Raw genomic sequence first — 72,089 nt, forward strand, 5'->3', positions numbered from 1 at the left:
ACTCTGCTCGGCGTTTTCTAAAAATCTTTTACTCTTTTTAGAAAACTTGGTTCTCTTTTGAAAATATTTTTCAAATTCTCAGTTTGATTTCAAATACGCCCGAAGGTGTACTCGAATCCCTCAAACCAAGGCTCTGATACCAAATTGTAACAACGTAAATTTCCAAAACAATTTTTCGCATTTTATAAAAACATAATTCATTTATTATTCATAAAAACATCATTGTTTGAAAACATAATTCATAACATATATCCATCCCAAGATCTCATAGCAAAAAATCCCGTGTGTGTACTGATCAAGTCGGCGCCTTCCCGCGATCCTCACTAGTACCTGAAACACATAATATAAAACACTGTAAGCACAAAGCTTAGTGAGTTCCCCAAAATACCACATATAACACATATTAGCCACTCGAGGCTATAACTTTGTAGGTCCGTGCACCCAACTCTGTGAACCCTTAGGTTCTAACTCTGCAACATGCAAAGCATAAATCACATAGAATAATGCAGTCCAACACATAACACATATATAGCATACAAACATTGTATCACATAACTCTATTTACCTACTCAAGGTAAAGTATAATGAGAAGACTCACCTCGGATATCTCAGTAAATCTCTAACTCGGTAACTCTGGTCTAGCCTCTACCTAATCACATGAAATAAATGTTGGAATAGTGCCTAAGGCTGCAACTATTTTAGGCAAGTACTTGACCCAATTGTGCATGGTCCTTTTGGGTTGCCTTTACCAAAGCAACTTGACTGGAGAAATAAATAGAGAAAGAGGTTATTATGCTTTATTAATATGTTATAAGAATAATATATTAAAGGATAAATCATATTTGTGTAATTAATATTGGTCAATAATTAATTAGGAATTAATTTTGTGATCAAGTGTAATTAATTAAACTAGAGGGGCTGAATTGTAATTATGTGATAGTTGCAAAATAGGGCAATGGTTATCCTTGTTAAAGGATGGACGAATTCAAGGAGAAGGATATCCTTAAAATCGTCCAAGGTCCAAGAGATAAGGGTTTTCAAGGATTATCTTGTGGTTGCTTGGTGGGCAAGTAACTGGATAAGGATAAGGACTGAAACCCTAATCCCAACCCTATATAAAGACCCCTAAGGCCTTAGGATTTCGTCCACTTGATCCCTAGAGCATCTAAGGATGATTTCTACCTCTTCCCTTCTGTCTCTCTCTATAGCCTCTCCAATTACTTGTGGTGTTTGTGAGCCATTAGAGACACTACACCTGTGGTGCTTGCTTTCAAGACTAAGGGTTTGAAGACTTAAGTTGTTATTGCAATATAACAACAAGAGTGAAAACATAGATCCAAATTAGGGTTGCATGCACACATAGGATTGTTTGTATAAAACCCATCAGTGGTATCAGAGCCTTTGGTTAAGTTGTTTTCAATTAGTATTATTCAATTGCATGAACTTGACAAATTAGGGTTTATAGCCAATAAACCCTAGGAGGCCATAGATTTCGAGATTAGGGTTTCCTTACCCTAATTTGCAAAAATCTTGAAAGGGTTTTTGAATCCTTTCCTTTTAATCCAAGATTTCGAAATCATTAAAAGATAATCCCATATCTTGTAATTATCTTTTAATGGTTAAATATGGTAATTAAAGATTTTGAATTATCCCATCCCATTATTTTCGAAATTTAGAGGGATAAAAGGGATTAGGATAAGTTAATTGTTTAAATGGTAATTATCCTCATGATTTAGATAATCCCTTATGATATAATAATTTAAATTAATAGTTTAATTTGTGATAATTATTAAATCAAGAGTTTTAATATTTAAAATTTAAATTTAAATGGTATTAAATTTCGAAAATTTTAAATTGGAGATTAAAAAGCTAGTATTTTTGAAATGTTTAAAATACACCCTATACTATTATATTATTACAAGTTTAATAAATATATATGTATAATTAATATGCTAGTCTTACCGTTTGTAGGCCTCATTCACGAAGCTGATCTTTAAGGTGGGTATAAGGTTGCTGCCTATAAAATGGCGCTTAATGGGTGTACACCCACACCCACCGCTTGCTTGATCGGTGGAGGGTTGTTAGCCGAACGGGTAGGATAAGGCAACCTCATCCTCTCATTAAAAGTATAATATGAAATACAAAGTAACTACATGGTTTTCAAAAATTTCCCAATCCTAGTTACTTTAGGAAAAGTGAATTGATGCAATCCCATGAAATTACACTTTGCACCTTGCTAAGAAGTTAGTGGAGCGTGTGTGGTTTACCGGCACACTAATTGGTTCTAAGCGAAGGTGGCAAAGGGTGATTCATTGTTTATCATAGCTCGATGGAGCATGTGTGGTTTACCGGCACATCGAATAGGTGATTGTTAGAATGAAGGCACCATGTGAATTTGCATGGTAATTCACACCCACTTTGTGATCCTCAGTATCCCAGTCACAAACGAGAGGGGCATATCGAGATTTAAACATGCCATTGAAAGGTTTCAATGAATCTCATCCAAACCTAGGAATTCTCAATGCTTTTAGAACTTAAAGTTATGTTTTCATGATGGAGAATTAGTGAATCGTCATTCACTTACCTTCAAATTGTTTGCATGTTGGATTACGACATCCCTTTTATAATGTGTAAATATTGTTGTTGGATCCTAGCCCTAATTTTTCTTATTGGGTGGTAATTAGGGATTCATATTCTAATCTATCTTTTTCCTTTCTAATTGTAGATGTCGAACGTGAACAACGCTGCTGTGAGTTCATTCACATTGATGAGCCTTTGTCAAAAGGTTAGTTTCGATGGGACGAACTTTAGCGAATGGATAAGATACATTCGCACAATTGCTCGCTATGAGGACAAGGAGTATGTCCTCGATGAGAAGCTCGAGAAGATTAACCCTGAAATCGCTACTCCGGCTGAATTGACTGTCTTTGAGACCCATGAACATGATGCAACGAAGGTTCACTGCATCATGATAGCCACTATGAACTCCGAATTCCAAAATTCCTATGAGGACATGTATCCTTACGAGATGCACCAAGACTTGTTGGAGAGATACCACCAAAACACGAGACAAGAGCATTATGATAGTTTCACTAACATGATTTCCGATAAGATGGGTCATCGAGAATCTCTTACCGTGCACATGCAAAAGATGCAAAGGTATGTCGACCGTCTTCGCAAGTTGATTGTTGACTTTGGGGAAGACTTGGCGATCGACATGGTGCTTCACTCTTTGCCTCCATGTTATAATCAATTTAGGATGACCTACCACATGAACAAGGAAGAGGTCACCCTAAGCATGCTCCAAGGTCTCCTTAGGGTTGCTGAAAGCAACCTAGGCTAATCTCTTGCTCTCAATACATCTACTAGGAAGGGTAAAAGACTATCCTACCCTTCCGATGGCTCTAAGGTCCAAACATTGACTAACCCTAAAAGTCAACGAAGTTAACGGTCAACCTTGATCAAACTCGCCAAATGCGCAACTGTGACTCAGCGAGTCCACGCATGCTCTTCACTCTCCTAGTCCTCATTCGTCCCATTGAGTCAACCTCAATTATGCAAATCATCACTGATCACAATCTGTGAAATGACCCGACCCAACTCGCTGAGTCCGGCTCCTGACTCGGCGAGTGCCATCGTGCACTATGTCCTATAGATTCCCTCTGACTCACCGAGTCTCTTCCCCAACTCAGTGAGTCACCAACTGTGTGATTATCGGGAAAACCATCGTCCTACTCGCCAAGTCAGCTATTGGACTCAGCGAGTTCATGCCATGCTCAAGCTGAACTGACCTCTTGAGGTCAGATCCGCTCCTCTAAACCATAGATCCAGCTTCCCAAAGCATTATAATCACGTAAAACTAGCATCTTATTGCACATGCAAAGGCTCAAAGGCCTTATTTGAAGATATGGCCTCTAAAATGACATCCTAAGTTCATAACCTCCATTAATACCCATAAAGCTCAAGGGAAAAAGGGTCTCTGGACCTCTTTGGATCCAGATCTACAGCACCAACACGAGAAGGGACCAATTACTCCATATAACCATCCTCTAATGGGGCTAAAAAGCCCTAACTCTAAGAATTACGCCAAAAACTGAAGAAGGGTCGAATGAATACCTCAAAATGGAGTCTCTAAGCCCTGGAATCACTGGATTAGCACCCTCTTCAGCCTCCTCTTGTCTTGGTCCTCTTCTATTTGCAAAAACACCAACAAAGGATCAAGAAATGACTCCTTTCCTCTCACAAACGCTCTAGCTCACTTAGGGTTTCTCTATGGGGTCTGGTAACCGCAAATGACGGCCATAAGGCCCTTTAAATAGGCCTCAAACCCGAGGAATTAGGGTTTCATTAAACAGCATGGACTCGCCGAGTCCAACCATCCACCCGGATAATAATTCGCGTCTCTAGTCGGCGAGTCAACGCATCAACTCGCCGAGTCCTTCCACAAAACCTAAAATTCAAATGAATAAATATAATACCTGAAGTTCCGGATGTTACACACGCGGCCTACTCAGATAGAGGGTGACGTGGCCGGTTCCGGATAAGGCTTATCCATGCGATTTTTCTCGGATTTTGCAATTATTCTCGACTTTTGTGCCCCAAACTTCTAAAATCCATAACTTTCGCATACGAGCTCCGTTTTTGATGTTCTTGTATGCACGCATAGGTAAAATCATGCTCTACAACATTCGTTTAGACTTTGTCGGCTAATCTTTAGTTTAATTTTAATATTATTATTTTTAACAGACCGGGACACGAAAATCCGTTAAAAATTCATAACTTCTTCATCCGACGTCTGTTTTCGTCAGACTTTTTACCGTTGTACTACTATTGACGAGACCTTTGATTCTCGCTTAGGTTGTGTCGACTAAATATCGCTCGATCTTTATTTCGAGTTTTTAGCTGTCTACTTCTATTCCGAAACTTAGAAAAATCATAACTTCCTTATACGAAGTCAGATTTAGTAGTTTTTTATATGAAAGTTTATGATTTTTACAAGTACTACAACTTTCATTTAGATCAATAAGACTAAAAAGTAGTTTATCGGAAACTCACTTTTTACGCGACATAGTGTTTGTTGGTTTTATCGCGGATCTTCGATTGGTCATAACTACTTTGTTATAACCACTATTGTAAAAGTCCCGACTAAGTCCCGATTAATCCTTAGGCGCTACTCGACCGATTAGAGGGCACCTAGCGTTTAATCCTTGCATAATTAGTGTTGTATTAATCATATTAACTTATTTTGTTATCATATTAGTGATATTTACGAACTTTGATATGATATTAGTCATATTCTTTTTTCTAAAATTCAACAAATTAGCAATTAATGGTACCCGATTAATCTCCGCCTAGCCGATTAATCCCTTGACCCCAGTCCACCGACTAGTTAACGTCGAGCGATTTTTGCAACCTTGGTTATAACTTGGATTTCAACAAGGTTTTCGCCTAAATGTTTCGAACGAGATTCTTTATAACTTTAAATAATAAAATTTTACTTATTTCAAGTTTTATATTTTCACTAAATTTCTCTATTTGGCATTTGATTGGAATCTCATAAGACTTCCAATACTTCCTGAATGATTCTAAGCATAGTTTTACTTCATTTCTAGTAAAAACAAACTATCCGTTAGAACTCAACGCTCAATATAATATATTATTTCGTACTATTATTCACTTTTAATAATTACATAACACGATTTCAAAACATGTATGTTACAGGTAGTGTCTCCAAAACATTAAGGAAAACACTACGACTCTCAATTCGAAGTCATGGGTAGTGTAGTTAATCTTGTTTGGCTTAATTTGTCTGGATTCCTATGCAATGACATGATTCATTTACATCGGTATGTATCCTGATCCTTGGCGAGAGGCGTTGCGGAATACTATAAAGTCTTTTGTTCCTTATGGAAGAGGAAAAATAGGTGCACTTCATAAAAATTGTTTTAATTTCTGGAAGGTACACTCTTATCTGTCTCCCCAATCAAAATTCTTGTCCTTCTGGTTAGAGTGGTGAGAGGCTCGGCTATTGTAGAGAAGTTCTCGATGAATCTTCGAGAATACTCCGCAAGCCCTAGGAATTGGCATACTTCGTTTGGCATCGTTGGTCAGTCCAAATGGCATAACTAGAAACTCGTAGTGACCGTACCGAGTCTTGAATTTCATCTTTAGAATGTCATCTTCTTGAACTCTAACTTGATAATAGACGAATCTTACATCGATCTTTGAGTAGTAATGGGGTCCGTGTAGCTGGTCGAACAGGTTATTGATCCTCGGGAGTGGATATTGGTTCTTGATGGGAAGTTTGTTCAACTCTCGATAGTCGATGCATATCCTGAATAATCCATCATTCTTTTTGACAAATAATATAAGAGCTCCCCATGGAGATAAGCTTGACCATGTAAAGCTTTTGTCAAGAAGTTCTTGGAGTTGATTGGATAGTTCTTGCAATTCCGATGGAGCCAGAAGAAAAGGAGATCGTGTTACTGGTGCTACACCTAGGTTTAGGACAATTTGGGATTTGAACTGTCTGATTGGAGGTATTCCAGGAAGATCCAATGGAAATTCGCCTTGTTAATCACACACTTACGAAATTTATTTGATTTCCTTACCCTTGTCTTGATTATCGACCATGTGGCCCAAGAAAGCAAATCATCTCTTCTTTAAAAACCTTATTTCCATCAGGCAAGAGATGATTCTTAGATTCTTTCCTGATTTGGTAACACCCCGGATTTTAAGTATTTTCAAATCCATCTCTTAACTTTAAATTATGTCATGTTTTGTTCTTCGATTGGAAGTAAGTGGCCATGGGAAGCCTAAGTGGCAGGATTGTAATTTTGATGTAGGAGGAGTATGCTAAGCATACATGTGGGTACGCTAAGCGTACTAGGGTGTACCCTAGTACACTGGGCGTACACATATGTACGCTGGGTATACTCATGTCCGAGTGAAATCCTAATTTTTAGGGTTTATGAGGTATTTAAGCATCTTTATGGATCATTTACCCCCATCTTTTCAGCCTCCAACCCCTCTAGTCATTTTAGCAAACCTAACCCCATAAGTGTGTATTTTGAGCTAAAAGTATGTTCTTTGTGGGCTTAAGGAAGAAGGAGTTGCATCAAGGAGCTTAGAAATTGAAGCAAGCTTGTGCAGGGACAAGGTTTGGAAACTCAAAGCTTGAGTTAATGCTTAAGATCAATGTCTGCTACTAAACGAATGTTCCAGTCAAGTCTGGTATGACCATCCAAGACTTAAAGTTGAAGATTCAACAAAGTATTCAATTCATGAATAAAGTAAGAAGTTAATGATCAAAGTAAAGAAAATAAATGAACAAGAAAAATGTTTGAAAGAAAGATGTAAGTGAAATAAATGTGAAAATATCCATCTTTGGTGAAGCAATATATATATTTTATTTTTCATTGAATGCTCATTAAATAGGAGAATAAGTTACATCGTACTAACCCAAAAAAAGCATAATAGAACCGGAGAATAAAGTTACTCCTGACACTCAGATTATCTAATTTTACAAAAGATATTATGTTCTATGATACGTTACATCAAACAAAATGATAAAAGTAATTAATGGAGATGGACAAACTAATTCGGAGCATATTCATCATCTCGGACTCCTTTGAGTTCACACCATGAGCTTTTACTCCTGATGCCAATACTTCTTTTCCATTGACAGTGGAACATCTTTCACTTTTGAACTAAGACTGATCTTGGAACTTGTTAAGTGATTGCTAGAGATTCACTTTCAGGTACTAACAACCCCCCCTCCCCTAAGTGAGCATAACAATAAGATCAGCTCAGTTTGTTTCTTCCTAGATAAATACATATACTCGATACAATAAAACTCTAACTTCAATGTACCATTGGAGCTGACTCACAAAGTTTGCCTTGACATTTTTAGGAGCTTCGGACTTGGATGCACGACTAATGAATTTTTGAAGGACTTTCGTTGGAACTAGGTGTTTGTCGAGGACTCCGAAGAAGTCCATTTTGTTTTATTTTCGTTGCTTGTAAACATACCATACTACTGGTTCATCGATGAGTCCTCCAGCCATCAACTCAGCTTCTGGCATAACAAAGTCGATTTTGGCAAAGTATTTTTCGGTTCCAAACAGATATGCCAATTCATAGTCGCATCTGCAAAGTTCCACCACATAATCCTTAAGAAAACTTAAGGCAGCATGATAGCCTCCCATGTTGAGATCATTATCTTGATGGTTACATAAATAAGCATTAATGGTTAAGATGTCGTTTGGATTAATCATAGGAAAATCAGCATCATAGATGGTGTATGGCGTTGGTTTATTCTGGAGGATATAGTAACGAAACAACACACAGTTTAGATCAAACCTGCTTAGAACCTTCCTTGCACACCCTGGGATTTTGGTGATCCTTTTTCTAGACCACACTTCCTTTTGGGATAGAGAATTCTTCAAATAAAAGGTCTTCATTCGTTCACGCTCGATTCGGATGATCAATTGTGGATCGGCATTTGGATGCAAGGGGGAAAACTTGGTGTAGTACTTGCTGTAAGGAGATAGTGCCAGATCAAGTTAGTATGAATCATTTTTGGGAATATCGTAGTACATAAATGGTACTATATCCAAATCATGGATAATCCCTTCATGGTAGAGAGGTGACAGCCCAAGCATCGGATTAGGGTCATCTTTCAAGGCTTGAATCTGAATACATTCTTCAAGTGTCCGATTGATTTCATCTTGGGACCAACCTGATTTTTGGCTTGGAGGAAATCCAGAGTGGTGAATTTGTTGAGATTTAGAGATGGGCTTCTTACCCTTGTCTTACTTCTAGTTGAGGACAGAAAGGAGATGTTGCATGTTTTCAACGATCGAGAGCTTTGGAAGAGATTAAGGTAGTGGCTCTTCCAAAAGATCATCGGGCTTCCGAAGCGGAGATCCCTCATCAACTAGAGGTATCTTGGGAGGAGAGACCAGAGGCAACATCGATGTAGTGGCTCGGAAGGCATCATCCGTTAATTTTCTTTTTACCTTAGCCTCTTCTATACTTCTCTTCAAAACGTCAGCCAGAGTGGATGGCCAATTCACTACTGACCAGATCCTCCTTTCTTCTTCTATCAACACCTTAGCAGGATACTTCCATAGAGCTGGAAGTGCTACTACTCCACTCCTCACATACAAATACTCTTCATGACTATAATCATCATCATAATTATGGGAAAGCACTTGGACATCATCATCAGAATTTTCGTCTTGAAGCTACCATTCTGAGGCAGGCTTCCAAGGTTGATTTCTTCAGCTTGGTCCTTCTCCCCCTCTTGCAGCGGAGAACCTGGTGATCGATGCAAGCGAAGAGGACTCTTGAAGTTCCGAGAAGTGGTCAAAAACTTTCTAAAAGATGGTGTTCATTTGAAGTAGCAGAGTATCATAAGCTTCCGCTATTTTAGCTTGAGCTTTTAGATGGTCGAATAGTTTGTTGAGGATCGAGAGCATTTCATCAAATTTGTTATTGGGAATATCAACATTGTTCCATGATGCTCTGAGGATTTTGATAAGAACTTGTTGTATGATCAAGTTCATTTCATCCTTCTTCTGAATCTCCTTCTCCAAACGCTAGATTTGCTTTTCATGATGGATGTATGTTTACTTGATGAGCTCATTAGATGCATTGAGCATATCATCATGAACTTTGAGCATGGTGGTTATGGTGTCAAGTTAGTGATCTACACGTGCATCATATTTCTTCTCCACTTCCTCTATCGTTCTGCCGTTGTTGGTCTAGATTTTTTGGTTGCGGACAGGTCTAGGATAATGGCATCAAGTTTGGAATCCAGTCCGGAAAGTTTGACATCAATCACTGAGTTTAGTACTGCCACAGATGTTTCCAGGGCATCAACCTTTTTCATGATGTCTGAGACATTGGTTTTAATATCCATTAAAGCAAATGGATCAATATAGTTCCTAGCATAAGATCCGGTGTCAGAATTAGAATCTTGAGGCTTAGCTTCGTTGAGTTCTGGATTCGCTTGTGGTTCGGAAGGAGTGGACTTTGTGGTAGCGTCATCTAGAGGTTTTTGAGTGGAGTCAGTTGCAGCAACAATATTACCTTGATAATGATCTTTGATGTGAATTTCCTCATCTATGGGTCCAGAAGAGGATGATGAGAATCCGAAATCAAATTTTGATGGAGATGGAGATGGTTTGGATTGAAAGAGAACAGACGGTAGCGCAAGAGTATCAGCAATAGAGGCACTGTCGTCATCAACAATCATTTATTCTAAAAGTTCTTCATTGGGATCAGAATGCATAGAATCATGATGAGTCTTGGGAGTTTCTCCAAAAGTGATGTTCAAATCGGTGACTTTGTCAGAAGGAGCAACAAATGGTAAGCTGTTTTGTATAGGCCTGTTTCATATTGAGATGAGAGTCACTTCAACTTGGGACCTTGTGAGTTCCTGATGCCTCGAATGTGCCCTGTCAACATAATATTCCAAAAGTGAATCATTAACACCTGGTCGTCCTATACCCGTACCAGGTATCAGACTAGTTGAGACATCTGAGGTTGGAGGGACTACTCCAGCCTCAGAATGCTTAGGGTCCGAATCAGGGGTTTCGTACCGTGCTTGTGTAGAAGAATGTGGGATAGAAAATGTGCTCTAAAACCATAAAGTCTGAAACTTTAAGACTTTGGTCAACCAAAAAGGGCTTCATACATGGTCTTAACCCATTAAGACCTCCTATAAAAACTAGGGGTCAAACTAGCTCAAGGGACCTCATTTTTAGTCCTTAGGACCCACCCTAGGGTCTGAAAGGAGAGCTTAACTCGAACAAAACGAAGCATGCACAATATTGGGACTCTTAGGACAAGAAGAAATCCAAAAAAGTAACCAAAATAAGATCTACACAATTCAAGGATAAAGGTAGAAGCTTTATACCTTCTAAAGCTTCCTAAAACTCTCTTTTATTGACTAGGGTTTGCAAAAAAATGCTTCGAAGACTTGGAGGCTAGAAAAGATGAGAGGAAATAGTTCATAAGATGCTTAAATACTCCATAAACCCTTAAAGTTAGGGTTTCACTTTGGCACTCGTATGCCCAGTGTACATATGTGTATGGCCAGCATACTAGGGCGCACCCTAGTACACTTAGTGTACTCACATCTATGCCCCAACGTACTACTCAAGTCCCCAAAATCACCATTTTGCCACTTGGGCCACCCTTTGCCTCTTCTTTCCAAACCAATGTCCAAAATGACATAATTCAAGGATCAAGGGATGAATTTGAAGTTACTTGAAAGATGGGATGTTAAAAAGTTCATGGATCATAGGTAAATTGAATATATAGCACATGTACAACAATAAACAAAATAGAATTTATGTTCCATCTTCATACTTAAATACAATGTTTTTTTACAAATAATAATAATACATGAATTGCCTTAACAAATAGGCATATAATACAATAACAAGTAAACTAGGTCATCTATAATCAAATCCATCTTAAATGTTTGTTTAGTAGTTTCCTGAGAATACATGTAGTTTTGAGGGTCAACACAAGGTTGGTGAGCGTTACAGGTTTTCTACTAACTGCAATAATACTTTTAAAAAGTCTAAAAAGTATTCTCTTTTTTATGAATAACAATAGTTGAAACAGTGTTTCCATTGAGTCTTTAAAATCCAAAATGTATCCTTGTATAAGTAAATCCATACTTAAAAACCGTGTTTGTAAACAATATTTGAGTATCCTTGAAAACCAAATTGTACTATTGCGTAAGTAATCCATACTTAAAAACAGTTTTGAAAGCAACCAAGACCATGGTTGTAGTGATATATATATATATATATATATATATATATATATATATATATATATATATATATATATATATATATATATATATATATATATATATATATATATATTCTAGTTATTGTTTATAGTGAGTCTTATAACTGAGCTATGTGATTGAGTGTACTCCCTTATAACGCTTCATTGGACGTCGTAGTAAAAATTATAGACACCTATCACCTACTTCGATTGATCTGTCAAGGGTTGTATGTAGCACTCGCAGGTGGGGATGTCAACCCCGTATAGATCTATACACATGTGTTCTCACATTCCGTTTATTAAATAAATAAATAGATAAAATTAATAAATGAATAGTAGCCCTAAATTCGGAATAATTTAGCTAGGCATTGGTTTTGGAGGTTAATTTATATAATTTGTGTTGGATTAGGTGTCTAAGTTCATAACTATTTATGGAATGTACTTGACCCGGTTGGCATGGTTCATTTAGGTTGAATGGCATTACAACACTTGGATAGACTAAATGAGAGAAAGGACACTTAAGAATTATTAATACATTATAAGTTCTAATATATTAATATTATTTAATTAGTATTTATCAAAGAATTAATTTGGAATTGATTAAGTGATCAAAAAGAGACTAATTAAATATATGGGGTTGATTGTGTAAATCATGTATTCTTGTATATTGGGCTAATGATCCATGGTTTGTGTAGATTGGGCTAAAACCCATAAGGTGCTCCATGGATAGTCCATGGAGGTTACAAACCCATGGATCATAAAATATGGAAAGCCATGACAATTAGGGTTTACATGGTGTAACCCTACTTGTGACACAACGATATAAAGACTCCATGTCTAGCAAAATAGGCACTACAAGCAAGTGTAAGAGGGATAGGCAAATTTTGAGTGCAAGTGTACTTCTCTTAAGGTTATTCTAAGTGTTGTGGGTGCTAGGCTCACAAGGTTCTCAAGGAATCCAAACAACAAAAAGATATGTACTTTAACTAGCTATTATGTTTAAAAGTTCCCCATGCCATGCTAGTTAGGTTAATAACCTTGGAAATCAAAATTTTCATGTATCTTAGTAAAACATAGATCCATGGTTTCTAGGGTTGCATATACACCTTAGGAGTGTTAGAATGCTCAAAACCCTTCAATTTGGACTTAGGGAGTTAAGAGTGTAATTTCTAGATCAGTTTGTAAAGAATTTTCAAGGTTGAGGGTTGTTTGTTAAAGTAAGAATTTAATTTGAAAAGGATTTCAGAAGTCATGGTATGATTGGTAATTTTCATGGACTTATTATGAAAGGATTTATGGAGGCAGGGGCTAAAGGGAAAATTTCGGATTTAAATTGAAAACAAATCTTGTAAGGAGGGTTTGATTTTGGAAATTTTGATCAAATTTTGATTAGAATACGGGACATGAACCCGACGGTCGTTTCTCCAGTCTTAAGGATCATCACCCTCAACCCTAACCCTAATTTTTCTAACAGCCGCCTCCACTTGGAGTGCTCTTCAGTCGCCACCATGTGTAGCCTCCCTGACCACTGCCGATTCGTTGATGTGAACCACCAATACAGCCATCTCCATTCCTTGCTGCACCGACTCGCCGAGCATTGCGGCTGCCATTCCTTTTTGCAAAAATCAAGTGACCTTCATCCCCTATTGTCTTCTTCTTTTGATGCCTTATATCTCCATCTACAGACGTGCCACATCCGTCACTGGTGCTACTCCGATCGCCCTTTGCCACCTCCTTTCCAGCAGACATCGACGTCGCCGCTGTAGCTACTTTCTCCGTCGCCCGTCCTCCTCCTCCATGTTTGATGTGTTGTTGCACGGTGGGTGTTTTGTCCGTGGGTGGGTACGTATTTCAATACCTTTAATGAGTGTTAGTTGGCCGAAGAATGAGAAAAACCACCATGGCTGCCACGTTATACCACCACTCTGCCACCACCAGTCCCCATATGGTTATGGTTGTGTGTGTGATTTATTGTGTTTAAGTCTGGGTTAGATGGGGTTTTGTAGAATGATTCATGTTTGGCCGGATTAAGCAAGGAAAACCCTTCACCACCACCGTGAGGTGGTGGCTTCCACCTCATGCCGACTTGTGTTGCCGCCAACCGCCGTGTTGGGTGGCAGTGTGCATTTGCATGTGATTAGATTGCTTTTAGGATGCTTGGACATGATTGGACTAGAATCATAACCACCACTGTGACGTGGTGGCTGCTGTCGTATGGTGTCATCGACCACCATTGCCCAAGGTGGCAATGGGTGGTGCTCGACCTAATGAAACCTTAATTGACCTAATGAACCCCTAATTAACCTAAAAGCCAAACTGTTTGACTAATTGGCATGTGCTTTGGGTTAGAAACCCTAATTACGGTTTAGAAAACCCTAATTTTTTAAGTTTTTAGTTTTGGATTGTCAGGACCCGCGTTCGGACCAGAGGATTGAAGTATGATTTATGCTTAATTACATTGTATGTTTGGCCTAATAGAGTGATGGACTTAATGATCTAAGTCCTCAATGGGTTAAGCAAGAACACTTAATCCTAATCCTCTTTTTATGTGAAAAACCCTAATTAGGTTTGGGTTCTTGTTGGGCCATTTCTTGTACTAAGTTGTTGTGGGCCTTCGTTGGCCAAGTAGGAATAGGTTTATGGACTAAGGAAATTGTGGGCTTTAGGCTAAGGCCCATTAGAAAGTCCTCCAAATTGGGCCATGTGACAATCGTCAATCTTGAGTCAAGTCAAATCATCAAGTCTAGCCGATCAACTCGATTAAACCTTGTGTATTAGGGTTTGTGTTATGTTCATACTGTATAACTTGCTATATTAATGGGAAAACATCACTTGAGAAAAGCCTTGTGTTAAAATTTCCTAAGCCCTAGTGCTAATCAATGAACTAAATTGATAAAAACCATGTTGCATACTCATGGGGAGTGTGTGGGATCCTTAATCATGACTTAACGGTGCTCAAGAAACTTGCATAGCGGAGCCAAACACTCACAAATAGCACACTTGAAATCTCTCTCAAATATCTCTTTGTATGAGAAATCTCTCCAAGAATGTCAAATCTCTCCTAAATCCCTCCAAGTATGCGAAATCTCTCTCAAATATCTCTTTGTATGAAAAATCTCTCCAAGAATGTCAAATCTCTCCTAAATCTCTCCAAGTATGTGAAATCTCTCTCAAATATCTCTTTGTATGAGAAATCTCTCCAAGAGTGTCAAATCTCTCCCAAATCCCTCCAAGTATGCGAAATCTCTCTCAAATATCTCTTTGTATGAGAAATCTCTCCAAGAATGTCAAATCTCTCCAAGTTGGTGAAATCTCTCCCAAATCTCTCTCAAAAGTTTCCCGTAACTTTTTGGAATCATTCGGGTCATACCGACCCTTAACCGGGTCAAAAACGGCTTAAAACGGGGCGAAAACGAGAAAAATAGGCTTTAGGAACCGAAACCGGGAAGAGAGGCCTCTTAGGACCAGAACCGAGCCTCTGGTGGCTGAGGCATGCGAGACCAAGCCTCGGTCTCTGCCTCTCTCGGTCGCTTCTGGTCGCTCGGTCTCTGCCTCTCTCGGTCGCTTCTGGTCGCTCGGTCTCTGCCTCTCTCGGTCTCTTCTGGTCGCTCGGTCTCTGCTCCGCCTCTCTGTCTCTTCCCTCCTCTCGGTCTTTGCTCCTTCTCTCCTCTCTGTCTCTTCGCGCCCCTCTGTTCTCTCCTCCCCCCTCTCGGTTCCTACCCTCTCTCTTCTCCCCTCTCGTTTTCTATCCTTCCTCCTCTTGGTTTCAGTATCAGAAGGCCGAACCTCGGCCAGATTTCGGAAATTTGTCACTTTTAGCCCATTTTTGATATTTTTAACATTTTGAGCCCGTTTTTCGTGATTTTAAAGCGGGATTTTCTCCAGAAATTATATTTTAACATAATAAACTCTAAATATTCATAATTTAAACATATTTTTATGAAAATCATTATCTAAATAATAAAGATCTAATGGGGGATTTATTTAAGGTGGAGTGTTGACTTTGCCTTAACTTATGACACAAGCAACCACCCCACACCCACTCTATGACCAGCCATACCTCCCCACCTTACTTATGTCACTTCAATGTCCCTTACACTCAAATTACACTCACTCCCACGTTTTTTTGAGCTGGAACAAACACCCACTCTCCTCATTTTCTCTCATTGCTCTCATTCCACTAAGTAACAAACACCACTTTTCTCTCAAACTCTTTCTACACAAATTTTGAGATTCAAGGCTGATTTCAAGTGTTCTTCCACTCTTAGTAAGTAAAAATTCATCCTCCCTATTATTATTTCACTTCATTCTACTCAAATCTTTGATTTCTTACACAAACTCCATAACTATAATGTTAGATTCTCGAAAATCTTCAAGGCATCTCCAAGTGTTCTTGGATTAAACACTTCCATTCTTCAACAATCATCTACTGAAATCATTTAAGGTGAGTTCATACCCCTACATTTTCATGTTTTTTCAAGTTTTCAAGTGGGGGGGGGGGGGGGGGGGAGGGGGGAATACAAGCTAAAACACTAAGAACATAACTAAATTTTTCTAACAACCTTCATCAGAAAAGTTCAACTCCATTCACGGACTGTTTTGGGCATCTTAAACATTTTTGTTTTCAAAACTGTACAATTTGCAAATGGTTCAAGTTCTTAGATTTAAAATGGCTACTTGCACATCTCCATACGATTTTTCTACAATTTATGGTGATTTTTACAAAACTGCCTATCATTTCAAACAACAATCCAGACCAGTCTATGATTTTGGACTTATTCACCCAGGTTGGAGGTCGTTAAAAATCGTGAAAAAAATTATGAGTAAACTAGACAAATTTTGTGAACTCTCAGAATTTACGGATCTAGTTTTCGACTTCGTATGATTTTTCTATGATTTTTCCAAAACAGGGCAGAATGGCTAAAGTTGGCCAACAGCATGTAAATATCATAACACTTTGTATTATGTTGAGCAAAGTGTATAATCATGAGTTCTAATTATTGAATGTGTTTCCTTGTTAGTTTGTCATCATGAACTGAAACTAAGTAATTCATAATAAATATTATTCATTCATTTAGAACGCGTATATTAAACTATAAAAAGTATAGTTTGATAAATTCATAACACTAATACATATCTATAAAAGAGTTCATACATATTACATACATTTTAGATAAACTATAATAGGTATAGTTTATGATACATCACTCAACACACTCGTACAAAAAGGGTACATTCATACAAGAAAGATTTATATTCACCCACATTTCACGTAAACTTGTTAACCTATGTTGTGAGACTCTCTCTCTCCCCGTACGTCCGAGTGCGGGATATAATTCATGGTAGTTATAATCAGAATCTCCTTGAGGGAGAACGTGATACTTGTATATAGATCTATATTGGGTTTGACACCCCACACCTTGCTGCTAGCTACAGTGGGACCTGCAGGTCTACGGGTGACAAATGTCATTTCATTTTCACGACGCCTGAGAAACGTTGTGGCAGGTTCACATAGTCACAGTATGATTATAGCGACTCACCTAGGGAGATAACAATTCATAAAGTTTACGGGATTTCATAAAACCGAAGTAGGTTTTAGGTTGATTTAAAAATTTACTTTCCATATCATTTCAAACTCACGACATTTCTACTAAGTAAGGATGATTTCTTATACATTTTGGTCTTTGGTTATAAGGCTACATTATACGGATTTTAAGGAAAATATCGGATTTTTCTGAAACAAACGCGACATTTATATGTGAAAGCTTCTACTAAGTTTTATAATAAAATCTTATGAACTCACCAACCTTTGTGTTGACACTTTTCAAACAACTTGTATTCTCAGGAAAACACTAACCAGGTAATCAAGTGCTTTTGAGGATGGGACGTTAAGGCGTCAAACTTTTCATATTTTGTCAACATATTGTAATTGATTTCGAATCATGTCATTTATACAAGTGATGTAACTTTTTCAATTATATATATGTTGGTTGTGTTTGCTTAAATTACTATTGAAATTGTGGTTATGATACAATACATGAAGTCCTCCACCCCTGGATGTTTCCGCCATCCTTGGTTTGGGGGTGTGACAGGCCACAAGTGGGCCATATGTGGGCCTTGATGATTATGAGATATTTGACCGCCGGAATACCAAATGTTTGGACTAGAATAAATGGTCGGGCCTTAAAGTAAGTCCATGTGCGGGGTTTGGGACCAATTTGGAAAATTATGCCATATGTTGGGCTTTGGTCAATTGTTTGACTTTTAGACCTTTGGAGTGTGAGCTTGGGCCTTGGGGTTGAATCAAGCTAGGTTAGGGGTAAAGTAGTCTTTTTACACCAAACATGGACTTATGGTTATGAATTGGAACCCAGTTTTTAATTGGGTGTTATTTTGATGTTGACAGTTTGGAAATCTATCATCCAGCAGCTTGAGTTTTGTCTGCATGACTTCATCAGTGTGAGGTGAGTTGCATCCTGTAGAAGTAGGTCAAAGGAACCAATGTCGGCTCACTATTAGCTGATTATATTAGAGATGATTGTCTTTATGATAATTGTTTGGTATGCCACTATTTGTTATGCTTTATGTGATAGTATGTTATGATATTATGTGATACTGTTAGGAGGGGTGGATTAGACCTCGTAACTAGTTGAGATAAACCGGAGGGTATGTCGGGCACCCAGATATGCCTGACAATATGTTATGCTATGTTATTATGTGGTAGTGTTTGGGGGTGAAATAGTCCTCGTAGTCGGTTGAATTAAACTGGAGGGTAGGTCCGACACTCAGATATGTCTGGCAGGGTTGGTCGAGCACCCAGATATGCGTGACAGGGTAGGTCTGGCACCCAAATATGTTTGACAGGGGTAGGTCGGGCACCCATATATTCCTAACATAAGTAGGTTGAGCACCCATATATGCTCAGTAGGGTAGGTCGGGCATCCAAATATGTCTGGCAGTATGTTTATTGTGTGGTATGTAGTATGCTGGAGGAACTCACTAAGCTTCGTGCTTACAGTTTTCAGTTTTGGTTTCATGTACTTTTTCTTAGAAAGGAAAGGAGTTGGCTTGATCACAACACATCACACTATGATTTTCCACATTAAGAGATCCTTATGGATTGCACCGTGATATTGTTTTACTATGACATGTTATAGTTTTGATTTTTGACATTTGGGTTTGAGTATGATTTGAATGACACTGATGATGTTTACAGACTACTGTTTTCAAAACTTACCTAATTAAAAGTGAAATTTTTGGCTTTAAATTTTGGGATGTTACAAGTTGGTGGCAGAGCCTTGGTTTGAGGGATTCAGACACACTCTCGGGTGTGTCTGGACTTAAATCTTGTGTCTGAAGGAATGTTTACAAGAAAAATAACATTTTTCTAAAATTAAAATTAAGGGTTTTAATAAAGAAGAAAGAGTGTGATGTGTGCAATCGGCCGAGGTCGAGTAGGTTGTCCCTAAAATAGTCATACATGGTATGTTATGTTATGATATGAATTGAGAATATGTGAACTGCATGCTAGATTAGGTCTAGGGATTTAGGAAGGATGCCTTATATGCCTACTGTATATGCTTGTAGACCTGCATGCTAGTACTGATCGGTCAGTTATAGGATGGCCTGTTTAAGTTTTGCCTGATTGTTTGAGCTCTTGGAATTACCTGTCAGTATGGTTTAGATAGTTGAATAGAATGGTTTGGTTAGAGTATGTTGGTTAGTTTTTCTGTTGTCCAAATGGCTCTTGCTTTGTTCTTTGTGGTACTCTCTCCAATGTGAGTTACTTACTAAGTGAATATGCTAGGTTACATGTGGAATAGGATGGATAATCTCAGAGTGACAAACTTGACCCTATTACGCAACGTCTCATTTGGGTTCAACTGTTCTAGGATTGAGTCTTTTACTCGAAGGATTATTTGATCTCTGTTGCATGTGGCTATATTTATAAGGTTGCTAGCTGATATTAATGAGAGATATTTCAACAACTGAGGGTTGGGTGGGTTCGGGAACCTAGGAAAGCCTAAATGCCTTAATGGAATTGGTTGTGCTGTTAGCAAGCATACATGGTATCCAATGTCACATAAAAGTCATATAATTTTTTATAATGTAGTATTTGTTATGTGAACAAGTTATTTCACGATAAAATAATCATAACACGTATACGAAAAGTTTACACTAGTTTATTTATAATAATATTCTAAATTGTTAAATAATAGTATTTTTATAAACTTAGTTTATTGTATTTTCACATAAAAAGAAAATTGATTTGTATAAACAAGATATTTAGGCATATGTATTCCCCTTGGAAATAAAAGGGGTCATAAGCACTCACCCTTAAAGCGTGAGTTCGAAATAAAAGGGGTCATAAGCACTCACCCTTAAAGCGTGAGTTCGATTTGTACAGAATTAGTTTCATTTTCATGAAGATTTGTGTGAGAACCCATATCTTGATGTCTTTTTGAGCTAAAACAAACCCCCGAGACTTTCTATAATATTTTTAACCGCAAGGGGTTATTTTGTAACAAATAAAATAATAGGATTATTGTGTTTAATTTTTTTTAGAAACTATAGGAACTGTTTGGTAATGGATTAAATCACAACGAGACTATTTTAGATCAAGTATTTCAATTGAGGGGTTTATTTGGCTAGATAATTCAAATAAGGGCTGTTATTATTAAATATTTGCAAACAGACTGATTTTAAATTAAAACTGAAAATGGAGGGGCTAGATGTGTTTAATGGCTCACACTTAGGAGGATTAGGGCTTTTTGCCCTCGTCACTTGGACTGGTCGGGAAAAAAAGAGACAAATATAATATTACGAACGAAACAAGACAAATGGAACACACGGATTCAACAGAAATCGGGAGAAAATTATTTGGGGTTTCGATGCACCTCTGATCTGGAAGAATCACGAAGAAAACATGAATGATATCTTGCAAGGGGCGAGGTTTTCGATCGAGAGAGGGAGGAGTACGCACGGAAGCAACAGTAAGGTCGAAGGGGGAAGGCATCTCCGGTAGTGAGGTGTGAAAGGGAGGTACAAGGGTTCTGCGTGGTTAAAAGTGTTACGAGGGGTAGGAGGCCAGTAAGGGTTTCGTCGCTCGGCTTCGCAAATCGATGTGGTCTCCTGGGTTCCACGGGCCGAAGGGAAGAAGGGGATGGGGTAAGGCAGCAGAGTCGTCGCGGTAGGAAAGAGGTCGAGGGATCAGAGGGGGTTGTCGCCTCCCGTGTTTGCTTCGGGGAAACGCACACTTCGGTGGGTTTTGCTCTCGGTGGTAGAAAGGTACGTAGACGGGGGCTGCTCCGGCAGCTCACCTGATCTTCTTCTTTCTATTTCTTTTATTTTCTTTCTTTACTTCTTTATTATTTTTTTTATAGAAATCATTGGAAATTGGATGTTTGGGTGTTGATGTTTGATAGGAATCGATCGGGGAAATGGGTGTTTGAGTTTACTGTTTGACAGGGGAAAAGGAAACATCGAAAATCAAAAGGAAAGTGTTTGGTTTGCTTCATTTGACAGGGAAGGAGGAGCACAATCGGGGTTGTGAAATCGATGGGAAAGAAGAAGCGAAACAAAGGGTGTTGCTGCCCTTTATGGCTAGCTGAAATACGTATGAACAACACCTCCAAATGGTTTTCTTGGCTTTGAGTGTAGGATTGTCCAATTTAATTATGTGGTATTCCTTTTGTGTGTGGTGATGTAGAAACATGATTTTCTATACAATTAGATTTCGTTGGGACTTAGTTGTACCATTGAAATATTTTCTTAAATTTTATTTATTTCTTATGTATTTAAGTGTGTAGTTGTATAATATAACAGGCATATTTTTGAAAACAATTATATTTACATATAATGCATTTGTATACATATTATTGGTTGGTTATATATGTATATGATATATGTAAGGGAAATCGAGTACTACAAGTAAATGTTTTAGGGTGACTAAGGTGCTTCGGACACGCTGTAACAACGTAAATTTCCAAAAAAAAATTCGCATTTTTAAAAACATAATTCATTTATTATTCATAAAAACATCATTGTTTGATAACTTAATTCATAACATATATCAATCCCAAGATCTCATAGCATAAAATCCCGTGTGGGTACTGATCAAGCCGGCATCTTCCCGCGATCCTTACTAGTACCTGAAACACATAATATAAAACATTGTAAGCACAAAGCTTAGTGAGTTCCCCAAAATACCACATATAACACATATTAGCCACTCGAGGCTATTACTCTATGGGTCCGTGCACCCAACTCTGTGAACCCTCAGGTTCTAACTCTGCAACATGCATAACATAAATCACATAGAATTATGCAGTGCAACACATAACACATATATAGCATACAAACACTATCTCACATAACTCTATTTACCTACTCAAGGTAAAGTATAATGAGAAGACACACCTCGGATATCTCAGTAAATCTCTAACTCGGTAACTCTGGTCTAGCCTCTGCCTAATCACATGAAATAAATACTCTAATTAATACAACCCTCAGGGCTAGGCTAATCTCTTCCTCTCAATATATCCACTAGGAAGGGTAAAAGACTATCCTACCCTTCCGATGGCTCTAAGGTCCAAACATTGACTAACCCTAAAAGTCAACGAAGTCAACGGTCAACCTTGATCAAACTCGCCGAGTGCGCAATTGTGACTCGGCGAGTCCACACATGCTCTTCACTCTCCTAGTCCTCATTCGTCTCACTGATTCAACCTCAATTCTGCAAATCATCATTGATCACAATCTGTGAAATGTCCCGACCCAACTCGCCGAGTCCAGCTCCTGACTCAGCGAGTACCATCGTGCACTCTGTCCTCTAGATTCCCTCTGACTCACCGAGTCGCTTCCCCAACTCAGTGAGTTACCAACTATGTGATTATCGGGAAAACCCTCGTCCTACTCGCCGAGTCGGCTATTGGACTTGGCGATTTCATACCATGCTCAAGCTGAACTGACCTCTTGAGGTCAGATCCGCTCCTCTAAACCATAGATCCAACTTCCCAAAGCATTATAATCACGTAAAGCTAGCATCTCGGTGCACATGCAAAGGCTCAAAGGCCTTATTTGAGGATATGGCCTCTAAAATGACATCCTATGTTCATAAACTCCATTAATACCCATAAAGCTGAAGGGAAAAAGGGTCTCTATCCCTCTTTGGGTCCAGATCTACATCACCAACATGAGAAGGGACCAATTACTCCATATAACCATCCTCTAATGGGGCTAAAAAGCCCTAACTCTAAGAATTACACCATAAACTGAAGAAGGGTCGAATGAATACCTCAAAATGGAGTCTCTGAGCCCTGGAATCACTGGATTAGCACCCTCTTCAGCCTCCTCTTGTCTTGGTCCTCTTCTATTTGCAAAAACACCAACAAAGGATCAAGAAATGACTCCTTTCCTCTCATAAACGCTCTAGCTCACTTAGGGTTTCTCTCTGGGGTCTGGTAGCCACAAATGACGGCCATAAGGCCCTTTAAATAGGACTCAAACCCGAGGAATTAGGGTTTCATTAAACAGCGTGGACTCGCCGAGACCATGGGGCGACTCGCCGAGTCCAGCCATCCACCCGGATAATGATTCGCATCTCTACTCGGCGAGTCTACGCATCAACTCGCCGAGTCTTTCCACAAAACATGAAATTCAAATGAATAAATATAATACCTGAAATTCCGAATGTTACAATTCTCCCCCACTTGAATCAGACTTTGCCCTCAAAGTCTCATCCCTGAAATAACTACGGATGATGCTCACGCATCTCCCGCTCTGGCTCCCAATTCAACTCGGATCCTCTCCGATGTTGCCATTGAACCTGCACCAGAGGCACCTCCTTGTTCCTCAGAACCTTGATCTTCCGATCCATAATCGCAACTGGTCTTCCACGTAGTTCAGGCTCGCATCCACCTAAATGTCCTCTACGGCACTACCGCCGACTCGTCGGCTATACACTTCCTCAGCTGAGACACGTGGAAGGTATTATGAATCCGCTCCAACTCTGCAGGTAGCTCCAAGCAATATGCTACTCTGCCCACCCTCGCAATCACTCTAAATGGCCCAATATACCGGGGCCCTAGCTTGCCCCTCTTCCTGAATTGAATCACTCCTTTCCAAGGATATATCTTCAGGAGAACATAATCACCGACTTGGAACTCTAGCTCGGATCGTCGCCTATCCGCATAACTCTTCTGGCGAATCTGAGCGGTCAACAACCTCTGCCTGACCTATTGTATCTGCTCTTTCGTCTGAAGCATGATCTCCATGCTACCCATCACTCATTGCCCTACCTCTCCCCAACAAATGGGAGTTCGACACCTCCTTCCATACAACAGCTCAAAGGGTGGCATACCAATGCTTGAATGATGGCTGTTATTGTAGGAGAACCCCGCTAAGGGTAAATACGTGTCCCAACTTCCGTCAAAATCCAACACACATGCTCGGAGCATGTCCTCGAGCGTCTGATTTGTCCGCTCGCTCTGACCGTCAGTTTGTGGGTGGTATGCGGTACTAAAATGCAGCCTTGTACCCAACTCCTCATGGAATTTCTTCCAAAATATGGAAGTGAAACGCACATGTCGATCTGATACAATCGAGATCGGCACCCCATACCGCAATACCACCTCTCTCACATATATCTCTGCTAACTTCTCCGCAGAAGAACTCTCACTAATGGCGAGAAAGTGAGCTCTCTTTGTTAAGCGGTCTACTATCACCCAAATTGCATCGACACCCCTCGCCGTTCTCAGTAATTTGGTGATAAAATCCATGGATAACTGTTCCCATTTCCACTCTGGGACTTCCAGTGAGTGCAACTTACCATGCGGTCTCTGATATTCGGCCTTAACCCTACGACAGGTTACGCACCTCTCAACGAACCACGCTACATCTCTCTTCATACAGGGCCACCAATACTCCCTTTTAAGATCCAGAAACATCTTAGTGGCCACGGGATGGATCGAGAATCTCGATCTATGCGCCTCCTCCATCAAGATGGTACGCGTTCCTCCAACAAACGGTACCCAAATCCGACCCTGGAAGGTCATAAGCCCTCTTCTATTGGTCACGAACTCTGAAACATGTTCGATAACTCGTTCTCTCTTGTGGTTCCGCGGTCTCACTGCCTCAGCCTGAGCCCCTCTAATTGTGTCCAACACTGGAGTCATCACTGTCAATCTTATATAAATATCCCGAATCAGAGCGCTCTCTGCTCTATGACTCAGGGCGTCGGCTACCACATTGGCCTTGCCCGGGTGGTACAGGATCTCGCAATCATAATCCTTTACCACATCCAACCATCTCCTCTGACTCATGTTCAGGTTTGGCTAATCCATCAAATACTTCAAACTCTTGTGGTCCGTGTATATCGTACACCGAACCCCATACAGATAATGGCACCAAATCTTGAGGGTGAACACCACAACCCCCAACTCTAGATCGTGGGTGGGATACCTTGCCTCATGGGGCTTCAGTTGCCTCGATGCGTACGCGATCACATGCCCTCTCTGCATCAACATCGTGCCCAACCCAATTATCGATGCATCTGAATACACCACAAAGTCCTCCATCCCCTCTGGAAGAGTCAACACCGGGGCTTCGCACAGTCTCTGGCGAAGAGTCTCAAATGAGGCCTGCTACTCTGGGCCCCAACTGAACACCACACCCTTCCGAGTCAACCTGGTGAGAGGAACAACAATCTTGGAGAAATCCCTGATGAACCTCCGATAATAGCCGGCTAACCCTAGAAAACTCCTAATCTCAGAAGGAGATTTCGGCACCTCCCAACTCATCACCGCCTCGATCATGGTCGGATCGACCAAAATCCCCTTTTGGTTAAGAGGCGAGCAAGAAACTACACCTCTCATAACCAAAAATCACACTTGGAGAATTTGTCATAAAGCCTCTCCGATCTCAGCATGCTGAGGATCTCTTGCAAATGCTCCTCATGCTGCTCCTTGGACTTCGAATACACCAAAATGTCATCAATGAAAACAATCATTGATCGATCCAGCATCAGTCTGCATACCCTGTTCATGAGATCCATGAACGCTGCAGGCGCATTGGTGAGCCCGAATGACATTACCACGAACTCGTAATGCCCATAACGAGTCCTGAATGCGGTCTTCTGGATATCCTCCTCGCGCACCCTCATATGATGATATCCAGATCTCAGATCAATCTTGGAAAACCAAGATACTCCCTGTAGCTGATCGAACAAATCATCGATCCTCGGCCAAGGATAACGGTTCTTGACCGTTAACTTATTAAGCTCTCGATAATCTATGCACATTCGGTGTGAACCATACTTTTTCTTCACAAAAAGGATCGACACTCCCCCCGGCGAGCTGCTCGGCCATATAAACCCTTCCCCATCAGCTCCTGAAGCTGAGAGGATAACTCCTGCATCTCTGGAGGTGCAATTTGATAGGGCGCCTTGGCGATAGGTGCTGCCCACGGAATCAAATCAATGCGAAACTCAACCTGCCTCTCGGGAGGCGCACCCGGTAACTCTTAGGGAAAAACATTTGGGAATTCACGCACTATCGGGACCTCCTCAACCGTACTCGGTCTCTCTGCACCAACTCTCGTATCCATCACATATGCTATAAAACCACTACAACCTTGCTGTAGACTCTGCCTCGCTCTAGCAGCCGAACAAAATGTTGAATCGGGATGGGTACCCTCGACGTACACCGTAAGAACTCCCCACTTGGGTCTCGTATAGTCACCAGATTCTGCTCGCAGTTGATAACTGCTCCAAATCTGCTCAACCAATCCATGCCTACGATAACACAGACGTCCCCCATCACAATCAGTACCAAATCAATAGGAAACTCTTCACCGAAAATCTCGAGTACACATACTCGAATCACCTCCGTGGCATACACTGCTCTCTCGTCGGCGATGGAGACTCTTAGAGGTCGACTCAATGCCTCTCGACTAATAATGATGTGCTGACTAAAAGCCAACGATATAAAAGATCAACTCGCACCTGAGTCAAATAACACCAAAGCAGGTACAGAACTCACAAGAAAAGTACCTACGCATATCATAATATAAGCATTAAAATAATACATGAAAGAATACATACCAGCCACGACATCAGGCGTTGCGCGGGCCTCCTGCGCAGTCAACTGGAAGGCTCTCCCCCGAGCCTTTGGTGTCTCGGTCTTCACCGGCCAACTATCAGAAGCTCTAACAGCAGCAGGGGCAAACCCCTGAGAAGCTCCCTGTGCTGACCCTCGCAGCAGCGGACACTTGGCCTTCCTGTGTCCTGTCTGGTTGCAGTGAAAACACACTGCAAACCCCTTGGGGCAATCCTTGGCCATATGCCCCTTCTTGCCACACTTGTAGCAAGATCCCGCTCTACAAACTCCATCACGAGCCTTGTCGCACTTTCCACAAGTGCGGCCCTTCTGGCTCCCTGCTCTCAGCGGGATTGGCCCGCTTGGCTGTCGGCTGGGACTGTGCCGGTCGCCGATCCCTCCCATGAGACTCCGCCTCCTCCCTATCCTGAGTCTCTAGCTCAATCTCCCTCTTCCAGGCATTCGCCTGAAGCTCGGAAAATATCCGGTACGAGGAGTTCGCCACGAACTCCCAAATGTCTCTCCTCAAAATACTCAAATAACGGCTCATACGTGCCTGCTCAGTAGACACGTGCTCAGGGCAGAACATCGCCCTCTCATGAAACATCCTGGTAATAACCGTAACAGACTCCGTACCCTGCTTGAGGGTCAAAAACTCTTGTGCCAACCGATCTCGTTGCACCGAGGGAACGTACTCATCACGAAACATGGTGGTGAACCTCTCCCAGGTCACCGCAACAAACTCTGCTGGAGAATAGTGTGCTGTAGCGAACTTCCACTAGTCCTTCTCCCCCAGGGGAAGCTGGTTCAGTGCAAATCAAACCCTCAAGTGCTCCGGGCACGAGCATGTATAGAAATACCCCTCAATCTCAGATACCCATCTCATCGCTGCAATCAGATCCTGCATCCCATCAAACTCTGGTGGCTTCGTGTTGCTGAACTCCCTGAACAACAACGAGTCACCCCCCTGCGCCCTAGTAGCAGTGACGGCTGCAATGGCAGCTGCAACAACAGCCTCAGAAAGATCAGCATAACGCTTGTCAAAAGTCTCAATTAAAGTGGTCTTAATAGACCCGAACATCTCTGGTATCTCTGCCCTGATGGCTGCAACCACCTCCTCGTGGATGATCTGACGGATCTCCTCATCACTAGTCTCGCTGCTCTCTGGCATATGATGTGTCCTCACCATGATCTACCTCTGAAATACAACATACGATATATTAGAAACTCACTCGAGCATACTCGCACTCGATAACTCATCCCTCCTTGATCCGTGCCATCCCGAAGATTCTTACTTGAACTGTACACCGCCCCGGTGTTTTCAGTAGTACGGGCCCAATACTACTGTCCGCACCGTATCAGTATACACCCCAATTCCTCCTCCTAGGATCCCAAGTCCCAAGTACTCTATTATGCATAATCCACTCTCTAACAGATCTCTCATAAGCTCCTCAGTGCTATCTACTCACTCTCAAGCATCTCATAGCAGCTCACCTCCCCCTAGGCAAAGGCATCACAAATCAAGCCACTCTAGTCCTAATAGGAATACCTAGCCCACTCTAGCATGCAAATACTGTTGGATTAGTGTCTAAGTCCATAAATATTTTGGTATGTACTTGACCCGATGGTGCATGGTCCTCTTGGGTTGCCTTCACCAAAGCAACTTGATAGGATGAATTATGGAGAGAAAGGATTAATTATGATTTATTAATATATTACGAGAATAATATATTAAAGGAGAAATCGTATTGTTTAATTAATATTAGTCAGGAATTAATAAGAATTAAGCTTGTGGCTAAAAGACATTAATTAAACTTAAGGGACTAGAACTGTCAATTGTGTGATAGTTGAATATTAGGCTAATGGACTCCATAAAGATGGAGTGGACCAATTCTATGGGGAAACCCATTAGAAATCGTCCAAGGCCTCTAAGGAGGAAGTCCATAGGTTGCTTAGGGCCTAAGCATCCAAATTAGGGTTTCCTTGTTAGATAACCCTAATAGCCTCTCTATTTAAAGGACCCTTAAGGCTCAAAAACGTGGTGAACTTGTTGATTAGGGTTTCCACACGTTTTGGGCAGCCTCCTTCTCTTTTCTTCTTCATCCTCTTGCTCTTGGTGTTTGTGAACCATTAGAGGAGTGACCTTTGTGACTCTAAGCTTTCTAAAGTTAATACAAGAAGGATTTGAGATTGTTATTGCTACATAACAATCAAGCATGTACAATAGAGAAACCTAGATCCAAGCATTAGGGTTTATATGAGCACATAGGATGTTCTTATTGCTAAAACCCATCAGTGGTATCAGAGCCTAGATTGGTTTCTGTTGTATTGATGCATATTTGATCGAAATCAGCACTGAAAATCGAAATTTTTTGCTTCTGTGTGTTTGACTCGCCGAGTCACTTGGTGAACTCGCCGAGTCACCTGTACTCGCCGAGTCCAGGTCCAGACTCGACGAGTCAAAGCGTCTGACAGCTCATACTCGCGATTTTCTTCCTGTTTTGGCTTTGGATAATTACCATAAACATGTTTTGTTATAAAATCCGAATTTTATCAATATTTGGTGATTATCCTTACCCAAATAGAAGATAATTGTCAAAATTTAGATAATCATTTGTTTTATTAGATAAAGTTTGATGATTTGTAATTTAGATTTGAATTATCTTGTGAAAAAGTTTTAATTTTTCCCCTTTAGGTTTTATAGTTTAAATTTGAACTTAATAGTTTTGTTTTTGAAATTTGAATAGTTAAAACCCTAATGTTTTGAAATGTTTCAAAACTTCCCCTCAAGTTTTGGAATTTAAAAATTGATTAAATGTTTAATTTGGAAATGTTAAATTCTAAAACCCTAGTATAGTTTTGAAAAGTTCAAATCACACCCTTATGGCTTTATTAATTAATTAAAGTTTATAATTAAAAGAGATTTAGTAAATCCATAAAGTTTTGGTGTACAATTTAATTAAATTGAAAGTATAATTATTAAATTAGACCACCTAGTATTTTAAAAGTGTAAAATACACCCTATACTATATATAACATTAAAAGTATAACATTATATATATGTATAAGTAAAAGTCAGTCTTACCGTTAGTAGGCCTCATTCACGAAGCTGGTCTATAAGGGGTGTTTAAGGCAATTGCCTATAAAATGGCGATTGAATGGGTATCCACTGTTACCCACTGCACTCTTGACTAGTGGAGGGTCGTTAGCCGAACAGGTAGGATAGGATAGAACCTTCCCTTATAAGTATAATGAAGTACAAAACTAACTAAATGTTTTACAAATTACCAATCTTAGTTACTTTAGGCATAAATGAATTGATGCAATTCCATGAAATTACACTTTGTACCCTTGCAAAGACGTTAGTGGAGCATGTGTGGTTTACCGACACACTAAATGGTTCTAAGCAAAGGTAGCAAAGGGTGACTCAATGTTTGTCATAGTTCGGTGGAGCGTGTGTGGTTTACCGGCACATCGAATAGGTGATTGTAACATGTGGGGGCACCATGTAAGTTTTCATGGTTATTCACACCCGCTTTGTGATCCTCGGCATCCCAGTCACAAACTAGAGGGGCATATCAAGATTTAAACATGCCATTGAAATGTTCAATGAATCTCAAAGGATCTAGGAGTTTTCATAGATTTAAAACTTAAATTTCTTTTTCGTTTTTCATGGTGGAAATTAGTGAATCGTCATTCACTTACCTTCAAATATTCTGCAACTAGATTACGGCATCCCTTTTCTAGGTTATAGCATATTGTGTTGGGTCCTAGCCTTAATATCTCATTTGGGTGATTTATTAAGGACTCAATCGATCAACTAACTTGAATTTGTTTTCTCCCATTTTGTACACATCAAAGTTCGACAACTATGGTCTTCCCAAATCCCGTGGAACAAGCATTCCACATGAAGATGATATTCCACGATTCGATCGAGGAACAAGAAATCATGCTTCACTTCCTCCTCCTCCTCCCGTTGTTCTCCCTAACCCACAAGATCGAATAATTGAAAGGTTCAATGTCACTAAAGCCCTAATCAAAATGAAACATGAAGATGGTAAACCTGTGTGTGTCCACGTTCTAGGAATGAAATCACACATCGATAGGTTGATAATGTTGGGTGCATCATTCCTGGATAAGTTAGCTGTGAACTGGGTTCTGCAGTCACTTCCCGAATCATATAATGAGTTCAAAAGAAAGTAATATATGGTAGATCATGACGAAAACCTCATTGACCTAACTTACATGCTCATTGCTGCTGAATCAGAAATGATTTGGCAAAGCAATGAAGTGTATTTGTTGGGAAAGTCAACCAACCATGCTTCCGAGGACGTTCTAGGAGAACCGACCTGCATTTGCTGCTATGAGAAAGGGTGTTGGATACAAGTTTGCCCTAAGAATCTGAAAAGTCCAGAAGATGGGAGAGTCAAAGAGTTTGGTTGTGGTTCAGGTAAAAATACACTATCTAACTCAATTAAGTTCCTATTCGTTGATTCTTAATACATAATGTGATAAGATTGCATTTGAATGTCTTGCAGGATCAATGAAAAGAGAGGAAGCTTGATGAAAGAGCAAGATGAATCTAATCACGAAGAAATGGATCTCGATTGCATGGATTCGAAGATTAGATTTTAAGCTTAGAAAGTTATGATAGAGTAGTTAGGAATATTTGATTACATAGTTTTTCAGTTGATTTTGCATTGTAAGGACAAATGTTTTCCGCTACTTTTATGAATAAAATAAATTTTTGTTTGACTCATTTATTTATTTATTTATTTCCTTGCGATAAAATCGTTATGAAAAATTGATGTTTGCATATTTCTACAACAAATGGATGTGATTCTTAATTATGTTGTTTGTGGAAATGTTAAGAATTTACCAAATAGGGAGAGTTTCTCATCACCCAAGTTTCAATTGGACAAAAACCTGGAATCATGCAACTTGGTTGCACGATGAATGAGAAATTTCATATTTCGAAATTAGACTAATTCGTTGACAAAGTGTCAAGTAAAGGACTAGGAGATCGAGTACACAAAGTTGTGTGTTGATCAAGTCCACCACAAGAGTAACAAAGATATTCGTCATGATTTACTAAGGTTAAGTAAATATGATTACACTAATGAGATTAAGTGTAATTCTTAGTTGATTGAAAAGGTTCAAATCAATAGCAGAACGAATAAGAAGAATCAAGTATGCAGAAAGATAAAAGGTTCTCTTTTCTAAGAAGAAGGGAGAGTACCTTTTATGATGAGTCTTAATGATTAAGAATCATATCTCAATTGATCCTCTAAGTAAATCTTAGTACAATTGTATGTCTGAGAAGAGGAATCGAGAATTGAAGAAATGGTTAAATCAAGAAGTCAATCATACTTCGTTCCAAAACAAGTCTTAAAGTTAAGATTGTGACATTGAGTGACAAGTCTTAAGAAGGTTTATAATATTCATCAAATGTTGAATATGGAAAAAGTTTTCTTATTCTTGCACATTTGAAATTGGAAAGTTGGGATGTCTTGGATACGACAAAGATCAACTAGGGCCAATTTTGTGAAGTGTTTTGTCTTGATAAAAAAAACTACACTAACTCTTGAATATTTGGTTGTCAAGAAATGTTTTATTGACAAAAGAATATTATATGTCAAAGAGTCAGTGGGAGTCTTAATGGTCTTGAGAGGTTTCAAGAACAAATCAAAATAAACCTTATCGAACATCACTAGCACACGACTTGAGGTTTACAACCTATCGTGTTGACATTATCTTGTTTCTGTTCCGTTCCAATTGAGTTAATTATGCATGTGAGTTCTATGAGTTCTCATTTGAATTCATAAAAGAAAAAAACCTTGATCAATGAATAGTACATTGATAAGATAGGGTGAGTTGCTTAACTACTTGGAAGACATGGTGGGCAGCCGTGTTACCATAAGGCAGAAGATCAAGATTGAAAAAGTTCCGTCCATAAGAGTTTGGATTTGTCGCAAACTTTGGTTTGACAATTCGCATGGATAAGAACACATACACCATTAAAATCTAAGTGTCATAAGATTTTCTCCTTCATGAAAATGACTGTGAGGAAATGCTTTCACTAAGAAAGATTTTAAGAAGATAGTGATTGTGAAATTGTATTCTTGAATTCAATTATGGTTACGGTATCCCTTTCCATGATTTGAATTGTGAGATTTGGAAATTAGTCTTAATTATTTAGACACACATATGAGCTATCTAAAAGAAAAGTGTATAAGTTCAAGAAGCCTTGATAAAGGATTATCATAGCATTAGGTATTAGAAACATGAACTTAATAAATTCAATAAGTATTGTTTTCTGTAAGTTAAGTTGTTTTCTAAATACATGTCAAAGCTAGTGGGAGCATAAGTGTTATGTTTATAATAATCATCATGATATTAGGAGCATACATGTTATGATTGTATGATTATTAAGGCAAGTTTTGCAAGTTAGCAATATTAATTATAGAAAACAAGAGTCATACTTTGCAAAGTAGTAAGGATGTAAAGTTGTTTTTCTATAATTAAGGGAGAGAATATTATGCTTCATTTCAAATCTAAAGGCTTAGGTTGTGGAATGTTAATATTTTTTGGTCAAAGATACATAGTGTGTTCTTAAATTTCGATTATGATTACGGCATTCCTCTTCATAGTTCAAATTATAAGAACGTAGCACATAAAATATTATGGCAGAAGATTGATAAAGTATTATATCTTTATGTAAGACATTGTGCATCGTGTCCTATACGCTTCAGGTATAGGATTGTGTGACACCCAATTTTTTTCCAAAAATTTTAAACTTTTAAAACGCATCTTAAATTAAATTAAAACAACTGAAATAGTCATAACATAATGCATCTTCTTAATAATCATATAAAATAAAGTGCGGAAGTAATAATAATAATAAGGTCCCAACAAAATAACTAGTAGCGATGTCCCGATGCTCCATGTCAAGCCTTAGTCTCTTTAATCTTAACACCTGAAAAGTTATAAGGGAGAAACGTAAGCACGAAGCTTAGTGAATTCAAACACAGACATTGTACTAACATTCATATTTACTAGCCCTAATCCATTTTCCAATTATAATGATAAAGGCAAAGAACGAATCAATGTCTATATTACGAGAAGGACTTGTAGGTTTGAACCGCACCGGGAAGATCCCGTATCATTTGGCCCTAATCACCGCACCTCACGAAGAGTATTACATTGGTGATCTTACCTACCCACCGCACCGGTAAATCCGTATCCTTTGGTGGTGTCCCCATATCCATAATTAGTTACATACAGTGCACATGTACGAATTAAAACAATACTTATATAGCATGCTTTTATAATAAATTCAAATAATCACACACGAGCTAACTAGCAAACACAATCATCAATACAACGGTGTGAGAGAACTCACCTTGAGTGAGTATTAAGGATGGCTAACAATCAAATAATGCTACCAATCTTGAGCAAACTTCAAAACCTCACCTAAGAAGGACTAAAGGTTAGAATGGAGAAGTAATGAAGCTATGAGTTGAGAAAAGAGTGATCACAGCAAGGTCTCGAAAACAGACCTGCTGTTCAAAACGGATTTACTCCAAACTATAAAACAGAAACATAGCTTTAACTAAATTTTATAGGAAACTATGATTTCTTAGGATTCCACAAATATAAAGAACTCATTCTAACTCCAAAAGATGAATTAAATATGAATTTTACAAAATGGTGTATCACTTCTGTCTCCAACAATATAGTCAAGTGATGTTGGCCAATTCTACCCAACTTGTGAGTAGAATTCGTCCAAAACAAAAATAAAAGAATTAAAGGACATACAAGTGAAAGTCTCAGAGTTGGAATTGAATGAAAATCATCTCTCAAACTCCAGATATAAAATTCACATTGTGGACAATCACAGCACTAGCAAAAGCTGGTGACTGCCCACTGACCTGGAGTGTGGATCCATTCTAACCAATTTATAATTGGAAATAACACCCCATATTCTCCAGATCTTAAATTCATAATATAAGTAACATACAGAAACTTGGAATCACTCTGGATCCTTTTCCAAGACTTAGAAATGATGAAAACAAAATGACATATCAGAACAGACCCGGATCAGACCTAACAGCAAAGATGCCATTATTTCACATAGATAAAGCCTTATCAGTGAGGTTGGCCTGCTTAAGAAGGTTAGCCAACTCAATTTGTGAACTTTTGGATCTGGTTTGGGGTCCGTTTGAGTTCTAGAGATCCAGATATGATTTTTACAAAATGACTACAGATCTGATGGAAAACAGAATCGTAGCCACCCGTGATTCCTTTTTGGCTTATCCATCCTTCTCCTTTTGAAACACATTTTAAGATGTGTTCATCATCCCAATTCAGTCCCCATGCTAATGGTGGTACTAAAAAGGGTTAGGGATCATTAGGATTTCATTTAGCCACAAGGATGTAATAATAATCAACATGAAAATAAACATAAGCACATAAAATCATCATTCTCCCTTTTAGGGTTTCCATGATCTTTTGCCACATGTAATCCCCTAGATCCATCATCCACCATATATGGGGTGAAGATAGGATCTTGAGATGATGTATAACATACAATTACAAATAAAATAAGAAGGAGAAGAAGTGAAGATGAAATCATAAAACTAGAACAAGGTTATGAATCAAGTTGTAAGAAAGGATAAGGAGGTTCATACCAATACGAATCAAGGCTGGAAATGAACAAGAATTAAGCTCCAAACAGCCCCTTGGCTGCTCTTGATCCCAAAGAGAGAGAGATGGACGATTTTTGAGAGAGAGGGAGGGTTTAGAGTGTTTTCCTTGTGTGTGTTCCAAATGATTCAACTTACACATTAAGTACTATTAACTAGATGGACTTTGCAAATAGGCCCATAGCCCATGGACTTCAATAAAAGGAGTTTACAAGATGATCAAAAGAGTCCAATAACATAAGAAATCAGACATTGGTTAAATAAATTAACCCAAGGTTACAAGGATAATTAAATTAAAATATACAAACATACCGAGAAAACCCGGGGCGTTACAACTCTCCCACACTAAGAACGGACTTCGTCCTCGAAGTCAACACCTAGAAACAGATCCGGATAATGAGCCCGCTTCTCGCATTCCGATTTCCAAGTCCATTCCGAACCCTTCCTATGTTGCCACTGCACCTTAACCAAGTTTATAGTCTTGTTGCGGAGAGCTTTTGTCTTTCGTTCTAAAATTGCGATTGGTTTCTCAACATAATTGAGACGCTCGTCAATTTGTATGTCCTCCAGTGGTATCACAGCGGTCTCATCAACAACGCATTTTCGTAACTGAGACACGTGGAACGTATTATGAATTAGACTAAGCTCGTCAGGAAGCTCTAAACGGTAAGCCACCTTCCCCACACGAGCTATGACCTTGTAGGGTCCAATGAATCGGGGTCCGAGCTTTCCCCGCTTCCGAAATCGAATCACACCTTTCCAGGGGGAGACTTTAAGCAGCACATAATCTCCCACCTGGAACTCAAGATTGGAGCGTCTTTTGTCGGCATAACTTTTCTGACGACTACTCGCTGTGACCAAATGATCCCGAATCACTTGGATTTTCTCCGTAGTCTGTAGCACGATATCGGTACTCCCAAGTACCCTCTGCCCAACCTCGCCCCAACAAACGGGCGTCCTGCACTTCCTCCCGTACAAGGCTTCATACGGAGGCATTTTAATGCTTGAGTGATAGTTGTTGTTATAAGAAAACTCAGCTAGATGTAGATGGTCATCCCAACTACCCCCAAAATCAATCGCACACGCCCTAAGCATGTCCTCCAAGGTCTGAATCGTCCGCTCACTCTGCCCGTCTGTCTGCGGATGGAAGGCGGTACTAAAATGTAATCGTGTGCCCAATTCCTCTTGAAACTTCCTCCAGAACCGAGAGGTAAATCGGGTGTCTCGATCGGAGACGATAGAAACGGGCACCCCATGTAATGAGACAATCTCCCGAACAAAGATCTCGGCTAATTTCTCCACCGATGAGCTCTCCTTTATAGCCAGAAAGTGAGCACTCTTAGTCAAACAATCAACAATCACCCATATCGTATCTGATCCTTGGGCAGTTCTAGGAAGTTTTGTAATGAAGTCCATGGTTAGATGCTCCCATTTCCATTCAGGAATCTCCAATGGTTGCAACTTCCAATGCGGTTTCTGGTGTTCCGCCTTGACCTTCCGACAGGTCATACATTCTTCCACAAATTGAGCCACATCATTCTTCATTCCATGCCACCAGTAAGCCTCATGAAGGTCCCGATACATTTTAGTAGCACCAGGATGGATAGAAAATTTTGACTTATGAGACTCATCCATTAGGGTTTTCCGATTTCCCCCGGTATATGGAACCCAAACCCTACCGTAGCGAGTCAGCAAACCCCGCCCGTCTCGTTCCATCTTAGGCAACTCTTTTTTAATCTTCTCACGCCCGATGTTTTCCTCCAGTATTGCCGTCTTTTGGGCGTCCCGAATTAGATCTAACAAAGACGACACCATCGTGATCCGGAGACACTTAGCTCTAATCGGTTCGGCAGATTGTTTACGACTGAGAGCATCAGCTACCACATTAGCTTTACCGGGCTGGTAGTGAATTTCACAATCATAATCTTTTACCACATCCAACCATCGGATCTGCCTCATATTCAAATCCCGCTGCTCGAACAAATATTTTAGACTCTTATGGTCAGTGTATATGATAAACTTCACTCCATAGAGATAGTGTCTCCAAATCTTAAGAGCGAAAACAACAGCCCCAAGCTCCAAATCATGAGTGGGGTAGTTTCGTTCGTGGGGTTTCAGCTGTCGGGAGGCATAGGCTATCACCCTATCTCGTTGCATTAACACGGCACCAAGACCTTGAAGCGATGCATCACAATAAACCACCATATCCTCAACCCCGTTAGGTAAGGCCAAAATCGGAGCTTCACACAATCGCTTCCTTAACTCATCAAACGCCAGTTGCTGCTCCAGGCCCCAAACGAAATTCATTGATTTCTTGGTCAATTGGGTGAGTGGTAAGGCGATTTTAGAGAAATTTTCAATGAACCTCCGGTAATAACCGGCTAAACCCAAGAAACTGCGAATTTCAGAAGGTGTTTTCGGAATCTTCCATTGTTTAACCGCATCAGCCTTGGCTTGATCGACCTTGATACCGTGTTTGTTTACCACATGCCCCAAGAACTGAACTTCTTCCAACCAAAATTCACATTTTGAGAATTTAGCATAAAGCCTTTCTCTTGCCAGAGTTTCCAGAATCTCCCGAAGGTGTTGCTGATGCTCCTCTTTGCTCTTAGAATAGACTATGATATCATCTATGAACACTATGACCGAACGGTCAAGCATCAGGCTACACACCCGGTTCATGAGATCCATGAACGCTGCGGGTGCATTGGTAAGCCCAAAAGGCATCACCACAAATTCAAAGTGCCCATATCGAGTACGGAATGCTGTTTTCTCAATGTCTTCTTCACGAACACGCATCTGATGGTAACCAGAACGTAAATGAATCTTGGAAAACCAAGATGCTCCCTGAAGCTGATCGAAAAGATCGTCAATACGTGGCAACGGGTACCTATTCTTTATCGTGCGCTTGTTTAGCTCCCTATAATCAATACACATTCGCTGGGATCCATCTTTCTTCTTCACAAAGAGAATAGGAGCACCCCAAGGCGAGCAGCTTGGCCGTATAAACCCTTTATCACTTAGTTCTTGCAGTTGCTCTTGGAGCTCTTTCATTTCAGGTGGTGCCAAGCGGTAAGGAGATTTCGCTACCGGAGTCGCACCTGGCACCAAATCAATGCAAAACTCCACTTGCCGAACGGGTGGCAAGCCAGGGAGTTCCTCCGGAAAGACATCGCTGAAGTCGGAAACGATAGGAACGTCGTCTAGTGCTATAGCAGAAGAGCAAGAAGCCATAGCCAGGCGGGGAATGTCCCCCTGAATAATAAGTTCTCCACCTCTAGGGTTTCGAACACGAACTTGCTTCTTACGACAGTGGATTTCCGCATCAAACGCATCAAGCCAATCCATGCCTACGATAACACAAAGCTCTCGCATCACAATAGGGATAAGATCAATAGGGAATTCAACTCCAGAAAACTCGAGAGTGCAACCATGATAGACATCGGTGACATAAATAGTGCGGTTGTCGGCAACTTCGACGACCATTGGGCGAGCCAATTTTCCGATACTACACCCCAGATGATTAGTAAACGTGCGAGATACAAAAGAATGGGTAGCACCGCTATCAAACATAACAACAGCAGGCTTGGAATCTAGCAAATAAGTGCCTGTTTTACCACATACGATCATGTAAACAATTCTAACTACCATTTATTAAATAATGGCAGGAGAGAAAAGAAAAAAAAAAAAGAAATTTACCTGCCACTATCGCGGTAATCACCGGCTCATCCGCAGTCATTTGGTGAGCACGACCTCGTGTCACCATAGTGGGTCCCTTAGAAGACGATGCAATTGCAGGATTTGTACCCCCGCTTCCTTTACCAGCCTTCAACTTTGGGCATTCAGGCTTCTTGTGTCCCGTCTCGTTGCAGTGATAGCAGACGGGAGCAGCAGAAGTAATCTGAGGAACTGCACTCGCATGGGGAGCCCTACAATTCTTCCAATGATGCCCTGGCTTTTTACAGTTGTAGCATATCAACGGATTTTTCTCTCCCTGACCTGAAGACGGCCTGTACTCATACCTTGACTTACCACCCTACTTTTTCTTTTTCTGGGCATCTCCGGATGTCTTGGAGGAGGTGTCATTGGCCTTCCTCTTGGTCTGGGTCTGCAACTCGATTTCCCTCCTCCTTGCTGCATCCATGATCGCGGATAAAGTCGGGAACTCCTGCATGCTAACGAATTCCCGAATCTCGGTACGTAGAATGGTAGTGTATTGGCTGACCAACCAGGCCTTGTTCCCAGCAAATGAGGGACAAAAAGATAGCATCTCCAAGAACTTGGCGTTCAGGTCGCTAACAGACTCGGTAGTTTGCTGTAAGGCCATGAACTCTTGCTGCATCCGCTGTTGCTCCACCTTGGGCACATATTGTGCCTCGAACCTCTCCACAAATTGGGCCCAAGACATGGCCCTCACTTCCTCCTCGTTTAATAGAGCGGTGATGGTGTTCCACCATGTCTTTCCCCTTTTTCGCAGCTGATTCATGGCGATCACAACTTTGTACTGGTCCGGACACCCAATAGCCATGAAGGCGCCCTCAACATCTGACACCCAATGCTTAGCAGCAACTGGGTCGGATTCACCATTCCAAAGAGGAGGGCTACACTTGCTGAACTTCTCGAAGTAGTATGCCGAATCCCGAACGGGCGGAGCCGGTAACGCTCCCCCGAGAATAGCTGCGAGGCACTCATCCAAAAGAGCTTTGACCTGGTTGATTATGTCATTGGTCACGCCCGGGATTAGTTCATTGAAAGCGTTATTGAATTCCTCAGCGACAATATTCCTAACTTGCTCCATTTGGAGCTGATTAAGGCGAGCAGGCGGAGCCATCTGTATCCGTAGAAGGAGGAAAATATTTAGAAATAATTCAGCCTAGATATTTCTAGGAAAACGAAACACTCAGCTTGCCGAAAATTTCTCAACCTTGCCCCGACCCGAAACCGGCACCAATGTTTCAAATAGTAGGGGCCCTTCTACTATCTTCCACACAAGTTCCAATTTCGCAATCGCGTCTAGTTTCAAAATTTCCAGCTCGCTCTAGCCGTTAATTTTACATCTCTCTCACATGTTAACATTAAATATGTGTGTAATCTAACATTTTAAGACTAGTAGAATCCAATTCATAGTCAACAATTTAACATAAACATTTAACATAAGAAATAAGGCTTACTTGGCTGGCTGACTGGCACACCGCGACATCTTTCACTACTAGTCTTTAGAAAGTTTGAAAAATCTTTTAAAAGAGAATAAACTATTATAGAGCCTCAAATTTGAGTCTAGAACATCCACAAGAATGCCTAGTTCCCTCAAACTGTGGCTCTGATACCAACTTGTGACACCCAATTTTTTTCCAAAACTTTTAAACTTTTAAAACGCATCTTAAATTAAATTAAAACAACTGAAATAGTCATAACATAATGCATCAACTTAATAATCATATAAAATAAAGTGCGGAAGTAATAATAATAATAAGGTCCCAACAAAATAACTAGTAGCGATGTCCCGATGCTCCATGTCAAGCCTTAGCCTCTTTAATCTTAACACCTGAAAAGTTATAAGGGAAAAACGTAAGCACGAAGCTTAGTGAATTCAAACACAGACATTGTACTAACATTCATATTTACTAGCCCTAATCCATTTTCCAATTATAATGATAAAGGCAAAGAACGAATCAATGTCTATATTACGAGAAGGACTTGTAGGTTTGAACCGCACCGGGAAGATCCCGTATCATTTGGCCCTAATCACCGCACCTCACGAAGAGTATTACGTTGGTGATCTTACCTACCCACTGCACCGGTAAATCCGTATCCTTTGGTGGTGTCCCCATATCCATAATTAGTTACATACAGTGCACATGTACGAATTAAAACAATACTTATATAGCATGCTTTTATAATAAATTCAAATAATCACACACGAGCTAACTAGCAAACACAATCATCAATACAATGGTGTGAGAGAACTCACCTTGAGTGAGTGTTAAGGATGGCTAACAATCAAATAATACTACCAATCTTGAGCAAACTTCAAAACCTCACCTAAGAAGGACTAAAGGTTAGAATGGAGAAGTAATGAAGCTATGAGTTGAGAAAAGAGTGATCACAGCAAGGTCTCGAAAACAGACCTACTGTTCAAAACGGATTTACCCCAAACTATAAAACAGAAACATAGCTTTAACTAAATTTTATAGGAAACTATGATTTCTTAGGATTCCACAAATATAAAGAACTCATTCTAACTCCAAAAGATGAATTAAATATGAATTTTACAAAATGGTGTATCACTTCTGTCTCCAACAATATAGTCAAGTGATGTTGGCCAATTCTACCCAACTTGTAAGTAGAATTCGTCCAAAACAAAAATAATAGAATTAAAGGACATACAAGTGAAAGTCTCAGAGTTGGAATTGAATGAAAATCATCTCTCAAACTCCAGATATAAAATTCACATTGTGGACAATCACAGCACTAGCAAAAGCTGGTGACTGCCCACTGACCTGGAGTGTGGATCCATTCTAACCAATTTATAATTGGAAATAACACCCCATATTCTCCAGATCTTAAATTAATAATATAAGTAACATATAGAAACTTGGAATCACTCTGGATCCTTTTCCAAGACTTAGAAATGATGAAAACAAAATGACATATCAGAACAGACCCGGATCAGACCTAACAGCAAAGATGCCATTATTTCACATAGATAAAGCCTTATCAGTGAGGTTGGCCTGCTTACGAAAGTTAGCCAACTCAATTTTTGAACGTTTGGATCTGGTTTGGGGTCCGTTTGAGTTCTAGAGATCCAGATATGATTTTTACAAAATGACTACAGATCTGATGGAAAACAGAATCATAGCCACCCGTGATTCCTTTTTGGCTTATCCATCCTTCTCCTTTTAAAACACATTTTAAGATGTGTTCATCATCCCAATTTAGTCCCCATGATAATGGTGGTACTAAAAAGGGTTAGGGATCATTAGGATTTCATTTAGCCACAAGGATGTAATAATAATCAACATGAAAATAAACATAAGCACATAAAATCATCATTCTCCCTTTTAGGGTTTCCATGATCTTTTGCCACATGTAATCCCCTAGATCTATCATCCACCATATATGGGGTGAAGATAGGATCTTGAGATGATGTATAACATACAATTACAAATAAAATAAGAAGGAGAAGAAGTGAAGATGAAATCATAAAACTAGAACAAGGTTATGAATCAAGTTGTAAGAAAGGATAAGGAGGTTCATACCAATACGAATCAAGGCTGGAAATGAACAAGAATTAAGCTCCAAACAGCCCCTTGGCTGCTCTTGATCCCAAAGAGAGAGAGATGGACGATTTTTGAGAGAGAGGGAGGGTTTAGAGTGTTTTCCTTGTGTGTGTTCCAAATGATTCAACTTACACATTAAATACTATTAACTAGATGGACTTTGCAAACAGGCCCATAGCCCATGGACTTCAATAAAAGGAGTTTACAAGATGATCAAAAGAGTCCAATAACATAAGAAATCAGACATTGGTTAAATAAATTAACCCAAGGTTACAAGGATAATTAAATTAAAATAAACAAACATACCGAGAAAACCCGGGGCGTTACAGATTGATTGCTAGCGCTATAATATTTGACCATTCTAAAATTTTCCAAATGTCTAACGCATTTAGAGGAAAAAAGGACTAGAATTGGTTTTGACTAAGATAATTGAACAACTATCAAAGGACGACCCAAAGCTTGCTGAGAATTGGTCGCTTGTGAGTAGTTGGAAGTATGATATTAGATGGATCATATCGACATTATTATGAATAGATATGATTCTATTAAGAATGAGTTGTGATATGGTAAGTATGGAAAGGTTTCCATATTGGGAGTTAGATATTGAGAATCTATGTCTAGATTAGAAACTTTATGCAAAAGAATGTTCAAAGAAATGTACTTTGAGTGAGAGACATCACATCTATGGAATTGTCTTGTAACAATCTCCGATAAAGGACTTTGTAATTTCATTGGCAATAGTTCTTGTGACTTTATTGTAGTGATATTACGAAAGGCTCATTGCATAAAATGTTAGAATCTAGCATATTCTATAAGTGGAAAGAATTTGATATTCTTTCACTTGTAGAAAGGATTGGGAGTTGTGAAATGAGTATGATTGGTAATATGTTCATTTGATCTATTTCACAAAGTAAGAACCATAGGTAAACATTGTGTGCATGCTAAGAGCATGGGACAAGTGTGGTAATAATTCAAGTAAGAAGTTGATTACCCGAAACGAAAAATAATGAGTAATTGATATGGTGATAAATAAAAGGTGTTTTATTTATACTCAAAGCTTTGAGGCCATATGGGATTAGTATTATCCTTGTGTTTCACCTTGCATAATTTGACTTCCCGAATAATTAAATTGGTTCAGAACAATCAAATTATTCGAACGGACCACAGTCGTTCATATGTTGGAAGTATGTATGAATGAAGACTGTCGTGAATTGGTGTGTGGATTGTTTAAAGAGCATTAAACATAAGCAAATGTTTGCTACAACGTTCATGAGTGCTTATGAATATGATTTGAGCATTGGATTAAACCCACGCTCACTTGGATCACTTCATGGATTTTATCACGATTGATTGGTAAGACGATAACATATTATATTCTTGAAACCGAGATGTGTGAGTTGTATGTTGCGAGTCGGTTGCACATTGATAATATGTAAACGCACCAGTGACTTGGTGTTATAAAACATATTGTTGTTTGTGATTTGGTGAGCGAGTGCAAGCGAGCATTGAGTCAAAGTTTATCCGTTCCTTTTATCCAAAGTACAATGAAAGCGATATTTGTGGGCCCCTCGATGATTTAGTGATGGCACCTAAGTGCTTGGTCAAGCCGACACTAAATTGATGTGTTCAATTGTACTCTGTTGTCAGTCGTCATAAATCTGAATTCGGGAAACAGCACATAGACAGAGAGAATGATTTAGATCCATGTCTCAGTCTATACGATAATATCTAGAATGGAGAAATATATGATCACTTATCTAAAGGACACGTGTATCTGATAAGATCAGAGTTGACAGCGACTTTAGAAAGCTACGATTGCATATCAGGATCTGAAGTCATACGCGGAATAGTTATTAGACTTATCCAAGTGGGAGACTGTTGGATTAGTGTCTAAGTCCATAACTATTTTGGTATGTACTTGACCCGATGGTGCATGGTCCTTTTGGGTTGCCTTCACCAAAGCAACTTGATAGGATGAATTATGGAGAGAAAGGATTAATTATGATTTATTAATATATTATGAGAATAATATACTGAAGGAGAAATCATATTGTTTAATTAATATTAGTTAAGAATTAATAAGAATTAAGTTTGTGGCTAAAAGACATTAATTAAACTTAAGGGACTAGAACTGTCAATTGTGTGATAGTTGAATATTAGGCTAATGGACTCCATAAATATGGAGTGGACGAATTCTATGGGGAAACCCATTAGAAATCATCCAAGGCCTCTAAGGAGGAAGTCCATGGGTTGCTTAGGGCCTAAGCATCCAAATTAGGGTTTCGTTGTTAGATAACCCTAATAGCCTCTCTATTTAAAGGACCCTTAAGGCTCAAAAACGTGGTGAGCTTGTTGATTAGGGTTTCCACACGTTTTGGGCAACCTCCTTCTCTTCTCTTCTTCATCCTCTTGCTCTTGGTGTTTGTGAACCATTAGAGGAGTGACATTTGTGACTCTAAGCTTTCTAAAGTTAATACAAGAAGGATTTGAGATTGTTATTGCTACATAACAATCAAGCATGTACAATAGAGAAACCTAGATCCAAGCATTAGGGTTTGTATAAGCAAATAAGATGTTCTTATTGTTAAAACCCATCAAATACATCATATCAATCTCATAAATATATAACACAAGGGTATTTTGGGAAATTACCGTTCGGGCGCTGACTAATCGTACACACGACTCTGCTCTGTGTTTTCTAAAAATCGTTTACTCTTTTTAGAAAACTTGGTTCTCTTTTGAAAATATTTTTCAAATCCTCAGTTTGAGTTCAAATACACCCGAAGGTGTACTCGAATCCCTCAAACCAAGGTTCTGATACCAACTTGTAACAACGTAAATTTCCAAAACAATTTTTCGCATTTTATAAAAACATAATTCATTTATTATTCATAAAAACATCATTGTTTGAAAACTTAATTCATAACATATATCAATCCCAAGATCTCATAGTAAAAAATCTCGTGTGTGTACTGATCAAGCCGGTGCCTTCCTGCGATCCTCACTAGTATCTGACACACATAATATAAAACTTTGTAAGCACAAAGCTTAGTGAGTTCCCCAAAATACCATATATAACACATATTAGCCACTCGAGGCTATAACTTTGTAGGTTCGTGCACCCAACTTCGTGAACCCTCAGGTTCTAACTGTGCAACATGCATAACATAAATCACATAGAATAATGCAGTGCAACACATAACACATATATAGCATACAAACAGTGTATCACATAACTCTATTTACCTACTCAAGGTAAAGTATAATGAGAAGACTCACCTCGGATATCTCAGTAAATCTCTGAGTCGGTAACTCTGGTCTAGCCTCTACCTAATCACATGAAATAAATGTTGGAATAGTGTCTAAGGTTGCAACTATATTAGGCAAGTACTTGACCCGGTTGTGCATGGACCTTTTGGGTTGCTTTCACCAAAGCAACTTGAATGGAGAAATAAATAGAGAAAGAGGTTATTATGATTTATTAATATGTTATAAGAATAATATATTAAAGGAGAAATGATATTTTTTTTAATTAATATTGGTCAATAATTAATTAGGAAGTAATTTTGTGATCAAGTGTAATTAATTAAACTAGAGGGGCTAAATTGTAATTATGTGATAGTTGCAAAATAGGGCAATGGTTATCCTTGTTAAAGGATGGACGAATTCAAGGATAAGGATATCCTTAAAATCATCCAAGGTCCAAGAGATAAGGGTTTTCAAGGCTTATCTTGTGGTTGCTTGGTGAGCAAGTAACTGGATAAGGATAAGGACTGAAACCCTAATCCCAACCCTATATAAAGACCCCTAAGGCCGTAGGATTTCGTCCACTTGATCCCTAGAGCATCTAAGGACGATTTCTACCTCCTCCCTTCTCTCTCTATAGCTTCTCCAATTGCTTGTGATGTTTGTGAGCCATTAGAGGCACTACACCTGTGGTGCTTGCTTTCAAGACTAAGGGTTTGAAGACATAAGTTGTTATTGCAATATAACAACAAGAGTGAAAAAAAATAGATCCAAATTAGGGTTGCATGCACACATAGGATTGTTTGTATAAAACCCATCAGTGGTATCAGAGCCTTTGGTTAACTTGTTTTCAATTAGTATTATTCAATTGTATGAACTTGATAAATTAGGGTTTACAGCCCATAAACCCTAGGAGGCCATAGATTTCGAGATTAGGGTTTCCTAACCCTAATTTGCGAAAATCTTGAAAGGGTTTTTGATTCCTTTCCTTTTTATCCAAGATTTCGAAATCTAGGGTTTGCAAACCCTTAGATTTCGAGATTTGTCTCCTTCCCCAAGATAAGATCCTAAATTTTAGGGATTTGGATAATCCCATATCTTGTAATTATCTTTTAATGGTTAAATATGGTAATTAAAGATTTTGAATTATCTCATCCCATTATTTTCGAAATTTAGAGGGATAAAAGGGATTAGGATAAGTTAATTGTTTAAATGGTAATTATCCTCATGATTTAGATAATCCCTTACGATTTAATAATTTAAATTAATAGTTTAATTTGTGATAATTATTAAATCAAGAGTTTTAATATTTAAAATTTTATTTTAAATGGTATTAAATTGCGAAAATTTTAAATTGGAGATTAAAAACCTAATATATTTGAAATATTTAAAATACACCCTATACTATTATATTATTACAAGTTTAATATATATATATATATATATATATATATATATATATATATATATATATATATATAATATGCTAGTCTTACCATTTGTAGGCCTCATTCACGAAGCCGGTCTATAAGGTGGGTATAAGGTTGCTGCCTATAAAATGGCGCTTAATGGGTGTACATTCACACCCACCGCTTGCTTGATCGGTGGAAGGTCGTTAGCCGAACAAGTAGGATAGGGCAACCTCATCCTCTCATTAAAAGTATAATATGAAATACAAAGTAACTACATGGTTTTCAAAAATTTCCCAATCCTAGTTACTTTAGGAAAAGTGAATTGATGCAATCCCATGAAATTACACTTTGCACCTTGCTAAGAAGTTAGTGGAGCGTGTGTGGTTTATCGGCACACTAATTGGTTCTAAGCGAAGGTGGAAAAGGGTGATTCATTGTTTATCATAGTTCGATGGAGCGTGTGTGGTTTACCGGCACATCGAATAGGTGATTGTTACAATGAAGGCACCATGTGAATTTCCATGGTAATTCACACCCACTTTGTGATCCTCAGTATCCCAGTCACAAACGAGAGGGGCATATCAAGATTTAAACATGCCATTGAAAGGTTTCAATGAATCTCATCCAAACCTAGGAATTCTCAATGCATTTAGAACTTAAAGTTATGTTTTCACGATGGAGAATTAGTGAATCGTCATTCACTTACCATGTTTGCATGTTGGATTACGGAATCCCTTTTCTAATGTGTAAATATTGTTGTTGGATCCTAGCCCTAATTTTTCTTATTGGGTGATAATTAGGGATTCATATTCTAATCTATCTTTGTCCTTTCTAATTGTAGATGTCGAACGCGAACAATGCTGCTGCTAGTTCATTCACATTGATGAGCCTTTGTCAAAAGGTTACTTTCGATGGGACGAACTTTAGCGAATGGATAAGATACATTCGCACAATTGCTCGCTAAAAGTACAAGGAGTATGTCCTCGATGAGAAGCTCGAGAAGATTAACCCTGAAATTGCTACTCCGGCTGAAATGACTGTCTTCGAGACCCATGAACGTGATGCAACGAAGGTTCATTGCATCATGATAGCCACTATGAACTCCGAATTCCAAAAGTCCTATTAGGACATGTATCCTTACGAGATGCACCAAGACTTGTTGGAGAGATACCACCAAAACGCAAGACAAGAGCATTACGAGATTTTCACTAACATGATTTCCACTAAGATGGGTCATCAAAAATCTTTTACCGTGCACCTGCAAAAGATGCAAAGGTATGTCGACCGTCCTCGCAAGTCGAATGTTGACTTTGGGGAAGACTTGGCGATCGACATGCTGCTTCACTCTTTGCTTCCATGTTATTATCAATTTAGGATGACCTACCACATGAACAAGGAAGAGGTCACCCTAAGCAAGCTCCATGGTCTCCTTAGGGTTGCTGAAAGCAACCAAAAGGACAAGTCCGTTGCACCAACTCCCAGTCCACCCGCTGCTCCTGTTTTGGCTATTGGTCAAGGAAAGCGAAAGAAGAGGAAGGCTTCGTCTAAGAACCATCGCATGGTTAAGCCCCGAGATGGTGCCTCTTCTAGTGGGACCAAGGTTGATCCCACTAAGCCCTACCCTAACCCAAAGGAGGCAGAGTGCCACTACTGCCATAAAATAGGACATTGGAAGAGAAGCTACCCAGATTACCTGCAAGCCATCAAGGAAGGAAAGATCAAGCCGTCTTTTGCAGGTATATACACAATTAAATCTAATGATTCATCTCATGCTATTTCTTGGGTTCTTGATACCGGTTGTGGTTATCACATTTGTTCTGATGAGCAGGGACTAAGAAGAAATAGGGATGTGGAGCATGGAAGGATAAATCTAATCATGGGGAATAGAAGATCGTCGCCTGCAACCAAGATTGGAGTGTATTCTTTAGTGCTTAGGAATGGTTTATGTTTAGATATGAACAATTGTTGCTATTCGCCAGAAATGGCTAGAAACATCATTTCATTTCATGGTTTGTTTAGACAAGGTTTTAGATTTTCTTTTAATAATGAGAATGGTTCTATTTTGGCTTATCTAAATGGTGTCTTTTAATTTGAAGCAATTCCGTGTAATGGAATTTATGAAACTATTATGATTATAGATAACTTAGGAAATGATGTTTTATGCATGGATTATTCCAAAAATATGGATAAGGCATCCTTGTGGCATTGTCGTCTTGGACATGTCAACAAGAAACGCATAGCCCAACTCCAAAAGGATGGAGTGTTGGAGTCATTCGACCTTAGGGAACATGACACATGCGAGTCTTGTTTACTTGGAAAGATGACCAAGTCACCCTTCGTTGGTACTTGCGAAAGGGGCGAGGGTCTATTGGACCTCATACATACCGATGTGTGTGGACCGTTTAGATCAACCACGAAGGATGGAAACCGCTTTTACGTGACTTTTACCGATGACTATAGTAGATATCGGTATATCTATTTAATCAAGAAAAAGTCAAAAACATTTGAAAAGTTCAAAGAGTTCAAGAATGAAGTGGAGAATCAATTGGGCAGGAAAATCAAGATGCTTCGATCCGATCGAGGAGGAGAGTACCTAAGTCTTGAATTCCACGATTATCTCAAGGAGTGTGGAATACTTTCACAATTGATGCCACCTAGGACACCGCAGCTGAATGGTGTGCCAGAAAGGCGTAATCGAACCTTGTTGGACATGGTTCGCTCTATGATGAGTCGTGCTTCACTATCTATCTCTTTTTGGGGGTATGCCTTAGAGACTACCACCCATATCCTTAACCGAGTCCCTACTAAGAAGGTTTCCAAAACACCTCACGAGATGTGGACGGGGAAAGCTCATTCGTTAGCACATATCAAGGTTTGGGGTTGCAAGGCTTTCATAAGACGAGATACTGACGACAAGCTCGAACCTTGTAGTGAGTGATGTATTTTCATCGGCTACCCGCAGAAATCCTTTGGATATCTCTTCTATAGACTGAAGGACAATGTTGCCTTTTTTTGCGAGGAGAGGAGTTTTCCGAGAGCGAGAACTCATATGCCAAGGAGACAGTGGGAGGCAAATAGAGCTTGAAGAGATTCAAGAGTCGATAGATGAAGGAACCTCTACCGCTGGCACTCAACTCGAGGAGGAAATTCCGGTTGAACCGATTGACGTATCATTACCTCTTAGACGTTCCAAAAGAGTTAGAGTTCAACCCCAGTTGTATGGTTTTCATATTACTACTGAAGGGGACACGTATATTAGTGATAGTACACTAATAAACCTTAATGAACCTAATAGCTATAAGGAAGCCATGGCAGGCTCGGTGTCTGCAAAATGGAAAGAGGCAATGGATAGCGAAATCCAATCCATGTATGATAACCAAGTTTGGAATTTGGTTGATAATGTACCCGGACGTAAGACTGTTGGGTGCAAATGGATCTTCAAGAAGAAGACCGACGTGGATGGTAACGTACACACATATAAGGCGCGATTGGTTGCGAAGGGCTCTACTCAAACTCCCAGAGTTGACTATGATGATACCTTCTCACCCGTTGCGAAGATAAAGTCTATTAGAGTGATGCTAGCAATTTCCGTATTTCATGATTATGAGATTTGGCAAATGGATGTCAAGACCGCTTTCCTTAACGGGAAGTTAGCTGAGGATGTTTACGTGGCTCAGCCAGAGGGGTTTATGGATCTGAAGCATCCCAATAGAGTGTGTAAGCTTGAGAAGTCCATTTATGGACTTAAGCAAGCGTCTCGCAGATGGAATCTTTGCTTCGATGAGAAAGTCAAAGAGTTTGGATTTGTACGAAGCGAAGATGAATCGTGTGTATATGTCAAAGCCAGTAGGAGTATAGTAAGCTTTCTCGTTCTATATGTCGATGACATATTACTCATAGGAAACGACGTCCCGACTCTGCAAGAGGTTAAGTCCTGGCTCGGGAAGTGATTCGCTATGAAGGACCTCGAAGAGGCTTCCTATATTTTGGGAATAAGGATAGTAAGAGAAAGAAGTAAGAGACTAATAGGACTTAGTCAGAACACTTACTTAGAGAAGGTACTAAAACGTTTTAGTACAGAAAACTCAAAGAAGGGAGAATTACCGATACAAAGTAATGCCAATTTGAGTAAGAATCAAAGTCCGAGTACCGAAGTTGAGATAGCTGAAATGAGCCGAGTTCCATACGCTTCCGCAGTTGGCTCAATCATGTACGTTATGACTTGTACTCGCCCTGATGTAGCCTTTGCTTTGAGCATGGTTAGTAGATATCAAGGGAACCCTGGCAGAGCCCATTAGATTGCGGTGAAGAATATCCTTAAGTACCTTCGTAGGATGAAGGAATGGTTTTTAGTCCTCGGAGGGAGTGATGACTTGAAGGTGCGAGGGTATAGTGACGCCAGCTTTCAAACCGACAGGGACAACTATCGTTCGCAGTCAGGATGGGTCTTTACCCTGAATGGAGGAGCAATAACTTGGAAGAGTTCCAAACAGGAAACCGTAGATGATTCAACATGCGAATCAGAGTACATTGCAGTGAGCGAAGCGTCGAAGGTGGCAATATGGTTGAAGAACTTCATCGATGACCTTGGAGTTGTACCTGCCATAAAGGAGCCCATAGAGATTTTCTGTGATAATGAAGGAGCGGTTGCCTTGACCAAGGAACCGAGGGATCATGGTAGATCTCGACATATCGACAGAAAATATCACTTCATCAGACATCGCGTAGAAGAAGGAAAACTCGTAGTGAAGAGGATATCATCAAAAGATAACCCAGCATATCCACTTACGAATGGACTGAGTAGGGTTAATCACTTGCAGCATGCTAGGAGTATTGGGCTGAAGGATGATATTAGCATAGATTAGAAACATGAAATAGATAAATGTAATTAACATTTTATGATTAAATAAAGGAGTTTTATTGATGAGTAATGTTACTGTCTTATCTTAGTTGTTTAACTATTGTTTCACTTTGCATGTTTTGACATCCAGAATAATTGAGTTTATTAAGAATAATCGAATTATTCAAATTGTCCACAATCGTTCATATGTCGGAAGTAGATATGAATGAAGATTGTGATGAATTGGTGTGTAGATTGTCTAAATGATATTAGACATAGCAAAAGATTGCTACAACGTTCATGAGTGCTTATGAACTCGTTTTGAGTATTGGAACAAACCCGCGCTTGTTGGAATCACCTTATGGAATGTGATATAAAAGGTGATCGCAAGACAATAATATCATATAGTCTTAAAACCTAGATATATGGTTTGTTATTTGTTAATTGACTGTACATTGATAATGCGAAAACGCATCAGTAACTCAGTGTTATAAAACGAATTGTTGTGTATAGTTGATTAATGAATAAGTAAATGCATATAAGTTGAAGTTTATCTGTAACTTTTATCCTAAGAGGGTAAAAGCGATATCTCGGCCGCTCGATGATTTGATTTGACTTATGTGTCGGGCCCGGTCAGAAACTAAATTGATGTGTTCGATTAAGTTTTATGTCAAATAAATCTGAGATCGAGAAACCAAAATGCTACCATATAAGTGTCAGCATAATATCTATACAGAGGACTGTACGATCCCTTATCTAAAGGACAAGATTGATTAGATCAGAGTTTAACAGCGTCTTTGAGAGCTACGATTGCAAACCGGATTGTACTTGTGCATATAGTTACTAGACTTATCCAAGTGGGAGACTGTTGGAATAGTGTCTAAGGCTGCAATTATATTAGGCAACTACTTGACCCGGTTGTGCATGGTCCTTTTGGGTTGCCTTCACCAAAGCAACTTGACTGGAGAAATAAATACAGAAAGAGGTTATTATTATTTATTAATATGTTATAAGAATAGTATATTAAAGGAGAAATCATATTTGTTTAATTAATATTGGTCAATAATCAATTAGGAATTAATTTTGTGATCAAGTGTAATTAATTAAACTAGAGGGGCTGAATTGTAATTATGTGATAGTTGCAAAATTGAGCAATGGTTATCCTTGTTAAAGGATGGACGAATTCAAGGATAAGGATATCCTTAAAATCATCCAAGGTCTAAGAGATAAGGGTTTTCAAGGCTTATCTTGTGGTTGCTTGGTGGGCAAGTAACTGGATAATGATAAGGACTGAAACCCTAATCCCAACCCTATATAAAGACCCCTAAGGCCTTAGGATTTCGTCAACTTGATCCCTAGAGCATCTAAGGATGATTTCTATCTCCTCCTTTCTCTATCTATAGCCTCTCCAATTGCTTGTGGTGTTTGTTAGCCATTAGAGGCACTACACTTATGGTGCTTGCTTTCAAGACTAAGGGTTTGAAGATTTAAATTGTTATTGCAATATAACAACAAGAGTGAAAACATAGATCCAAATTAGGGTTGCATGCACAGATAGGATTGTTTGTATAAAACACATCAATAAATACTCTAATTAATACAACCCTCAGGGCTAGGCTAATCTCTTGCTCTCAATACATCCACTAGGAAGGGTAAAAGACTTTCCTACCCTTCCGATGGCTCTAAGGTCCAAACATTGACTAACCCTAAAGGTCAATGAAGTTAACGGTCAACCTTGATCAAACTCACCGAGTGCGCAACTGTGACTCGGCAAGTCCACACATGCTCTTCACTCTCCTGGTCCTCATTCGTCTCATTGAGTCAACCTCAATTCTGCAAATCATCACTGATCACAATCTGTGAAATGTCCCGACCCAACTCGCTGAGTCCGGCTCCTGACTCGGCAAGTACCATCGTGCACTCTGTCCTCTAGATTCCCTCTGACTCACCGAGTCGCTTCCCCAACTCAGTGAGTCACCAACTATGTGATTATCGGGAAAACCCTCGTCCTACTCGCCAAGTCGGCTATTGGACTCGGAGAGTTCATGCCATGCTCAAGCTGAACTGACCTCTTGAGGTCAAATCCGCTCCTCTAAACCATAGATCCAGCTTCCCAAAGCATTATAATCACGTAAAGCTAGCATCGTAGTGCACATGCAAAGGCTCAAAGGCCTTATTTGAAGATATGGCCTCTAAAATGACATCCTAAGTTCATAACCTCCATTAATACCCATAAAGCTCAAGGGAAAAAGGGTCTCTAGACCTCTTTGGGTCCAGATCTACAGCACCAACATGAGAAGGGACCAATTACTCCATATAACCATCCTCTAATGGGGCTAAAAAGCCCTAACTCAAAGAATTACACCATAAACTGAAGAAGGGTCGAATGAATACCTCAAAATGGAGTCTCTGAGCCCTGGAATCACTGGATTAGCACCTTATTCAGCCTCCTCTTTTCTTGGTCCTCTTCTAGTTGCAAAAACACCAACAAAGGATCAAGAAATGACTCTTTTCCTCTCACAAACGCTCTAGCTCACTTAGGGTTTCTCTCTGGGGTCTGGTAGCCACAAATGACGGCCATAAGGCCATTTAAATAGGCCTCAAACCCGAGGACTTAGGGTTTCATTAAACAGCATGGACTCGCCGAGTCCAGCCATCCACCCGGATAATAATTCGCGTCTCTACTCGGCGAGTCTGCGCATCAACTCGCCAAGTCCTTCCACAAAACTTGAATTTCAAATGAATAAATATAATACCTAAAATTCCGGATGTTACACACGCGGCCTACTCGGATAGAGGGTGACGTGGCCGGTTCCGGATATGGCTTATCCATGCGATTTTTCTCGGATTTCACAATTATTCTCGATTTTTGTGCCCCAGAGTTCTAAAATCCATAACTTTCGCATACGAGCTCCGTTTTTTATGTTCTTATATACACGCATAGGTAAAATCATGCTCTACAACATTCGTTTAGACTTTGTCGGCTAATTTTTAGTTTAATTTTAATATTGTTATTTTTAACAGACCGGGACACGAAAATCTGTTAAAAATTCATAACTTCTTCATCCAACGTTTGTTTTCAACAGACTTTTTACCGTTGTACTACTATTGACGAGACCTTCGATTCTCGCTTAGGTTGTGTCGACTAAATATCGCTCGATCTTTATTTCGAGTTTTTAGCTGTCTACTGCTATTCCGAAACTTAGAAAAATCATAACTTTCTTATACGAAGTCAGATTTAATAGTTCTTTATATGAAGGTTTATGATTTTTACAAGTATTACAACTTTCATTTAGATCAATAAGGCTAAAAAGTAGTTTATCGGAAACTCACTTTTTACGCGACATAATGTTTGTCTGTTTTATCGCGGATCTTCGATTGGTCATAACTACTTTGTTATAACTCGGATTTCACCGAGGTTTTCGCCTAAATGTTTCGAACGAGATTATTTATAACTTTAAATAATAAAATTTTACTTATTTCAAATTTTATATTTTCACTAAATTTCTCTATTTGGCATTTGATTGGAATCTCATAAGACTTCCAATACTTCCTGAATGATTCTAAGCATAGTTTTACTTCATTTCTAGGAAAAACAAACTATCCGTTAGAACTCAACACTCAATATAATATATTATTTCATACTATTATTCACTTTTAATAATTACATAACACGATTTCAAAACGTGTATGTTACAGGTAGTGTCTCCAAATCATTAAGCAAAACACTACGGCTCTCAATTCGAAGTCATGGGTAGTGTAGTTAATCTTGTTTGGCTTAATTTGTCTGGATTCCTATGCAATGACATGATTCATTTACATTGGTATGTATCGTGATCCTTGGCGAGAGGCGTTGCGGAATACTATAAAGTCTTTTGTTCCTTATGGAAGAGGAAAAATAAGTGCACTGCATAAAAATTGTTTTAATTTCTGGAAGGTACACTGTTATCTGTCTCCCCAATCAAAATTCTTGTCCTTCTGGTTAGAGTGGTGAGAGGCTTGGCTATTGTAGAGAAGTTCTCGATGAATCTTCGAGAATAGTCTGCAAGCCCTAGGAATTGGCATACTTCGTTTGGCATCATTGGTCAGTCCGAATGGCATAACTAGAAACTCGTAGTAACCGTACCGAGTCTTGAATTTCATCTTTAGAATGTCATCTTCTTGAACTCTGAGTTGATGGTAGACGAATCTTACATTGATCTTTGAGTAGTAATGGGGTCCTTGTAGCTGGTCGAACAGGTTATTGATCCTCGGGAGTGGATATTGGTTCTTGATGGGAAGTTTGTTCAACTCTAGATAGTCGATGCATATCCTGAATAATCCATCATTCTTTTTGACAAATAAGATAAGAGCTCCCCATGGAGATAAGCTTGACCATGTAAAGCTTTTGTCAAGAAGTTCTTGGAGTTGATTGGATAGTTCTTGCAATTCCGATGGAGCCAGAAGAAAAGGACATCGTGTTACTGGTGCTACACCTAGGTTTAGGACAATTTGGGATTTGAGCTGTCTGACTGGAGGTATTCCAGGAAGATCCAATGGAAATACGCCTGGTTAATCACACACTTACGAAATTTATTTAATATCCTTACCCTTGTCTTGATTATCCACCATGTGGCCCCAGAAAGCAAATCATCTCTTCTTTAAACACCTTCTTTCCATCATGCAATAGATGATTCTTAGATTCTTTCCTGATTTGGTAACACCCCGGATTTTAAGTATTTTCAAATCCATCTCTTGACTTTAAATTATGTCATTTTTTGTCCTTCGATTGGAAGTAAGTGGCCATGGGAAGCCCAAGTGGCAGGATTGTAATTTTGATGCAGGAGGAGTATGCTAAGCATACATGTGGGTACGCTAAGCATACTAGGGCTACCCTAGTACACTGGGCGTACACATATGTACGCTGGGCATACTCATATCCGAGTGAAATCCTAATTTTTAGGGTTTATGAGGTATTTAAGCATCGTTATGGATCATTTACCCCCATCTTTTCAGCCTCCAACCCCTCGAGCCATTTTAGCAAACCCTAACCCCATAAGAGTGTAATTTGAGCTAAAAGTATGTTCTTTGTGTGCTTAAGGAAGAAGGAGTTGCATCAAGAAGCTTAGAAATTGAAGCAAGCTTGTGCAGGGACAAGGTTTGGAAACTCAAAGCTTGAGTTAATGCTTAAGATCAATTTTTGCTACTAAACGAATGTTAGAGTCAAGCCTAGTATGACCATTCAAGACTTAAAGTTGAAGATTCAACAAAGTATTCAATTCATGAATAAAGTAAGAAGTTAATGATCAAAGTAAAGAAAATAAATGAACAAGAAAAATGTTTTAAAGAAAGATGTAAGTGAAATAAATGTGAAAATATCCATCTTTGGTGAAGCAATCTATATATTTTATTTTTCATTGAATGCTCATTAAATAGGAGAATAAGTTACATCATACTAACCCAAAAACATAATAGAACCGGATAATAGAGTTACTCCTGACACTCAGATTATCTAATTTTACAAAATATATTATGTTCTATGATACCTTACATCAAACAAAATGATAAAAGTAATTAATGGAGATGGACAAACTGATTCGGAGCATATTCATCATCTCGGACTCCTTTGAGTTCACACCATGAGCTTTTACTCCTAATGCCAATACTTCTTTTCCATTGACAACGGGACATCTTTCATTTTTGAACTAAGACTGATTTTGGAACTTGTTAAGTGATTGCTAGAGATTCACTTTCAGGTACTAACAACCCCCCCCCCCTAAGTGAGCATAAGAATCAGATCAGCTCAGTTGGTTTCTTCCTAGATAAGTACATATACTCGATACAACAAAACTTTGACTTCAATGTACCATTGTAGCTAACTCACAAACTTTTCCTTGACATTTTTAGGAGCTTCGGACTTGGATGCACAACTAATGAATTTTTGAAGGACTTTCGTTGGAACTAGGTGTTTGTCGAGGACTCCGAAGAAGTCCATTTTGTTTTATTTTTGAAGGACTTTCGTTTAAACATACCCTACTATTGGTTCATCGATTAGTCCTTCAGCCATCAACTCTGCTTCTGGCAGAACAAAGTCGATTTTGCCTAAGTATTTTTCGGTTCCAAACAGATATGCCAATTCATACTCGCATCGGCAAAATTCCGCCACATAATCCTTAAGAAAACTTAAGGCAGCATGATAGCCTCCCATGCTGAGATCATTATCTTGATGGTTTCAGAAATAAGCAGCAATGGTTAAGATGTCGTTTGGATTAATCATAGGAAAATCAGCATTAGAGATGGTGTATGGCGTTGGTTTATTCTGGAGGATATAGTAACGAAACAACACACAGTTTAGATCAAACCTGGTTAGAACCTTCCTTGCACACCCTGGGATTTTGGTGATCCTTTTTCTAGACCACACTTCCTTTTGGGGTAGAGAATTCTTCAAATAAAAGGTCTTCATTCGTTCACGCTCGATTCGGATGATCAATTGTGGATCGTCATTCAGATGCAAGGGGGGAAACTTGGTGTAGTACTTGCTGTAAGGAGATAGTGTCGGATCAAGTTGGTCCAAATCGTTGCTGGGAATATCGTAGTACATAAATGGTACAATATCCAAATCATGGATAATCCCTTCATGGTAGAGAGGTGAGAGCCCAAGCATCGGATTAGGGTTATCTTTCAAGGCTTGAATCCGAATACATTCTTCAAGTGTCCGATTGATTTCATCTTGGGACCAACCTGATTTTTGGCTTGGAGGAAATCCGGAGTGGTGAATTTGTTGAGATTCAGAGATGGGCTTCTTAGCCTTGTCTTGCTTCTTGTTGAGGACATAAAGGAGATGTTGCATGTTTTCAACGATCGAGAGCTTTGGAGGAGATTAAGGTAGTGGCTCTTCCAAAAGATCATCGGGCTTCCGAAGCGAAGATCCCTCATCAACTAGAGGTATCTTGGGAGGAGAGACCAGTGACAACATCGATGTAGTGGGTCGGAAGGCATCAGCCATTAATTTTCTTTTTACCTTAGCCTCTTCTATACTTCTCTTCAAAACATCTGCCAGAGTGGATGGCCAATTCACTACTGACCAGATCCTCCTTTCTTCTTCTATCAACACCTTAGCAGGATACTTCAATAGAGCTGGAAGTCCTACTACTCCACTCCTCACATACAAATACTCTTCATCACTATAATCATCATCATAATTATGGGAAAGCACTTGGACGTCATCATTAGAATTTTCGTCTTGGAGCTACCATTCTGAGGCAGGCTTCCAAGGTTGATTTCTTCAGCTTGGTCCTTCTCCCCCTCTTGCAGCGGAGAACCTGGTGATCGGTGCAAGCGAAGAGGACTCTTGAAGTTCCGAGAAGTGGTCAAAAACATTCTAAAAGATGGTGTTCATTTGAAGTATAAGAGTATCATAAGCTTCCGCTATTTTAGCTTGAGCTTTGAGATGGTCGAATAGTTTGTTGAGGATCGAGAGCATTTCATCAAATTTGTTATTAGGAATATCAACAACGTTCCATGATGCTCTGAGGATTTTGATAAGCACTTGTTGGATGATCAAGTTCATTTCATCCTTCTTCTGAATCTCCTTCTCTAAATGCTAGATTTGCTTTTCATGATGGATTATGTTTACTTGATGGGCTCATTAGATGCATTGAGCATATCATCATGAACTTTAAGCATGTTGGTGATGGTGTCAAGTTAGTGATCAACACGTGCATCGTATTTCTTCTCCACTTCCTCTATCGTATGCTTGAGCCACAAAGAAATAAATTGATCCAGCTGAGCTTCTCGTTCTGCCGTTGTTGGTCTAGATTTTTTGGTTGCGGACAGGGCTTGGATAATGGCATCAAGTTTTGAATCCAGTCTAGAAAGTTTGACATCAATCTCTGAGTTTAGTATGGCCACAGATGTTTCCAGGGCATCAACCTTTTTCATGCTGTCTGAGACATTGGTTTGAATATCCATTAAAGCAAATGGATCAATATAGTTCCTAGAAGAAGATCCGGTGTCAGAAGTAGAATCTTGAGGCTTGTCTTTGTTGAGTTCTAGATTTTCTTGTGGTTCAGAAGGAGTGGACTTTGTGGTAGCGTCATCTAGAGGTTTTTGAGTGGAGTCAGTTGCAGCAACAATATTACCTTGATAATGATCTTTGATGTGAATTTACTCATCTATGGGTTCAGAAGAGGATGATGAAAATCCGAAATCAAATTTTGATTTTGATGGAGATGGTTTGGATTGAAACCGAACAGACGGTAGCGCAAGAGTATCAGCAACAAAGGCACCGTCGTCATCAACAATCATTTATTCTAAAAGTTCTTCATTGGGATCAGAATGCATAGAATCATGACGAGTCTTTGGAGTTTCTCCAAAAGTGATGTTCAAATCGGTGACTTTATCAGAAGGAGCAAGAAATGGTAACTTGCTTTGTATAGACATGTTTCACATTGAGATGAGAATCACTTCAACTTGGGACCTTGTGAGTTCCTGATGCCTCGAATGTGCCCTGTCAACATAATATTCCCAAAGTGGATCATTAACACCTGGTCGTCCTGTACCCTTACTAGGTATCAGACCAGTTGAGACATCTGAGGTTGGAGAATGTGGGATAGAAAATGTGACACGTGGATCATTAACACGTGGGTTTCGTACCGTGCTTGTGTAGAAGAATGTGGGATAGAAAATGTGCTCTAAAACCATAAAGTCTGAAACTTTAAGACTTTGGTCGACTAAAAAGGGCTTCATACATGGTCTTAACCCATTAAGACCTCCTATAAAAACTAGGGGTCAAACTAGCTCAAGGGACCTCATTTTTACTCCTTAGGACCCATCCTAAGGTCTGAACGGAGAGCTTAACTCGAAAAAAACGAAGCATGCACAATATTGGGACTCTTGGGACAAGAAGAAAGCCAAAAAAAGTAACCAAAACAACATCTACACAATTCAAGGATAAAGGTAGAAGCTTTATACCTTCTAAAGCTTCCTAAGATGGTGATAACCCCAAATCTACAAGCTTGATTCTTGATGCTCTTTCTTCTCATTCAATCACACCAACAACACAGTTTAGGCTCTAAAACTCTCTCTTATTGACTAGGGTTTGCAAAGAATGCTTCGAAGACTTGGAGGCTAGAAAAGATGAAAGGAAATGGTTCATAAGATGCTTAAATACTCCATAAACCCTTAAAGTTAGGGTTTCACTTTGGCACTTGTACGCCCAGTGTACATATGTGTACGCCCAACGCACTAGGGAGCACACTAGTACACTTAGTGTACTCACATGTATGCCCCAACATACTACTCAAGTCCCCAAAATCACCATTTTGCGACTTGGGCCTACCTTTGCCTCTTCTTTCCAAACCAAGGTCCAAAATGACATAATTCAAGGATCAAGGGATGAAGTTGAAGTTACTTGAAAGATGGGATGTTAAATAGTTCATGGATCACAGGTAAGTTGAATATATATCACAAGTACAACAATAAACAAAATAGCATTTATGTTCCATCTTGATATTTAAATACAATGTTTTTTTACAAATAATAATAATACATGAATTGCTTTAACAAATAGGTATATAATCCAATAACAAGTAAACTAGGTCATCTATAATCAAATCCATCTTAAATGTTTGTTTAGTAGTTTCCTGAGAATACATGTAGTTTTGATGGTCAACACAAGGTTGGTGAGCGTTACAGGTTTTCTACTAACTGCTATAATACTTTTAAAAAGTCTAAAAAGTATTCTCTTTTTTATGAATAACAATATTTGAAACAGTGTTTCCATTGAGTCTTTAAAATCCAAAATGTATCCTTGTATAAGTAAATCCATACTTAAAAACCGTGTTTGTAAACAATATTTGAGAATCCTTGAAAACCAAATTGTACTATTGCGTAAGTAATCCATACTTAAAACAGTTTTGAAAGCAACCAAGACCATGGTTGTAGTGATATATATATATATATATATATATATATATATATATATATATATATATATATATATATTCTAGTTATTGTTTATAGTGAGTCTTATAAATAAGCTATGTGATTGAGTGTACTCCCTTATAACGCTTCATTGGACGTCGTAGTAAAAATTGTAGACACCTATCACCTACTTTGATTGATCTGTCAAGGGTTGTATGTAGCTATCGCAGGTGGGGATGTCAACCCCGTATAGATCTATACATATGTATCTCGCTCCGAAGATTAACGTTTATAGTAGTGTGGGTGTGCTAAGTGTTTAAACTAAACTAATGAAGAACGTCTCTCTAAAAAGGCTTTAACTAAAAAATTTGTAAATAACTCTCAACCCTATCTTAATTGTGATTAAATTACTAGGCATAATGAATATTGATGTATAAGTTTTATAAGAGCCAAGTATATTTCACATTTATTCTCACATTCCGTTTATTAAATAAATAAATAGATCAAATTAATAAATGAATAGTAGCCCTAAATTCGGAATAATTTATCTAGGCATTGGTTTTGGAGGTTAATTTATATAATTTGTGTTGGATTAGGTGTCTAAGTTGATAACTATTTCTGGAATGTACTTGACCCAGTTGGCATGGTTCATTTGGGTTGAATGGCATTGCAACACTTGGATAGAATAAACGAGAGAAAGGACACTTAAGGATTATTAATACATTATAAGTTCTAATATATTAATATTATTTAATTAGTATTTATCAAAGAATTAATTTGAGATTGATTAAGTGATCAAAAAGAGGCTAATTAAATATATGGGGTTGATTGTGTAAATCATGTATTCTTGTATATTGGGCTAATGATCCATGGTTTGTGTAGATTGGGCTAAAACCCATAAGGTTCTCCATGGATAGTCCATGGAGGTTACAAACCCATGGATCATAAAATATCGAAAGCCATGACAATTAGGGTTTACATGGTGTAACCCTACTTGTGTCACAACGATATAAAGACTCCATGTCTAGCAAAATAGGCACTACAAGCAAGTGTAAGAGGGATAGGCAAATTTTGAGTGCAAGTGTACTTCTCTCAAGGTTATTCTAACTATTGTGGTGTTGTGTGAGACATTTGAGGCATCACACTTGAGGTTCTAGGCTCACAAGGTTCTCAAGGAATCCAAACAACAAAGGTATGTACTTTAACTAGCTATTATGTTTAAAAGTTCCCCATGCCATGCTAGTTAGGTTAATAACCTTGGAAATCAAATTTTCATGTATCTTAGTAAAACATAGATCCATGGTTTCTAGGGTTGCATGTACACCTTAGGAGTGATAGAATGCTCAAAACCCTTCAATTTGGACTTTGGGAGTTAAGAGTGTAATTTACGGATCAGTTTGTAAAGAATTTTCAAGGTTGAGGGTTCTTTGTTAAAGTAAGAATTTAATTTGAAAAGGATTTCATAAGTCATGGTATGATTGGTAATTTTCATGGACTTATTATGAATGGATTTATGGAGGTAGGGGCTAAAGGGAAAGTTTCAGATTTAAATTGAAAACAAACCTTGTAAGGAGGGTCTAATTTTGGAAATTTTGATCAGATTTTGATTAGAATATGGGACATGAACCCGACGGTCGTTTCTCCCGTCTTAAGGATCATCACCCTCAACCCTAACCCTAATTTTTCTAACAGCCGCCTCCACTTGGAGTGCACTTCAGTCACCACCATGTGTAGCCTCCCCGACCACTGCCAATTCGTTGATGTGAACCACCAATACAACCATCTCCGTTCCTTGCTGCACCAACTTGCTGAGCATTGCGGCTTCCATTCCTTTTTGGAAAAATCGAGTGAAGTTCATCCCCCGTTGTCTTCTTCTTTTCTTGCCTTATGTCCCCATCTACAGACGTGCCACATCCATCACTGGTGCTACTCCGATCGCAATTTGCCACCTCCTTTCCAGTAGACGCCAACGTCGCCGCTGTAGCTACTTTCTCTGTCGCCCGTCCTCCTCCTCCATGTTTGATGTGTTGTTGCACGGTGGGTGTTTTGTCCGTGGGTGGGTACGTATTTCAATACCTTTAACGAGTGTTAGTTGGCTGGAGAATGAGAAAAACCACCATGGCTACCACCCATGGTGGCTGCCACGTTATACCACCACTGTGCCACCACCAGTCCCCATATGGTTATGGTTGTGTGTGTGATTTATTGTATTTAAGTCTGGGTTAGATGGGGTTTTGTCGAATGATTCATGTTTGCCCGGATTAAGCAAGGAAAACCCTTCACCACCACCGTAAGGTGGTGGCTTCCACCTCATGCCGACTTGTGTTGCTGCCAGCCGCCGTGTTGGGTGGCGGTGTGCATTTGCATGTGATTAGATTGCTTTTAGGATGCTTGGACATGATTGGACTAGAATCATAACCACCACCGTGACGTGGTGGCTGATGTCGGGTGGTGTCGCCGACCACCATTGCCCGAGGTGGCAATGGGTGGTGCTCGACCTAATGAAACCTTAATTGACCTAATGAACCCCTAATTAACCTAAAAGACAAACTGTTTGACTAACTGGCATGTTCTTTGGGTTAGAAACCCTAATTACGGTTTGGAAAACCCTAATTTTTGAAGTTTTTAGTTTTGGATTGTCGGGACCCGTGTTTGGACCAGAGGATTAAAGTATGATTTATGCCTAATTACATTATATGTTTGGCCTAATAGAGTGATGGACTTAATGATCTAAGTCCTCAATGGGTTAAGCAAGAACACTTAATCCTAATCCTCTTTTCATGTGAAAAACCCTAATTAGCTTTGGGTTCTTGTTGGGCCATTTCTTGTACTAAGTTATTGTGGGCCTTCGTTGGCCAAGTACGAATAGGTTTATGGACTAAGGAAATTGTGGGCCATATATGGGCCTTGATGATTATGAGATATTTGACCACCAGAATGCCAAATGTTTGGACTAGAATAAATGGTCGGGCCTTAAAGTAAGTCCATGTGCGGGGTTTGGGACCAATTTGGAAAATTATGCCATATGTTGGGCTTTGGTCAATTGTTTGACTTTTAGACCTTTGGAGTGTGAGCTTGGGCCTTGGGCTTGAATCAAGCTAGGTTGGGGTTAAAGTAGTCTTTTTACACCAAACATGGACTTATGGTTATGAATTGGAACCCAATTTTTAATTGGGTGTTATTTTGATGTTGACAGTTCGGGAATCTATCATCCAGCAGCTAGAGTTTTGTCTGCATGACTTCATCAGTGTGAGGTGAGTTACATCCTGTAGAAGTAGGTCAAAGGCACCAATGTCGGCTCACTATTAGCTTATTATATTAGAGATGATTGTCTTTGTGATGATTGTTTGGTATGTCACTATTTGTTATGCTTTATGTGCTAGTATGCTATAACATTATGTGATACTGTTAGGAGGGGTGGATTAGACCTCGTAACTGGTTGAGATAAACTGGAGGGTATGTCGGGCACCCAGATATGCCTGACAGTATCTTATGCTATGTTATTATGTGGTAGTGTTTGGGGGTGAAATAGTCCTCGTAGTCGGTTGAATTAAACTAGAGGGTAGGTCTGACACCCAGGTATGCCTGGCAGGGTAGGTCGAGCACCCAGATATGCGTGACACGGTAGGTTTGGCAGCCAGATATGCCTGACAGGGGTAGGTCGGGAACCCATATATTCCTAACATAAGTAGGTTGAGCACCCATATATGCTCAGCAGGGTAGGTCGGGCACCCAAATATGTCTAGCAGTATGTTTATTGTGTGGTATGTAGTATGCTGGAGGAACTCACTAACCTTCGTGCTTACAGTTTTCAGTTTTGGTTTCATGTACTTTTTCTTAGAAAGGAAAGGAGCTAGCTTGATCGCAACACATCACACTATGATTTTACGCATTAAGAGATCCTTATGGATTGCACCCTGATATTGTTTTACTATGACATGTTATAGTTTTGATTTTTGACATTTCGGTTTGACTATGATTTGAATGACACTGATGATGTTTACAGATTACTGTTTTCATAACTTACCTAATTAAAAGTGAAATTTTTCGCTTTAAATTTTTGGATGTTACAAGTTGGTATCAGAGCCTTGGTTTGAGGGATTCAGACACACTCTCGGGTGTGTCTGGACTTAAATCTTGTGTCTGAAGGAATGTTTACAAGAAAAATAACATTTTTCTAAAATTAAAATTAAGGGTTTTAATAAAGATGAAAGAGTGTGATGTGTGCAATCGGCCGAGGTCGAGTAGGTTGTCCCTAAAATAGTCATACATGTTATGTTATGTTATGATATGAATTGAGAATATGTGAACTGCATGCTAGATTAGGTCTAGGGATTTAGGAAGGATGCCTTATATGCCTACTGTATGTGCTTGTAGACCTGCATGCTAGTACTGATCGGTCAGTTATAGGATGGCCTGTTTAAGTTTTGCCTGATTGTTTGAGCTCTTGGAATTACCTGTCAGTATGGTTTAGATAGTTGAATAGAATGGTTTGGTTAGAGTATGTTGGTTAGTTTTTCTGTTGTCCAAATGGCTCTTGCTTTGTTCTTTGTGGTACTCTCTCCAATGTGAGTTACTTACTAAGTGAATATGCTAGGTTACATGTGGAATAGGATGGATAATCTCAGAGTGACAAACTTGACCTTATTACGCAACTCTCATTTGGGTTCAACTGTTCTAGGATTGAGTCTTTTACTCGAAGGATTATTTGATCTCTGTTGCATGTGGCTATATTTATAAAGTTGCTAGCTGATATTAATGAGAGATATTTCAGCAATTGAGGGTTGGGTGGGTTCGGGAACCTAGGAAAGCCTAAATGCCTTAATGGAATTGGTTACGCTGTTAGCAAGCATACATGGTATCCAATGTCACATAAAAGTCATATAACTTTTTATAATGTAGTATTTGTTATGTGAACAAGTTATTTCACGATAAAATAATAATAACACATATACGAAAAGTTTACACTAGTTTATTTATAATAATATTGTAAATTGTTAAATAATAGTATTTTTATAAACTGAGTTTATTGTATTTTCACATAAAAAGAAAATTGATTTGTATAAACAAGATATTTAGGCACATGTATTCCCCCTGGAAATAAAAGGGGTCATAAGCACTCACCCTTAAAGCGTGAGTTCAATTTGTACAGAATCAGTTTCATTTTTGTGAAGATTTGTGTCAGAACCCATATCTTGATGTCTTTTTGAGCTAAAACAAACCCCCGAGACTTTCTGTAATATTTTTAACCGCACGGGGTTATTTTGTAACAAATAAAATAATAGGATTATTGTGTTTAATTTTTTTAGAAACTATAGGAACTGTTTGGTAATGGATTAAATCACAACGAGACTATTTTAGATCAAGTATTTCAATTGAGGGGTTTATTTGGCTAGATAATTCAAATAAGGGCTGTTTTTATTAAATATTTGCAAATGGATTGATTTTAAATTAAAACTGAAAATGGAGGGGCTACATGTGTTTAATGGCTCACACTTAGGAGGATTAGGGCTTTTTGCCCTCGTCACTTGGACTGATCGGGAAAAAAAGAGACGGATATAATATGACGAACGAAACAAGACGAATGGAACACACGGATTCAACAGAAATCGGGAGAAAATTATTTGGGGTTTCGATGCACGTCTGATCTGGAAGAATCACGAAGAAAACACGAATGATACCTTGCAAGGGGCGAGGTTTTCGATCGAGAGAGGAAGGAGGACGCACGGAAGCAACAGTAAGGTCGAAGGGGGAAGGCATCTCCGGTAGTGAGGTGTGAAAGGGAGGTACGAGGGTTCTGCGTGGTTAAACGTGTTGCGAGGGGTAGGAGGCCAATAAGGGTTTCGTCGCTCGGCTTCGCAAATCGATGTGGTCTCCTGGGTTCCACGGGCCGAAGGGAAGAAGGGGATGGGGTAAGGCAGCAGAGTCATCGCGGTAGGAAAGAGGTCGAGGGATCAGAGGGGGTTGTCGCCTCCCGTGTTTGCTTCGGGGAAACGCACACTTCGGTGGGTTTTTCTCTCGGTGGTGGAAAGGTACGTAGACGGGGGCTGCTCCGGCAGCTCACCTGATCTTCTTCTTTCTATTTCTTTTATTTTCTTTCTTTACTTCTTTATTATTATTTTTTTTTATAGAAATCATTGGAAATTGGATGTTTGGGTGTTGATGTTTGATAGGAATCGATCGGGGAAATGGGTGTTTGAGTTTACTGTTTGACAGGGGAAAAGGAAACATCGAAAATCAAAAGGAAAGTGTTTGGTTTGCTTCATTTGACAGGGAAGGAGGAGCACAATCGGGGTTGTGAAATCGATGGGAAAGAAGAAGTGAAACAAAGGGTGTTGCTGCCCTTTATGGCTAGCTGAAATACGTATGAACAACACCTCCAAATGGTTTTCTTGGCTTTGAGTGTAGGATTGTCCAATTTAATTATGTGGTATTCCTTTTGTGTGTGGTGATGTAGAAACATGATTTTCTACACAATTAGATTTCGTTGGGACTTAGTTGTACCATTGAAATATTTTCTTAAATTTTATTTATTTCTTATTTATTTGAGGGTGTAGTTGTATAATATAATAGGCATATTTTTGAAAACAATTATATTTACATATAATGTATTTGTATACATATTATTGGTTGGTTATATATGTATATGATATATGTAAGGGAAATCGAGTACTGCAAGTAAATGGAGCCAATATTTATTGTACATGATTGATATTTGTTTTTGGAAGCCCTATAAGAATTATATATACATGTGTACAATAGTTTTGTTACAATATTATAATTGTGTACATATACACATTGCGGATCTTTGATGTTTCTTTGTCATACATAATGTATATTTTACAAAAACCATAACCAATTACATCTTTAATTGTTATTAAAATATGTTTCCTTACATATGAATATATACATGAATTTTAGAGATATTTTGTCACCTCTACCTTCAAGATTTTCACCAACCAGATCGGATTTATATACATATTATTTCAGGTATATTACCAATAATTGAAATTAGATCAACGTGAATAGTTCAAGGTTCCACGATTAATAAATCTGTAAACGTCTGATTTTTCAAATTTTATAAATATTTTTACCAAAAATATTTCAAATATGAATTTAAATATTTGGCTATAGCCTGAGTCCAAAAATACTTTTGGAAATTCCATTTGAGAAGTGCAAGCTCCTCAACGGTTAGAAACGGTTTTAGCAATTTTAAGAAAATTAGTATTATACTGGTTTTGTATTCATAAAACAGTCGTATCTTTTGCATATGCACTCCATTTTGGATGTTCTTTATATTTTCGAAAATAGGAAAACATGTACTATAAGACTAGAATGTTTGTATTGCTCACAACTGCTTAACACAAATTTTTTAGTTTTTCAGACGCGTTGATAAGGTTTCAGTTTGACTAGTTTGATTTGTTTGTCAATTTACACATTTGGAAGTAAGATACCGTATGATATTTTATAATAGTTGAAATAAGTCATTTATGTTATATTATATGCACTAAGACTCAATTAGTTATATTACCAAAAGGCTTATTGTGAACTTGACCATTCACTAGCTTTGACCTAAATTCCAGGATGTCACATTACCTCCCCGTTATGGGAATTTCATCCCGAAATTATTATGTTGTAGAATATTTTGTTCTAATATAATTTTCTTCTAATAGTATTTTATTCCAGTAATGAGGGACCACCGCTAAAAAATTATGGATATTTTTGTTTTATTTGATCCTTACATTTCGAAATAAACTCTGCCTCTCTACGAGAGTTCAATCCGACATTTATTATAGGTATGCGGCTTTTTTTGAGGCTTTTGATTTCTTGATCCATGATCTCCATTGGTTCCTCCACAAAGTGAAATTTAGTGCTAACATGGATCTCATTGAGAGGAATAACAAGGTTCTTATTAGAGATACTTTTGAGGGTTTGCGTCTTGTGTCAGTGTAGCCTTTTTGACGACCATGTGCAGTCTTTAGTCGTTCCTTTATCTGAAAGATCTTTTTTTTGTTTTATGAATGATCTCAGAGCTAGTGAGGAGCATCTACAACATTCTTTTTAGCTATTTGGGTATCTCCAACTTCTGCCCAGCATCTCGGAGAATGGAATATATGTCTATACAAGGCCTCGGATGGAGCAACCTTTATGCTAGTTTAATAACTATTGTTATATGAAAACTGAACTAGTAGTGGCGAGTATCCCATGAATTACTGAATTCTATCACCCAAGCATGGGGTATTTCTTCTAAAGTTTGTATCAATCTTTCACTCTGGCCAATTACAGTAGTTATGTAGAGTTTGGTTCCTAAGAACCTTTGCAATGATTGCCAAAATCTGGAAGTGAATCTGCTATCACGGTCCGAGATAATAAATATTGGCACACCAGGCAGTCTGACTATTTCCTTGAAACATGTTCGGGTGAGTTTCTCTATCTTGTTAGTTTCATTGGTGGCTATGAAATGGGAGGACTTGGTCAAACCGTTAACCACTACTCAATTGGTGCTATAACTGCTTGAAGTTCCTAGAAACTTCATTATGAAGTCCATGGTCATCTATTCCTATTTCTATTTCGAGACTAAAGGTTGTTGTAGTAGACCAAATGGCTCCATGTACTTTGCTTTGACTTTGGAGTTGGTCAAGCACTTACTGTTATAGGTGGTGATCTGTAGATTCATGTTGGGCCACAAATACAACTTTTTATGACTGAGATACATCTTATCTGATCCAGGATGTATTAAATATCTCGACTTATGAGCTTCATTTAAGTTTATACTCTTGACTTCACCAAACTTTGGGGTCCAAATCTGATTAATGAAATACCATTTTCCATCTTCCTTAAGGTTGAACTGTTTATCCATACCTCACATGTTTTCTCCTACAATATTCTTGGGTTTGAGTGCTTCCAGCTGAGCATCTTGAATTTCGGTGGTGAGATTGGAGTAAGTGATGATGGTTTGAGCATCTAAACGGAAATGCTTTGCTTGCTCTTTCCTACTTAAACTGTCTGCTACGACATTTTCTTCACTAAGATGATAATGAAATTCACATTCGTAATCATTTAGAATTTATACACACTTTTGTTCCATAGAGGTTGTGAAAGACCCTCACTTTCGTATTTCTGAAAGACCTAAACTTTCATACTTGACAATATAGTTACTCCAAAACATGCTACTTGCATACTCATACAAACAATATTTTACATTGATAAAGCGATTACAAACGACTGGATACAAACCGACTATTACAAAGTGTTATATATTACACAACTACCCACGATACTATACTTTTATACATACTTGAACATTAAATACAAAGAAATAGTATTGACTATTCTAAATCTTCCAAACATAGTATAAGACTATAGTGGATGACTATCACCTGCATTTCTTAAACATTGAGAGGGATAAGCAATAACACTTAGTGAATTCAATAAATAGATACAATATAATCTTATGCCATATATATATATATATATATATATATATATATATATATATATATATATATATATATATATATATATATATATATATATATATATATATATATATACCATTGTGACAAAAGCAATGAGGAGCAAGAACAACAATAACATATGCATATCATATGTCAAGCTTTCAATATCAACTCAAGATTTGATTCAAAGATCTACGATCAATGAGACATAATGATTTCAATACTTGATATACATCAATAAAGCTTTGGCCCAAATGGCACAGAAGACACACAATTTTTGATTAAACATTTTGGTAGATTTCAGGCTTTTAGCCCTATCTGACCTTCTGCCAATGC

At 38.9% G+C, this 72,089-nt stretch overlaps 1 protein-coding gene across 1 annotated transcript; it reads right to left on the reverse strand.

The window, feature by feature from the left end:
- Positions 1-10,261: 10,261 nt before the first annotated feature.
- Positions 10,262-40,445, reverse strand: LOC145003011 (uncharacterized). The gene is made up of 4 exons (XM_078962178.1): positions 39,655-40,445; positions 39,314-39,543; positions 38,625-39,222; positions 10,262-10,394 (listed from the first exon to the last, which is right to left on the reverse strand). Exons 1-4 carry the CDS (start codon positions 40,443-40,445, stop codon positions 10,262-10,264), a joined length of 1,752 nt encoding a protein of 583 aa, XP_078818304.1.
- Positions 40,446-72,089: the final 31,644 nt, after the last annotated feature.

This window comes from Lactuca saligna, chromosome 6 (genome assembly GCF_052625555.1).
Source record: "Lactuca saligna cultivar CGN05327 chromosome 6, ASM5262555v1, whole genome shotgun sequence".
NCBI lineage: Eukaryota > Viridiplantae > Streptophyta > Magnoliopsida > Asterales > Asteraceae > Lactuca > Lactuca saligna.

What these genes read in the sequence shown, in the direction of transcription:
- LOC145003011 (XM_078962178.1), bottom strand. Translation starts at nt 40,445, where the DNA reads ATGGCTCCGCCTGCTCGCCTTAATCAGCTCCAAATGGAGCAAGTTAGG. An exon ending in GATGCCCAGAAAAAGAAAAA is followed by an intron (nt 39,544 to 39,654) that starts GTAGGGTGGTAA and finishes GAAGAATTGTAG; the next exon opens with GGCTCCCCATGCGAGTGCAG. An exon ending in GATTACCGCGATAGTGGCAG is followed by an intron (nt 39,223 to 39,313) that starts GTAAATTTCTTT and finishes GTGGTAAAACAG; the next exon opens with GCACTTATTTGCTAGATTCC.